At 45.7% G+C, this 72,089-nt stretch overlaps 1 protein-coding gene across 1 annotated transcript; it reads left to right on the forward strand.

The window, feature by feature from the left end:
• Nucleotides 1–9,080: 9,080 nt before the first annotated feature.
• ATP6V0E1 (ATPase H+ transporting V0 subunit e1) lies at nucleotides 9,081–53,869 on the forward strand. The gene is made up of 3 exons (XM_082254614.1): nucleotides 9,081–9,306; nucleotides 32,119–32,166; nucleotides 53,742–53,869. The coding sequence occupies exons 1-3, from the start codon at nucleotides 9,203–9,205 to the stop codon at nucleotides 53,833–53,835; spliced, it is 246 nt and encodes an 81-aa protein (XP_082110740.1). The 5' UTR covers nucleotides 9,081–9,202; the 3' UTR covers nucleotides 53,836–53,869.
• The last annotated feature ends 18,220 nt before the right edge of the window (nucleotides 53,870–72,089 follow it).

A 72,089-nucleotide genomic window follows, 5' to 3' on the forward strand; every position in this document is an offset into this window, starting at 1 on the left:
GAGGCCAGATGAACCTGTTAGTCTCAGCACAGATCCAGAGCCACGGCCTGCAAGATTGTTAACTTGTTTCAACTGCGGGGGAGTTGGGCATGTTAGAAGGGTATGTCCCAGCTCAGGAAAGGTTGCCACGAAACCTCGCGAGCCAGTGGGAAACTTCAGAGGACACCGGTGAAGGAGTCAACCGGGTGTCCGCCAGTTTTAAGGGACTCCAGGAGTGGTGCAGGATCAGGGAAACCGAGTCAGGGGGTCAGGCCCAAATACAACATCCCCAGTTCTAGACTCTGGGTTACTGAGGGAAGGAAAATCAGTGCACACCGGGTTCAGCGGGGGCCCAGATCAAGGAAGAAAAAGGAGAAGAGGGCCAGGGTACAGAGGACTGAATCAGACAACAAGGCTACATCAAGAGAATTCCCAACTAACTTGGTCGGGCCCTCCCCAGTGGTCTCGGTTCAGGTAGAAGGAATTTACGCAAGAGCCCTCCTTGACACAGGGGCCCAGGTGACTCTTTTGTATAGAGACTTCTATGATAAATATCTTACCCATCTACCTTTGCAGAAGTTGGAAGATCTGGAGATATGGGGTATTGGGACCCAAAGTTTTCCCTATGACGGGTATCTGCCAATCAAGTTGACCTTTGATCCATCAGTGGCTGGTGAAGCGGAAACCTTCGACACCTTAGCGGTGGTCTGTCCTCGTCCACCAGGGGCCAACAAAAGCTCTCTCATCGTAGGAACAAACACTGACCTGGTAAGGCGCCTTCTGATACAACTGGTCCAGGGACAAGATGCTCAGGCGCCAAGGATCCATCCCATGCTACGGCAGGCCTACCAACGATTAGTGTTGGAGCAAGAGACCCCCGCAGAAGGAGTTGGACGACTCTGGAAGCTAGATAGAGCAGAAAAGGTCTTACAGCCAGGAGAGGTGGCCTGTTTTAAGGCTTCTGTTAAACTCACATGGCAACAGCCGGGTCCCTTCATTATCTTTGAATCAGGTCAAAAGGAGAGACAGAGAGGGATAGAAGTGATCCCTGAGGTGATCCCTTTGAAGGTGTTACAGGAAAACCGTGGAAGGGTTTTAGTGAGTGTCAGAAACACCTCTATTACACCGGTGAAGGTACCGGCCAGAGTGCTCCTGGGCCAAGTCAACCCGGCTACCCCAGTTGCCCCCATTGATTTTAAAGAAAAGGAACAGGGTGAAGCGGTTATAGAGGAGCTCTGCTCTGGAAGCGCTGCCCTCCCGCCAAAGTGGGTGAAGAGGGCTAAGGCACAACTTGCTCGATGGAGGGAAATATTCTCTAAGGACGAGTTTGACGTGGGATGTGCCAGGAGTGCCACTCATAAGATCCGCCTGAGTGAGGACAAGCCTTTCAGGGAGAGAGTCCGGCGAGTCCCCTTAGGTGACTTAGAAGATCTACGTCAACAGCTGGCAGAGCTCAAAAAGATCGGGATTATCCGAGAATCCAGGAGCCCGTATGCTTCCCCGATAGTGGTAGTCCGGAAGAAAAATGGATCTTTGAGGCTTTGTATCGATTACCGAACGCTGAACAGAAGAACCATCCCAGACCAGTATACCACTCCTCGAATCGAAGATGCCCTACAGAGTCTGTCAGGGGCGAAGTGGTTCAGTGTGATGGACTTAAAGAGTGGGTATTATCAGATCCCCATGCACCCCGAAGATCGGGAGAAAACAGCCTTCATCACCCCTGTGGGGTTCTTTGAGTTCAATCGCATGCCTCAGGGGTTGTCCGGGGCCCCTGCTACCTTCCAAAGGCTGATGGAAAGGACCGTTGGAGATATGAACTTGATAGAGGTACTGGTATACTTGGATGATGTTATCGTGTTTGGCAGAACTTTGGAAGAACACGAGGAGAGGTTGGAAAAGGTCTTGAAGAGGCTACATGAAGAAGGTCTGAAACTTTCTCCTGAGAAGTGCCAATTCTATCAGTCCTCGGTCCATTACCTGGGCCATATCGTGTCTGGAGAAGGGGTGGCCACTGACCCGGACAAGCTGGATGCTGTTGCTTCCTGGCCCAGACCCACAAATGTGACCGAACTCCGGTCATTTTTGGGCTTTTGCTCCTATTACAGGAGGTTTGTGGAGGGGTTCGCCCAGATTGCCCGACCCCTAAATGAGCTCCTGAAGAATGAAGAAGATGATGTCCCTGAGTTGGTAAAGCCGGTGAAGTCCACCATGGGACCCCGGAAGGCTAAGGAATCCATCCAGGATCAGTGGACCCCGGAATGCGAAGGGGCCTTTGTCCAGCTGAAGGAAACCCTAACCACTGCCCCTGTGTTGGCCTATGCGGACCCCACAAAACCATATGAACTGCATGTTGATGCCAGCCGAGATGGGCTGGGGGGGGGTACTTTATCAGGAGCATGAGGGTCATCTGCGACCTGTTGCCTATGTGAGCAGAAGCCTACTGCCTGCTGAAAGGAATTATCCTACTCACAAACTTGAATTCTTGGCCTTGAAGTGGGCTGTGGTTGACAAATTGAAAGACTACCTGTACGGAGCTGAATTCATTGTCAAGACAGATAATAATCCCCTCACCTATCTGTTGACTACGGCCAAGCTGGATGCAACAGGACATCGATGGTTGGCTGCCCTCTCTAGCTTCAATTTTAGCCTGAAGTATCGGCCAGGAATCGGAAATAGGGATGCAGATGCCCTATCCAGAAGGTTGCATGTTCCACAGGAACCTGCGGAAGAATGGACTCATTTGGCTCCAGAAGGGGTGCGTGCCCTATATCAGGGAACTGAATTTCGATCCCGAGGAGGGTCAAGAGCAGAAGAGATTGGGGTTTCGGCTATCGGAGTACCCAAATGCTACTGCCAGGTGACCAAGGTTGAAGGGGAGGATTTGCCCCGGCTGTCCAAAAGGGACTTGCGGAAGGAGCAGTTGGAAGACCCTTTGGGAAAACTTCTCTTGGAAGCCTTGGAGATCCAGAGCCCTGAGTTGCTTCTAACTCACTCCCCTCAGGGGGCCCATCTGTTACATAGAGAGTGGACCCGGTTACAGATCAGAGAAGGAGTGGTCTACCGGAGAGGTCCATCTGAAGATCTGGAGGAGAAGTGGCAACTGTTTTTACCAGCTAAATATAGAGGGGGAGTTCTGGCCGCTCTTCATGATAATCATGGCCATCTGGGGCCCGAAAGAACCTTTCAGCTTGTCAGGGACAGGTTCTACTGGCCTTGTATGAGGGCCGAAGTTGAAGGATACTGTCATTCTTGTGTCCGGTGTATACAGAGGAAGACTCTGCCACGTCAAGCAGCCCCAATGGGCCATCTACAAAGCCAGGGACCCATGGAGCTGGTGTGCATTGATTTCCTTTGCTTAGAGCCTGATCTGAGTGGCCAGGGGAATGTCCTTGTGGTAACAGACCATTTTACCAGATACGCTCAAGCATTCCCAACAAGGGATCAGAAGGCCTCAACGGTAGCCAAAGTTCTTGTAGAGAAGTTCTTTGTACATTATGGGTTACCACAACGCCTCCATTCTGATCAGGGAAGGGACTTCGAAAGTAGACTGATCAAGAGACTGTTGGATATGTTGGGCATTCAAAAGACTAGAACCACTCCCTACCATCCACAAGGGGATGCCCAACCTGAACGATTTAACAGGACTCTTTTGGATATGTTGGGGACTTTGAGCTCAGAGAAGAAACAGCATTGGGGCAAGCATGTAGCTGCCATTGTGCATGCCTACAACAGCACTGTCAGTGATGCTACTGGATATTCCCCTTATCGGCTGATGTTTGGAAGGGAGGCTTGGTTACCAGTGGATTTGGCCTTTGGCATTTCGCCTGATCATACCTCTTCAGCATCGCATAGAGGATATGTGGACCGACTGCGGAAGAGTCTGAAAGCGGCCTATGACAAGGCCCAGGCTACATCTGATCAACGTGGACTGCGGAATAAAAAAAGTTTTGACCTAAAAGTTCGGATCCATGACCTGCAGCCAGGGGACAGGGTTTTGTTGAGAAACTTGGGTGTCCCGGGAAGACACAAGTTGGCAGACCGCTGGAAGTCCCAACCTTATGTTATCTGTAAGCAACTGCCAAACCTTCCTGTGTACCAAATTCGGCCTGAGGGAAGTGTGGGTCCATTGAAGGCTTGGCATCGGAACCATTTGCTGCCTCTCTCTGAAGCGGTTCGTATGCCCCCTGTGGAAGACTTGTCAGCGGCCCCTTCGACTTCTCGCCGGTCCAGACCAGTTACCAGATCTCAGACGACGCTCCCAGATGAGGGAGAGGGAAGTTCTCTATCTGAAGATTTGGAAGATGAAGAGGAGGTACCCGACTGGTTGTGGTCATCTCAGTTGCCAGAACCCACACTTGCCTCCCTGTCTTCATCCGATTTGGCTGATAGAGGAGCCCTTCGGGCAGAAGCCCCTGAATTCATACCCTTTCATATGCTTCCAGAAGAAGCAGCTGAGGATGAAGATCCTGAGGAGGAGGTTGCACCCTTCTCTGAAGAAGAACTGACCTCTCTTGAACCATCAGGTGCCTCTGTGTTGGAACATGAGGAGGGGGACATGGAAGAATCCTCAGAAGCACCTGATCCTAGTACCTCTGAGAGCATGCCTCCACGGGAACAGAGGGAAAGGAGAGTCATTCACCCACCTAAGAGACTGACCTATGATCAATTGGGTGAATGTTCGGAAGAAGCTGTTTTTACCTCCAAAAGATCTCCTGACCAGCCTAGCTCCTCCACTGTAGATCTGGTGGGGGACAACCCTAGCTCACCCCCAGGCACAACTGTATAAGCCACCCAAGTTTCGGGGGGTCTGTGAGAGATCATGAGAACAAAGTATTGAAGTAGAAAACGTTTGCATTTAAGTTTGTACATAAGGATATTGGGTTTGGCCATTATAATAAGCACAGTTTTTGATGTTCACAATTTGGTTTACTTTGTGAGTTAATGTTTGTGCACATTTTGTTGCTCTGACCTCACTATATGTTTTTTTTTTTCTCTTTCTCACCTTTTGATGTTTTTTTTTTTACAACACAAACTTTAAGATGTAAGTGTTTAAGAAATTGCAAAGGCACATGTGCTTTTTAAAGGAGCACTATATAAAAGCACTAGAAATCAGCACTATATTAACACTGTAGAAATCACTTATTTGCTTATTAATTGCACTTTATCGTTTTACTGTTGCACTGCTATTAGAATACAAAATTGGATATATTCAGATTGACTTATTTCAGCAAAATGTTAATGTTTTTGTTGTATAATGCCAACCTATGCACTAGGGTACATACTTTTGACCTCTTTGGGGACCAAAGTTTCTCAAGTGGGGGGAGTGTGTAGCGGGGTTAAACATGCCTAAAGACACTGTTTGATATGTGGGAAGGAACTAGGCTCCCTCTAGTGGTAGCTGCATGGAATTTCCCGGGCTGTGACTTCCTTTTCACAAGATGAAGAAACTACATCTCCCAGGCTGCTTTGCAAGATCCAGGGTGCACGGCTGCACCGCACGGCACTATGGGGGAAGTTATTTAAAGGAAGAGAGAAGCGCGCGAAGGGCGCGCCTTTCTGCGCTGGACTCTGAGGAACCAGCGAGCGAGAGTGAAGGACTGACACTGGATATTGGGCCAGAGCCTCTTAGCCTGGAGGGACGACGTGGAACCGTCCCATCTCAAGCACGAGGCACATTCTTGGAGGTCATACTGCTGTTTGCAGAGACCGGAAGTCATCCGCCAGAAGGACTCGCGCGGCTGGCATATAGCCACAGGACTGAGACCGCAGTGGAAGCGCGCGAAGGAGAAACTTCTGTTGGTGAGAGGGCACATGCCCAATAACTGACTTTATCTGCCAACGAGATAGTTTTATCTGCAGATAGCGGTAGCGCAACAGGAGGTGATAAAACCCCGGGGTTTATCAGCATACTTTCTCAGGAGACTCATAGACAAACAATAAGGTCTGTAAAGGAGTCGCTAGAGGCTTATCTCTCTCGCAGAAGTTATTGCTCAGTTACGCAGACACCCTGCGGTGACAACTAACAGCTCGTTGTTTTTTCTCTCTCTTGATCTTTATTCCTAATCTGGATTACAAATGAGCTCTATTCAATAACCTTGCTAGCGAAGATCAACAAGAAAGAAGAGAACTCTGGGGGAGGGACTCAGATAGGCCTACCTACCTGGTACTGTGTCTAGCCTTAATGCAGGAGGAGTGTGGGGGTATTCTTTTACCTTTTTAAAGCTGTTTTAAATAACCTTTTATGGACTTGTATTGTATTGTATCTCCCCTATTCAATTTGATATATAGTAAACTAAGTTTGGTTAATTACAATCCTGTGCGTTGTTCCATTGTGTCACCCAGAAGGACTACCATTCAAGAAGGTAACAAGGTATTGTTGCATAGTGAAGTATTGTATTCCAATCTGTGTATCCATTTGATAGTCCAGTCCTATTCTGGGTCAGTTGTGCCTGAGGAGGGATCGAGCCAATTTGATTGGGTTGTTAGGCAGGGTGTAGACCCAATAATATAATCAGCAGCTCCTGCGGGGGTGGTGCTACAGTGGCAAAAGGTCGCAAAGTTCAAGGGGGCCAAATACTTTTGCAAGGCACTGTAGATCTGACCAAAATGAGGGACAAATGAGGAGGAAAGAGGGACAGAGAGACTTGGTTCCAAATCAGGGGCTGTCCCTCAAAATCAGGGCCATTCGGGAACTATGTAGCTGTTTGGTGCCCCCCTAAACAAAATAGGTAGTTAAAGTAGAGCTATAGGTAAAACTTTTTTCTTTCTTTATGGATAGAGTAAGGGAGACTTATAACCCCTGTCAGATTTTTTTGTCACCATCTGTGGCCCATTGGGGAGATTTCCCTTAACTTCCTATCCCATAGCCAAACAGGAAGTGAGAGGAAATCTCTGCAAATTAAAGGGAATTCCTTGGAGACCCCCATGTCACCAGAACTAGTGTCCCAACTGGAAAATCCCCCCCCCCCTATTTCTGTAGCAGTCCCACTAAAAATCGCTGATCACTGCCATTACTAATAAAAACAAAAAAAAAGTAAAAAGTAAAGTTTTTTTCAAAATTGTCGTTTTTTTGTTTATAGCGTAAAATCTAAAAACCGCAGAGGTGATCAAATGCCACCAAAAGAAAGCTCTATTTGTGGGAAAAAATGACATCAATTGTATTTGGGTAAAGCTTCGCACGCCCGCGCAATTGTAAGTTAAAGTAACATAGTGCCGAATCACAAACAATGGCCTGGTCATTAAGGGGGTAAAATCTTCCGGGGTTTAAAGTGGTTAATGACCACCTTAAAGTGGTTGTAAACCCACTTTAATGACTTTTACATATAGGTAAGCCTATATTAAGGCTTACCTATAGTCTGTAAATATCTCCTAAACTTGCACCGTTTAGGAGATATTTACAGTGCATACAGCCGATGACGTCTTTGGCGCATGCGCTCTAAGAAACAGCCACCCGTGCCATTTCTTCAGAGCCCTGTGCCGTGACTGGCGGCTCCCGCGCGCATGCGGTGACATCACGCGGCTCCGGCCAGTAATACAGCCGGAGTACGCAGACCCGGAAGGAAGATGGGTGAACATAGATGCACCCGGCAGCAGGGACAATGCGGGCTTCATTGCAGGTAAGTGTCACATAATGTGCTAGTATGCTATGCATACTAGCGCATTATGCATTTACTTTGCAAGGAAAGAAACAAAATAAGAGCTTACTTCCTCTTTAACTACTTGATGACCGCCTACCGCAGATTTACTGTGGCAGGCGGCCGCTCCTGGGCAAACGGATGTAGCACTACGTCGCTCGCTCCCGCCCCCGCTCGTCAGCCGGGAAGCCAGTGCGTGTGACAGACGGCTCCGATGGCCGCTGGCCACTCGCGATCTCTCCCCGCTGACAGCCGTCTGTCATTCTCCCTGAAGTGATCACAGAGGCTATGTGATCCTGCTATATAGGATCGCATGTCTCTGTGATGACTTAACAACCCCAACCCCCCCCCCCCCCCCCCAGTTAGAATCACTCCCCTAGGCTTACATTGAACCCCTTAATCACTAATAGTATTAACCCCTTCCCTGCCAATTGCATTATTACAGTAACAGTGCATATTTATAGCACTGATTACTGTAGTAATGTCACTGGTACCCCTAAAAGTGTCAAAAATGTCAGTTAGGGGTCCGATCTGTCCGCCGCAATGTCGCAGTCCCACAAACAATTGCAGATCACTGCCATTACTAGTAAAAAAAAAAAAATAAATAAAAATGACATAAATCTTTCCCGTAGTTAGTAGAGGCAATAACTTTTGTGCAAACCAATCAAAATACGCTTATTGCGATTTTTTTTAACCACAAATATGTAGCAGAATACAAATTGGCCAAAAATGTTAAAAAATTTAGATTTTTACATTTTTTGTCATATAGCAGAATGTGAAAAATATTGTTTTTTTTTTTTCAAAGTTGTCGCTCTTTTTTTATTTATAGCGCAAAACATAAAAATGGCACAGGTGATCAAATACCACCAAAAGAAAGCTCTATTTGTGGGGAAAAAAGGACATCAATTTTATTTGGGTGCAGTGTTGCACGACCGCGCAATTGTCTGTTAAAATAACGCAGCGCCCAATTGCAAAATAGGGCCTGGTCATTAAGCAGAAAAATCTTCCGGGGATAAAGTGGTTAATCAGCCACAGAACCTGTACAGATAATGTGTGTCCTGGTTTAAAGAGATGAGGTGGCAATCCTAATCAAAGGTTCAGGTCACTATAGCTGTTCGGTGCACTCCTAGACAAAAATCGAATAATAAACCCATGCTGTGCATGTGAGCCTCACTGCATGGGAGAATTGGAGAATTTTTTTATGGAGTTATGCTTTAAATAAACAACAAAAATGAAACAATATCAGGTATATCATGAAATTATTTGTTGTATTTAAAATACAAAATGGATTTTAACTGCAGTTAGGAATGCTGGTCCTCAGCAAAATGGCCGCCACCCTAGCACAGAGCACGTATTCACTATTCACTTCTGCTCATTTCCTAGGAGAGGGAGGGGAGGGGGTGTGCTCTCGCGATGCAGAGGTGTGGTCACATGATTGTACTAGCGCTCACTTCCTGTAGTAGGAGGAGGGTGTGTGTTCCCGTGACTCTGTAGTGTGGTCACATGACTTTGTCACTTCTCTGTTTAGTGTCTGCGGAGGGACGACGGCGTTGAGGTGATCTTGTAAGAGCTGCGGTGACTTCATCATGGCGTACCCCGGGCTGCTCGTCCCTATCATCGTCATGACCGTCTTCTGGGGCATTGTGGGCGCTGTGGTGCCGTGGTTTATTCCTAAGGGACCAAATAGAGGGTGCGTTCAGCTTCTTTTCTTTATTGTGTTGTGTTTGGTGACCCGGATAAGTGTGACTTCTAGTGGCAGCAATACATTGACATACATGAGGTGATAGCTGTACTCTGTGCCTAGGGGAAAGCGAGTTTCCTGCCTTTATTATGTGTGTGTATGAATGGGAGAATGGTCAGAGGAGTTCAGTGACCATTACTATACAGCAGGGGTCATCAAACTATGGCCCTCCAGTTCAGGAACTACAATTCCCATCATGCCTGTGAATGTCAGAGTTTTACAATGCCTCATGGGATGTGTAGTTCCGCAACAGCTGGTTTGAGGATCCCTGCATTATACAGGAAGCCACTGACTCTATGGAAGGTCACATTTAGGCCTCATTCACATTGGACGTTAGTAGCGTTAGCTGTAGAAAGCTGTAGAGTTTTGCAGTGTTTTTAACACATCTATTATGCTTATAGCTCAAAAACTTGGCCGAATAGCTCAGTTTTTCGGTTTGTTTTTACAGCTGAAAAATTCATCTTCAAATCCATTGGGTTTTTTTTTTCCAGTCATAAAACGTCCCTGCCAAAAAATTCTGATTACCGCCTGTGTGTGCATAGACACAAAAGATAAAATGCTGGGGAGTTTACTGGCTGCAAAAAAAAAAAAAATGCTTGGGGCCAGTTCACATCATAGAAACGCCCTCCAGATGCGTCCCCGATGGGTTTCTGCATGCGCGTTTTTGATGCAGTACAGTGCATTTATTTTTTTTCTTAAAGCGGAACTCCACCCAAAAAGGGAAGTTCCGCTTTATGGACTCGTCCCTCGCTCCTCTTGGACAATTGTCACTTTTTGAGGAGCCGGGTGGGGAGCAGGTACCTGCTCCCACTTCTGTTCTGAGTGCCGCAGCACTTGGGTCCAGAAGTTCTCCCCCCCCCCCCCCCCCCTGCAGTGTTTGGGGACACAGGCAGGTCCCAGAAGACTGTATCCACCAATCCAGGATGCGCCGCATGACTTGCACATGCGCAGTGGGCACCCGGCTGTGAAGCCGCAAGCTGTCATAGCCAGGTGCCCATAGTGAAGGTGCCGCAGAAGGAGGGCAGAGGGTGAAGACGGCTGAGGTGAGCTCATAGCTGGACTGTGGGACAGTTGAGTGGCTGATTTTTTCAAAAAAAGTCAGCAGCTACACTTTTTGTAGCTGCTGACTTTTTTTTCTTTTTTTTTTATAAGTGGCTGGAGCTCCTCTTTAACCTTAAATCAGGACATGTGTTCCAGTGCATTTTAGGTGCGTTCCATATGCGTTTTACTGTGTTCCAGTGCTGGAAAAATGCAGCATGCTCTACTTTTTTTTTTTCTGGAACTGCAAGCTCTGGAGTGAGCTATGCCATTGGAAACCATATAACCTACTTTCCATGCATTTTTGATTCAGAAAAAGAAACCCCGCACTGGACTGCATGTGATGTGAACTGGCCCTTAAAGCCAAAAACAGCAGCTGTAGAAATGTCCAGTGTGCAGAAGGCCTTACAGCCAACAGTAAATGGCTTTAAACATGCTTGGGACGAACCTAGATCTATTCACCAACAATAAAGTTAACAAGGAAAAAAAAGCAGACTCGATGAACCACTGTCTTTTTCTGCCGTTACTTTTCTATGTTTCTAGGAACCTCAGATATTTTCTGAGGCTCAATCTGGGCAAAGTGGCAGGTTCTCAGGTCGGTCATGTTTTTACAAGTACCCAGTCCAGTGTTTTTCAAACCTTTTTCCAGTCAAGGCACCCAATAAAATTCTGCGCAATAACCAGACCCACCATTTTAAAATGTAAAAAAGACTTAAGGCCCGTACACACGTACCGATCGTCGGCATACAAACGTCGGCGGACGAAAGATCTGCCGATTGTACGCGTGTTAGTATGGTGCCTCCGACAGATGTCTGCGCACAATCCGCGGACAAAAGTCTTTCTTGCAAACATGAAAATTTTTGTCTGCGGACACCAGAACGGACGATTGTTCGCCTGTCAGTACAGAATTCGGCCGACAGACCGCAGATTTGCAAGACTGGGCATGCTCAGAAAATAAAAAACACAGGGAAAGTTAACCATTACATGACATCACTTCTGCAGTCAGCTGAAGTCTGCAGACAAAATTCTTGTGCTGTCCTTGTGCTGTCTTTGCACTTTTTAACAGACACCGACATCCCGGGGAGAAAAGACGAACATTTGTATGACGACGATCTGCGTGTGTGTACGGGGCTTTAGATTTACTAAAACTGGAGCACTCAGAATTAGGTGCAGCTGTGCGTGGTAGCCAATCCGCTTTTAACTTCAGCTTGTTCAATTAAGCTTTCACAATAAAACCTGGATGCTGATTGGTTTTTGTGTAGAGCTGCACCAGACTTTAGTAAATAACCCCCCCCCCCCCCGTGTTAGAAATTATTTATTTTTTCAAAGAAAATATACCTTTGCACACTGATACTGACTAGTAATCTTATGTTTCTCCTCTCCCTAAATCATCTAAGGTGATCCCAGTACAGATGTGGAGGGGCAAACAACGACATCCTTGTAATCAACTGATGATGTCATTGTTTGTTAGGACGCCAGCAGCTAGAAGGTTGTAATGGTGCACAATGAATACCTGTGGCTCTGTGTAACTAAAATGCAGGTTTCATCCACCCACTGGTTTGTATACAAATTTTGGTCAATTTTCCACGGCACCCTGGTTGAAAAAGGCTGATCCAATGTTTTTGTAGTATGGGGATGCAGATGACCTTTTCCTAAAGTGCAGTGCTTGAATGGAAGCAGCCAGTTGCCAGGCCTGAATACCGTCTGAGGAGTAGTTCAGGGAATGTGGAGTGGGTAGAGAAGCATAGGGAAGGTTGAGTGTGTGGGGAGTGGAATGCAGGGGAGAGGAGCGCTGGGAAGGTGGCACAGGGGACGAGGGGAGAAGAGCGCTGGGAAGGTGGCACAGGGGACGAGGGGAGAAGAGCGCAGGGAAGGTGGCACAGGGGACGAGGGGAGAAGAGCGTAGGGAAGGTGGCACAGGGGACGAGGGGAGAAGAGCGTAGGGAAGGTGGCACAGGGGACGAGGGGAGAAGAGCGCAGGGAAGGTGGCACAGGGGACGAGGGGAGAAGAGCGCAAGGAAGGTGGCACGAGGGAGAGGAGCGCAGGGAAGGTGGCACGGGGGAGAGGAGCGCAGGGGACGGGGGAAGAGGAGAGCAGGGAAGGTGGCACAGGGGACGGGGGGGAGAAGAAAGCAGGGAAGGTGGCACAGGGGACGAGGGGAGAAGAGCGCAGGGAAGGTGGGATGGGGAGAGGAGCACAGGGGAGGGGGGAGAGGAGCGCAGGGTAGGTGGCACAGGGGACGGGGGGAAAAGAGCGCAGGGAAGTTGGGAGGGGGGGGGGGGTTTGTTTGGGGGAAGCACAGGGAAAGTGGAGATGTTACTTTGACCTGACTAGTTGTGGAGTATGTCGGTCCTTATAATACTGGAAAAATGACAGCAAGATATATGCAGTTGACAAAAAATGTCCATGGATGGGCAAATGGCTAATAAAGATCAGTGAACAGTGAGACAGGTACCTGTTGTTAAAGTGTGGCACTGTGATCTTGTCCCCGTGCCTGATGTCGGGGGACATGAGTGGAGAATGACTTGTTTTCTCTTTCTCCATGGAAAGGGGAATGAGTATTGCTTTCCCTGTGGCCAAAAGGTTCTCATCCCCCATTGGCAATCTTGCATTGTTCAGTCGTGGCAAGGATGCATCACTTGTGGATATCATAGACCAAAGCTAAATGCATGCATGCGTGCATTGCATTCTCTGCAAAAGTTTGCCAACAGTAATAAAATTGAAGGATTGTGTCTTTGTCTGCATCTTGGGTGGGTAAATCTTAAGGAAACAGCACAATCAGATTGTAATGTGTGTAGCTAGATGAACTAATGTATAGAAATGGCTCTTTTAATGGAATGTAAAGGCTTTGTATGTGGTACAAAGAGCCATGCCCAGCTTGTAGAAGTCCATGTACGTTTTGACAAATAACCCCCCAAAAGTGAGTGGAGGTTTGAATCTTGTGGACTCTTGAAGGTCGAAAAATGACCTAAGTAGATGATCATGTCTGAAGTAACTTCTGCTTTTCTGTGCCTTGTGCTGGTGGTATTGCTGGAAAGTTCTATATGATGACATTGTACAAAGAATACTTTTTTCCTTTCTGAAACATGCCCGATGCATCAGCCTGGACTTCCTGTTCTGCATAACCATGTCTTGGCAGTGGAAAGATATTTATTTATTTTTTTTAACAAAAATAATGGATTTGTTTGGTGCTGCACTGTGTAAACGTTAAAATGTATTCTTATTTGATAGAAAATATTAAACTGTTTAATCCAACCATCCCCACCATCACAGACACGTTCCAAGTACCTACAAGAATGATTGCGTTCACAATGGTACCCCATTTACTTGTAAAATAATGTGCACAAAATTACAATGTAACTTCAAAAAAGTATTACTCCCAGGGCATCCAAGTTTGAAGTTATTTGTTGTTTGAACAAATGCACATTCATTTACAAGTATAGTATATGGGGAACCATTGTGAAAGCAGTAATTCTTGTAGATACTTGGAACATACTTGTCTGTGATGGGGAAAGGGAGGAGTTAAATTAATTAATATGCATGGTTTTATATTTTCTATGAAATAACAAAAAAAAACTGTATTTTAACATTTACACGATGTGGCATCTGAAAAATCCATTCTCCGTGTTATAGAAAAAAACTTTCTAATCATTCTAGTTCATATGAGGATGTGGTGCTGCCCAACTAACCCAGATTTATCTAATTCTATGCAGTGCTTTTATCTGTGGACAGCAGTGCTGTCCTACATGAGTGTTAAAATGCCCATGGAAGAATTTGCACCTTGATATGAGCTCCTTTTCACTTGTTTAGTGTATACACATGACTAGTGATGTCAGGTGATATCTGTCCTTTGTTTGCCATCCCCCGCCTATGTTTACTGTCATCAAACTACAGTCTTCTCCTAGCTGAGTGACATTACCTTGAAGGATATCTAAGCCCAAGAGAAAGCATTTAACCGCTTGCCAACCGCCGCAAGTACATATACTACACCCCCCCCCCCCCCGGCGTGTGACCGGCGGACCCGATGTCCGCCGGTCACTCTGCGATCGTCGGTGCAGAGGGAGAAAGTCAGGCGGCTGATGTAAACAAGCCGCCTGTCATTCTCCCCTGTGTAGAAACATTGATCATACGGTTCTACTATGTAGGACCGTTGATCATTGTTCCTACAGCTCAAGCCACAGCCAATCGCAGTTAGAATCACGCCCCTAGGGACACACAAAGCCCCTACCTCTCAAATAAAGTTTACCCCTTCACTGCCAGTGTAATTTTACAGTAACAGTGCATATGTATAGCACTGATTACTGTAGAAATGTCACTGGTAACCCCAAAAGTGTCAAAAATGTCAGTCAAGGGTACGATCTGTCCGCCCCAATGTCGCAGTACCGCAAAACAAAATCGCAGATGGCCGCCATTACGCGTTAAAAAAACAACAAAAATGACAAAAATCTTTCCCTTTGTTAGTAAACGCAATAACTTTTGCGCAAACCAATCAAAATACGCTTTTTTTTTTTTTTTAACCAAACATATGTAGCATAAAACAAATTAGTCGAAAATGTTAAAAAAAATTAGATTTTTACTTTTTTTTGGGGGGGAATTTCATATAAAAAAATGTGAAAAATATTGTTGTTTTTGCAAAATTGACGCTCTTTTTTTTTTTTTTGTTTATAGCACATGATCAAAAAATCGCACAGGTGATCAAATACCACCAAAAGAAAGCTCTGTTTGTGGGGAAAAAAAGGACGTCAAATTCGTTTGGGTACAGCGTCGCACGACCGCGTAATTGTCCGTTAAAGTCACGCAGTGCCGAATCGCAAAATACCCCCTGGTCTTTTAGCAGCCAAATCCTCCGGGGCTTAAGTGGTTAATAAAATACAGCTTGCCTGTTATTAGTCATGGTGGGAGCATTCATTTTCTTTTGCCGGGCTAAAAAAAAATTCAGCAAGTACAGAAAATACCTGCTGACCATGTGACCTTGTCACTTCCTGTGAGCTAAACTGAAAGCACAAACAATGTTCTCTCTCTGTAAAATACTATTCTCTACCTCCCTTTCCACCAATGTAATGAAGCCTATTAAAGCAAGACATGTTTTAAGTCCAGCCTAAAATGGGGTACACACTAGTAGAAAATCTGCCGAAAATTCCCGTCCGAGGTAAAAATCGTCCGATTTTCGGCTAGTGTGTACACAACTTTCAACAGCCGATGCCGACATTTTCAACGAAAAAAAAACGGAGGGACAAACACCAAAATTTTTATCGTCCGTCCCCAGACGACCGCTTTTCGTTTAATGTGTATGTAGTACGTCCGTGAAAAATCGGATACGAAAGACCGCGCATGATCTGAAGTTGCTGATGACCCGGAAGTCTAGGAAAAAATGTCCCAAAAAAAAAAAAATAATAAATCGGACAAGAAATTTCGTGAACATTTATGCACGGTCAACTAAAAATGGTAATAAACGCTGAGCAAGAAAGAGAAAAATCTGAGGATATTTAGTCCGATTTCCATCAAGTGTTTACGGGCCTTTAGTGACTGCTGTAGCTCCCTCCATATATCAGTGGAGTAAGATAATACAGCTAGTTGCCTTAAGCAGGTCATACATTAAGCAGTTTTCTTTACTGCAGCCATGGACTGCAGGAAAGAAAATTACTTGATTCCCCCCCTTCAACACATTCATTATTAAAATACTTCATCCCCCCCCCCCTTTTGTATTCTGACAGCACAAAGTTTCCCAGCTGTCAGAATACTATGATCACTGCCAGTAGCTATAGCCGACAGCAGTGATTGATTGAAAAAAACCCTGGTTGTACTGAAGTTGATCATTGTACTGAACTCAATCCCATCAGCCTGCCCATACACGGATCGAAATTCATCCGGTATCTGCCGAACAGGCCATATTTCAGAGACTGTGACCTGGAACAAGCATGCAGATTAGTAAAGTTAGAGTGAAAGGAGTTGTAAAGGCCAGAGGGTTTTTTTTTTTTTTTATCTTAATGCATTCGATGCATTAAAGAGGAAGTAAACCCTCCTTGGACACTTTTACCTATAGGTAAGCCTATGATAAGGCTTACCTATAGGTACTGTTCTCCTAAACATGTACCGCTTAGGAGATATTTACCTCACATGCAGCCAGTGACGTCACTGGCGCATGCGCTCTGAAGGAACGGCCGCTGGAGCCATTCCTTCAGAGCCCCGTGCCGTGACCGTCGGCTCCCGCGCGCGGGAGTGACGTCACCGCGGCTCCGGCCAATCAGATGGCCGGATGCCGCGATCCCAGAAGACGGGCGACTGGACATGTCGCCCGTCATACAGGTAAGCGGATGGCATGGCAGGGGCTCGTTCTAAGGTAAGTATTGCATAATGAGCTAGTATGCGATGCATACTAGCTCATTATGTGTTTCTCTTACAGGTTGCCAAAAAAAAAAAACGTTGTACGGGTTTACAACCTCTTTAAGATGATAAGTCTGTGCAGCAGCCCCCGTAATACTGACCTGAGCCCCCTCTCTATCCAGCGATGTCCATGAGTGCCTCAGCCACCTGGAACTCTCTCTCCTGATTGGCTCATGCTACTGTCATTCAAACTCAGTTAGCCAATCAGGAGAGAGAGAGAGGATGAGGCCGAACGGCAGCTCCGCTCGGGTGCCCCCATAGGAAGCTGCTTGCTGTGGGGGCACTCAACAGGAGGGAGGGGCCAGGAGCTCCAGCCAGAGACCCGAGAAGAGGAGGATCGAAGTTGCTTTGTGCAAAACCACTTCACAGAGCAGGTAAATATAACCTGTTTTCCCTAAAACGTCTTTCAGGACAGCACCTTAGAGAGAGATGGCTCCTCCCTCTCCTCATCAGGAAACACCCCATCCACCAGATTTTAAAAGGAGGCTTCTCCCACCATTCATCAGTTTTTGTGTTTCCTCCGGCCGTTGAACACCTCTGTGGGGAGCTGGGCTCTTAAGGTGCTATCCTGAGAGACCGGGCTTCCTACGTCCACCTACCCTTTTTTGGAGACGATTGCTTCTCCCATTCACGCGACCGACTGCAGTGCATGGGCTCCTTCTTCCTCTTCAGTGCTCTAGGCTGAGTCAAGACCCCGCAGAGCACAGCCCTGGGAAGGCATCTTGGAGGAGCGGAACGATTTTTCTTAGGCTTCCGCCGCCTTTTTTTTTTCAAATTTGCCGCCATTTCTCCGGATCGAGTGACGCTCGTCCGGACCGGAAGTGAGGTTCCGGAAAGGGCAGCGTTCTGCAGGGGGCGTATGGCGTCATTTCCGCCGGACGCAGAGGAAGAAGGGAGGAGCAAGCTGGTGCCTTATTCCGGATCCGGTCCAGTGCAGGTGCGCTTTGGTCTCCGGAACCGGTACCGAAGCCACGGGTGATACCGCTGCCAAGCGATGGAAGCTTCTTCAGCGAGTGGGACAGGCACAGGCACCAGTAAGGCCCAGGTAAGGGGTATCTTTATATGGCCTATCTTACTGTGGGGCCTCTCTCCATCCCTTTTATCTTTCCCCCCGGTGGCTGGGGGCCTGTCAGGGCACATGGGACTTCCCTTAAAAATGTCTTTCTGTGCACCTTGGTGACCCTGAGAATCAGGCTGACTCTTAAGAAGCATGTGTATGTTTTCCCATTCATGTCTTCCAGGCTAAAAGCTCGGAAATTGTTTCCAAGAGAAAGTGTCCTTCATGCAAAGCAAAGTTGTCGGAAAGCTGGAAAAAGACACTTTGCCAGGGATGTATTGATGCACTAGTAAAGGAAGAAGCATCTACAGTTTGTGGCGATCTATTCGCATCTGTGAGGAAGGAATTGGATGCTACCATCCAATCTTTTCGGTCATCCCTACAGGATCCTGCCTTGAGTCAGCCATCAGCCTCACTGTCCTCTCAGGGTTCACAGTTGGTTCCTTCGGTGGGGACAGAAGGGGTTCCTTCCACCCAAGGAGATAATTCCCCCTCACATTCCAAAGAGGATTCAGAGGAAGAAGAGGAGGGAGGGGCACAAATTAGGCCCACTAAATACAAACTATCCTTAGAGCAAGTGGATGGTCTCCTGAGGGCAGTTTACATCACCCTGGGTCTAGAGGAGGAAAAGAAGGAACTGTCCCTACATGACAAAATGTATGCAGGCTTGGAAGATCCTAAGGGCCGTATCTTCCCAGTGAATCAGACCATCTCAGATGCAATAAAACATGAGTGGGCTGATCCGGAAAAGAAAACCTTCTTCCCTAAAGCCTTTAACCACTTTACCTCCGCTTACATGGAGGCTACTGCGGCAAAGTGCCGCGATCCCGTCCAGCGACGTAGACCTACGTCGCTGGACTCCGCCCCTTGTGGGCGGCGCTCGCGCGCCGCCGGAGGCTCGCTCCCGCTGTGTTCATTCACAGCGGGAGTCGGGCCAGCGGAGGAGCAGCGGCGATTGCCGCTGCTCTGCCCCGATCGTCGGGGATCGAGTCTGGAGATCCGCCCGCTGTATGTAAACACAGCAGGCGGATCTCCATAGTGACAGGGACTGACAGATCGGAGTGTTCAGCATAGCTGGACATCCGATCTGTCCTTCTGTCACACAGTCACCTCCCCCCCCCACACGTCAGTAAGCACCAGGCATACATTAACCCCTCCCTCTCCAATAAAATTAACCCCTTCCCTGCCAGTGTCATTTTTACAGTAACAGTGCATATATATAGCACTGATTACTGTAGAAATGTCACTGGTACCCCCAAAAGTGTCAAAAATGTCAGTCAAGGGTCCGATCTGTCCGCCGCAATGTCGCAGTCCCGCAAAAAAAATCGCAGATCGCCGCCATTACGCGTTAAAAAAAAAAACACCAAAAATGACAGAAATCTTTCCCTTAGTTAGTAAACGCAATAACTTTTGCGCAAACCAATCAAAATACGCTTATTGCGATTTTTTTTTTTTACTAAACATAGGTAGCAGAAAACAAATTGGGCAAAAATTTAAAAAAAATTTGATTTTTACATTTTTTGGGGGGGGGATTTCATATAAAAAAAATGTGAAAAATATTGTTATTTTTTCAAAATAAACGCTATTTTTTTGTTTATAGCGCAAAAAGTAAAAATCGCACAGGTGATCAAATACCACCAAAAGAAAGCTCTGTTTGTGGGAAAAAAAGGACGTAAATTTCGTTTGGGTACGGCGTCGCACGATCGCGCAATTGTCAGTTAAAGTCGCACAGTGCCGAATCGCAAAAAGTGGCCTGGACGGAAGACAGCAAAATCCTCCGGTGGTAAAGTGGTTAAAAGGCGATTTCCTTTTGATGAGGACCCAGGAGCTCCCTGGAATAAGATGCCAAAGATTGATGCAGCCTTCTCCCAGGTTTCTAGGTCAACAGACCTAGCATTTGAAGACATGGGAGTCCTGAAGGATCCCATGGATAAGAAGATGGACCAGCAACTTAAGAGATCCTGGTAATCCATCATGGGGAGTCTGAAGCCTGCCATGGCAGTAACCTGTGTGTCCAGGAATCTGGAATACTGGCTTAGCCAGCTAAAAGCACACATCACAGCAGACTCACCTAAACAGGAAATTTTGGATTCCTTTTCCACGCTCTCCACGGCCATAGCCTTCATTGCTGACGCTTCAGCAGAGTCAGTGAAGATGACAGCAAGATCTGCAGCTTTATCCAACTCAGCCAGAAGGGCTCTTTGGTTAAAGACATGGCCTGGAGATACAGCTTCTAAAAATAAGCTGTGTGGACTTCCTTTTCAAGGGGATCTACTATTCGGACCTGGGCTAGACTCTGTTCTAGATAGAACAGCAGACAAAAAGAAGTCTTTTCCTGTGAAGAAGAAACAGGCAGCAAAGAAGCTTTTTCGACCTCAAAAAGCTCAGCAAAATAGCAGACCCCAGGAGAAGAGAAGAAATTGGTCGACACAAAAACCCAAAGGGAAAGGAGGTGTTCTCTTCCATCCTCCTGTGTCAACCAACAAAACACAATGACAAGACATTGCCGGTGGGAGGAAGATTGAGGGAATTCCTCCCCTATTGGGCAGCCATAACAGAAAATCAATACATTCTGGATATGTTGTCCCAAGGCTACAACATAGAGTTTTCAGAGACGCCACCCGAAAGGTTCTTTGTCACAAACCTCCCAAGAGATGCAGAAAAAGCCCTGGCTATGATGGACCTGTTAAAGGACCTGAGGCGACAGGGAGTTGTCTGTCCAGTTCCAGTGGAGGAACAACATCAGGGATTCTATTCCCACATATTTTTGATAAAGAAACCATCGGGGGATTTTCGTCTTATACTGAATCTGAAACCTTTAAACAGGTCAGTTCTGTACAAAAAGTTTCGAATGGACTCAATTCTTACAGTCAGAACCCTGTTAACAAAGGGATGCTTCATGGCATCAATCGACTTAAGGGATGCTTACCTGCATATCCCTATTGCCCCTCACTCACAGAGATTCCTAAGGTTGGCAGTAAATCTGGGAAAGGAAATGCTCCATATCCAATTCAAAGCACTCCCTTTCGGGCTATCATCCTCCCCTCGTATTTTTACGAAGGTAATGGCAGAGTGTCTAGCTCCCCTCCGCCTTCAGGGAATCTCTGTGGTGCCTTACCTGGACGACCTGCTTTTCTTTGCCCCGTCAATGGAAAAACTTCAAGAGGACCTACACAAGGCAAGAGGTCATCTAGAAGCTCTGGGATGGATAGTGAACATCAAGAAATCGAATCTCACACCGGCTCAGCGGGTTCAGTTCCTAGGGTTTCAGTTATGCTCTGTGGAACAAAGAATCTTCCTTCCAGAAGACAAACGGGTCAAAATACAGAATTTGGTAGCAAGGCTACAAACAAATCAGTGGTGGTCGATCAGAGAGATCATGTCAGTCCTTGGAAACCTGACTGCATCAATTCCAGCTGTCCAATGGGCAAGGCTGCATTTTCGGCCACTCCAATATTTCCTCCTCAGAATCTGGGATCACAATCCAGAGACTTTGGACTTAAAGGTAAAAATTCCCACCAAGGTCAAGAGGTCCCTTTGGTGGTGGAGAAATCAGATAACCTTGTCCCAGGGTTTGGCCTGGTCCTTCCCAGCAGACCAGAGGTTAACAACGGATGCCAGCAGTTGGGGGTGGGGAGCCCACTGGAACCAAAACCTGGCACAGGGGGTTTGGTCTCAGACCGAGACAAGGAAATCCTCAAATTGGAAGGAGTTAAAGGCAGTCGGCCTAGCCCTAGCTGCCTTCTCTCAAAATCTTCAGGGGACTCATGTTCAAGTCCTTTCAGACAATGCCACTACGGTGGCATATCTAAACAAGCAAGGGGGCACAAGAAGCAAAACCCTACAGCTGTTGGCAACGGAAATTCTGCAATGGGCGGAAAGGCAGTTACTTTCCTTGTCAGCAATCCACCTAAAAGGTACATTAAACAGTGTGGCGGATTATTTAAGCAGGCAGAAGATCCGAGAAGCAGAATGGAGCTTGAACCCAGAAGTCTTTATGTTGATAACCAAGACTTGGGGAAAGCCAGAGGTGGATCTGTTTGCAACGAAAGAAAACGCAAAACTTCCACTTTACTTCTCACTCCACAGAAACGACAACTCTCTGGGAGTAGATTCCCTGGCACATCCCTGGAGGTTCAGGTTGGGGTATGCCTTTCCCCCCTTCCAGCTCATTCCGTTGGTATTGAGAAAAATCCAAATGGAAAGAGCCTCAGTGATCCGGATCACACCTTATTGGCCCAAAAGGGTTTGGTTTTCGACTGTCCTTCAACTATCAGTCAAACCTGCTTTTCAGCTCCCTCTTCGTCAAGACCTACTGCTTCAAGGTCCAGTCTATCATCCAGAAGTGGAAAAGCTAAAGCTCACCGCCTGGTATCTGAGGAGCAACTGCTGAAAAGGAAAGGATTTTCAGACGCATTAATTGCTACTCTACTTTCCAGTAGGAAAAAAGTCACAAGGAATATATATGCAAAAGTTTGGAAGACATATAATACCTGGTGTGAATCGAAAGATCAAAAATTGAACAGTATTACTTCAATTTTGGAGTTCCTACAGGAGGGCGCAGGAAAAGGTTTGGCAGTAAATACCCTCAAGGTACAAGTTACAGCCCTGGGGGTATTCTTGGAAAGGCCCATTTCTTCAGAATCTTTAATCATCAGATTCTTCAGGGCCCTTACCCGCTCCAGACCAGTGCCTGTCAGAAGCTTCCCCAAATGGGACTTGTCGGTGGTCCTTCAGGCCTTCACAAAGGAACCTTTTGAACCACTAGAAACGGTTACACTGAAAAACCTTACCCTCAAGACGGTCTTCTTGGTGGCAATAACATCAGCAAGAAGAATCAGTGAATTACATGCTTTATCAGCTATCGAACCTTTCTTGTCCATATATCCAGACAGGATAATTCTCAAGACGGATCCAGGGTTTCTCCCAAAAGTAGCTTCAACGAGAAACCGCTCACAAGAAATTGTGTTACCTACCTTCTGCCCTAATCCATCAGGAGATAAGGAAAAAAGCTTTCACTGCCTAGATGTAAGAAGGGTCCTTATACATTACTTGGAGGTTACTAAAGAGTTTAGATCATCAAACTCTCTTTTTGTTCTTTTCTCTGGCAACAAAAAAGGTCGCCAGGCATCAAAAGGATCAATAGCCAGATGGCTCAGATCCACTATTTCAGAGGCTTACTCCCAAATGAAATTGTCTCCCCCACAGGGGATCAGAGCTCACTCTACTAGAGCGTTAGCCACTACATGGGCAGAGAAAGCTGGTGCCACTCCAGATCAGATCTGCAAAGCGGCTACGTGGTCAAGCTACTTTACATTTGCAAGACACTATAGGTTGGACCTTTTGGCAGCTGAAGATCAGGCTTTTGGCAGAAAGGTCCTGCAAGCTGTGGTCCCTCCCTAAATTGAGTAAGTCTCGATAATCCTCTCTAAGGTGCTGTCCTGAAAGACGTTTTAGGGAAAATTCAAGTTAGACTTACCGGTAACTTGTTTTCCAATAGTCTTTCAGGACAGCAGGAAGATCCCGCCCTATTGTATAAAATGTATTGCTGTGATTAACCATATCTGTTTATGTGTTCCAGCATGGGCCGGAGGTACTCTTCTACAAGCTGATGAATGGTGGGAGAAGCCTCCTTTTAAAATCTGGTGGATGGGGTGTTTCCTGATGAGGAGAGGGAGGAGCCATCTCTCTCTAAGGTGCTGTCCTGAAAGACTATTGGAAAACAAGTTACCGGTAAGTCTAACTTGAATTTTTCATGTTAATAGAAAAAAAAAAAAAAAGAGAAACTTTACAATCACTTGAAGTTGGAATTCCTAAACTGCATATGTGATTCTAGTCAGTAATTGGAAAACCAAAAGCCAATGCATTTTTCAAAAGAAATAAGCAATAGTAGCCTCCATTCTTCTTCAGTAGAGATTTCCATCCAAAGAGACTATGCCATGGCTTTCTTTATTACGATCTATGTTTATTTTTCCTGTAACTATCAAATAATATGCTCTTTGATCTAACCAACAGGTGGCGTTTAGGGCTTGTCAGTCTTTTGAGAAATGTTTTTGGTTTATAGGTTTAGTAAGCTGCATTTTATATGTACATTGAATTAGTCACATCCCTGACTTATACCTTATTGCATGGCTCAGTATGAGGTCTAACTAAAGAAAGACAAGCAGGCAGCAATTGTTGTAATGTCTTTTTAGTTCTTTAGTGCTGTAGAAATCCTTTTGTCAGGTTTTATATTTATAAAACAAATTGTGTGCATAAATATAAATACCAAGAGACTCTGCCACCAAACTATTTATTTTAGTGAAATATTCCCTATTAGATTAAATGTGCGTTTAACAACACTAAAGCGTTTGTAAAGGTTCAGGTTTTTTTTAAAATAACAATTATGTCAAACTTGCCTTAATGGTTTTGGCACTGAACAGCCCAGATCCTCATCTTCTTAAAGAGGTTGTACACCGAGAATTTTTTTTCTCTTCTTTACATCCTGAAAGAGAAACCCATAATGAGCTAGTATGAATCGCATACTAGCTCATTATGAAATACTTACCTTAGAACGAGCCCCCGCCGTGCCGTCCGCTTACCTGTATGACGGGCGACATGTATAGTCGCCCGTCTTCCGGGATCGCGGCATCCGGCCATCTGATTGGCCGGAGCCGCGGTGACGTCACTCCCGCGCACGCGCGCGGGAGCCGACGGTCACGGCACGGGGCTCTGAAGGAACGGCACGATCTGCCGTTCCTTCAGAGCGCATGCGCCAGTGATGTCACTGGCTGCATTAAAGGTAAATATCTCCTAAACGGTACATGTTTAGGAGATATTTACAGTACCTATAGGTAAGCCTTATCATAGGCTTACCTATAGGTACAACTTCCTGAGGAGGGTTTACTTCCTCTTTAAGTGCTAAACTGGTGCTTCTGGCCCCTCCCCTTGCTGGGTGATCCTATAGCAAGCTACTTGCTATGGGGGCACTTAAGCTTGCCTGGAGAGCTTGAGCTCTTGTGCACATCACAGGATTGTGATCAGGCTGAGGTTAATATAGGGGGGGATACTGAGGGGGGAGGGGCACACTAAGGGTTTTTTTTTTTTTTCTTTTACCTTAGAACCATTTTAAACTGTCTGTTTTTATGTATTTAGCTCACGTCATTTTTATTAGATTTAATTTGTTCCTTTATTAATTATTATCATTTTTTTTTTTTTTTTTTGCATGGTACAAATAACAATGGACAGTAAGCAGTCACATTATCTAGGTAAAGGGAATTGTTCCTGGGAAAGTTGCCAATCTACAGATAACAAGGTTCCATTTTTCACTTTGATCTCTAGAAAGAAGCTGGCAGTCAGCCAGAGTCACAGAGTACCACATAGATCATCACATTTTATATTAAGGCACTTGTATATTAAGGCAGCTGGTCCAGCTCAGCTGGAATTGTATCCAGATTTTTTTTTCATATTTGTGCTTTTATTCTGTTTCAGTTCTCATATTAATGTGCCTATAGACATGGTAGGACAGTTAACTGTATAGGGACAGTCAGACTCCTTTGTAGCACCTTTGCTCTGCAATCACCTCATAAACAGGAACTTACAACTTAGTTCAATATATGGGTGTTAATTTGAGGTTCGGAGGATTGGAGGAGAGCAGTAAGCTGTTTGTCTGGTGCAGGAGAGATGAAATGGTCCCCAGACTGGCAGATTGGCTGATATTCTATGAATGTAATTTAAAACGAAACTGCTGAAATATTTTAAAAAATGACCCCTGCAGTGGGGGTCCCCCCATGCTGCAAGGCTTTAATGCAAATTTTTGCAAAGGGTACTGGGGAAAAAGCCCTTTTACTTGCCTTGTGGATGCCATTTTTGGATAACCTGGCAAACCTCACACCAAGCAGGGCTCGACAAATGCCAGGTCACCATGGCGACCAGAAACTGCGTCCTGGCGCCTGGGCTTCTGTCAACCCACTCACCCAATTTTCATTGCCCAACAACCTTTATGTGAAGCTGCGAGCGCCGGACAGCTGATCCTTCTCTCTCCCCCCGGCTGGTCTTCGCGGAAGCAGGTAGTAGGTCCGATGTTGGGAAATGAGCGGGGGGGGGGGCATGCTCCTCTCCTCTGGCAGCCACTGTCCCCCCCTCCTCAATGCCCGAGTAGGGTCTGAGAATGAAATGCTTCTCTCTGGGGGAGATTTGCTGGCTCTTCTGAAGCCCGCTGTGCCCAAGCCGCAAGCTGACCTTACTCCCCCCTGGAGCTCCCCTACACTGTGCAGGAGGGGTTAGCGGGGGGTGGGGAACTGGCAGCCTATGTAGCCTCCACCTGATGGAGTGGATGGACTGGCAGTGCTACCACCCAGTGGAGGTGTGGATGGAGTGGGGGAGCTGCCTGGACTCCACTGTGCCCCGAGGAGCTGGTATATCCTGCTCTTCTCACATGGGGACATAGACAATCTGGGACAGATGTGCTCCTTCTACATCTGCCTGGGCTCTAGAATCAAGTGCAACAGAGCAAGACCAGACCCAGGGTGTATACGGGTGTGACCCGGGCCGGGGTGTATATGGAGGGGGAAGGACAGGACCAGTGAGTATACAGAGAAAAAGAAGGGGGGCAGGGTGTATATAGGGGGGGGACCAGATTCAGGATGTATACAGAGGAGGAGGGGGGGCAGGGTCTATATAAGGGGGGGGGGGACCAGACCCAGGTGTGTGTATACAGAGAGGGATGTATTTAGGGGGAAACCAGGGTGTATATGGAGGGACCATGGTGACCAGATACCGCATCCCAGCGCCTGTCCACTCGCTGCTGGTACCAGGCACGACCAACTCCCATTGCCCGACCCCCCAAATATGCAGCTCTGGGCACCAGGCAGCTGATCCAGCTTAAACCTCTTAAAAAAATAAAATAAAAAAAAAATAAAAAAACCTGCAGCAGAGCCAGAGTTTCTCCATCGGCACCAGCCAATCTGTGAACACCATGGCCCACCCCTCCTCTCCTCCCAGAACCTGCCGCATCCCAATAGTACGTTTCACGATAACCTTTTAATTATATATAATATATAATTTTTTTTTTTTCTTTTTGCATAAGTCAGTAGAAACAAAAAAGTTACAAGTCGCAGAGAAAAAAAAAAAGGAATCAAATATAGCACAGTAGCAAGCCACCCACTATTGGGTGCGATGGGAACCAATCTATAACATCCAACGTGGGCCCTATGACCTGGAAATCTTTGATATGTACTGTAGATGATATATTTAAAGTCTTTGCAGTATTATGTTGAAGATTTATCTGAAATTGTTCAACAATTATTAGATGCAACTTTTCACAGATTGGTGAACCATTGCCCATCTTTTAGCCTGGTTTCACACTTCTGCAACTCTGGTAAGACATACCAAGTAAAACATTTGCAGCATATATACAGAATAGAAAAGGAAAAAAAGTCCACACAAAATATCCCACTCCGCACCCCGCGCTCCGCTGGCCAAACGAGAGCATAAAACCCAAAACTAGTGTAGAGATGATATAGCAAAACTAGCTGAGTAGGAGTGATAGAAAAGACACGGAGAGCATGGTGTAGCAGAATAGTAGTCCTCTCTACCCTTGACCAACGATCAAAGGGGACGAACTATCGCTGGTAGGAAAAACAGTGGTAGGACTAATTGTAGATAGTGAAAGTACACTTGCAGTGACTTTGTGTCAGTCTGCTACCTTAGTCCGCTCTCTGTGCATGAAAAATAAGGGGGGGGGCGAAACATTCAATCATAGCGGAGTAAACATCTGAGGAGTATGAAACTTGGTGCCCATTAAGGAAGATCTTCGTGCATAGGAAACATGGACCATAGAAGGGTGGGGAGCAAACAAGGATGGGAAAATACTTGCCAGCCAGGGGGTACAGCACCGTTGGCATCCATGAAACTGATGGCAATGTCAACAGGAAACACAATCATTATGCCATACGGAGGTAGAGAAGAGGTCACAGGCCAAGATAGGCATGGGGTTGGCAAAGTAGCTGCACAATCAACTTCCCCCTACGGTAACAAGGGGAGCCTGGGAACACACAATCCGGAGATAAATCCTCATCAGGCAGGGTTATTCCTGGTCGCGGCCTGTTGGTCCAGCCATGTGGAGGCGAGATCAGGATCCTCAAAAAAAGAGGCGTTGTTTAACATCCGTGAATTGGGACCACTGCTTCTGGACCTCCGCAGAAAAATTTGGAAAAGCCATGACATGGGTGTTGTGGAAAGGGATGTTACTGTGTTCACGAGTCAGTCTCAGGATTTTTATCACGGTCCCGGTAATTTAGGAATTTGGGAATTAATGTCCTGGGAGGCGTCCCCTCGGGAGGGTGGCGAGTCAGTATGCGGTGGGCTCTTTCTACTGTAAAAGTCGTGGAGAAGGCCTCTCTCCCATAGGAGGATGTCAAGAGGTTTTCCAAAAAGGTAGCTGGAACCTGACATTACAGCGCCGGGCCCTATTCTCCATTTCATCCTGCTTCTGGGTCAGCTGCTGTAGTTGTTACCTTTGCAGGGATTCAGTAGTGTGCTGGAGTGGGTGTATAGTATCCTCCGCACGGCCCAGTCTGGTCTCAGCCTCAGTCACCCGGTCCCTTAATTTCACCATATCTTGCCTAATTAGTAAAATAGGTCTATTTTTTACCTCTTCAATTTCGGAGGTGAGGGTGGTCTGACACGCGGAGATCGCCTCGAGGACTCTGGTGGTGTCAGCAGCAGCACCAGTCTCGGTGGCGGAGGCCCCATCTTCTCCCAAGGGATCCTTCTCCTGCCTCCTTAACTTGTCCAGTGCTATAGCAGTAGAGGACACCTTACGTGGCGGCAACATGCTCCGGAAGATCTTGGTAAGGTATACCACAGCTTTGTATAGGACAGTGGAAGCGGATGGGCACACAGGATAAGCGAGACATTCGATGGGACTGGATTGAAATCGCAGTCCAGTGTTCACATCGCTGCGCCTATTTTTTTTAAAAAAAAAATTTGCCTAGTTTTTATTGAAAATAAAGTCACGGATGTGACCACTCGCCTCCACAAATTTGCATTGAAATTGCACATGGCAGGCAGAAATCACAATGCAAATTTGCACCGAATTTACAGCACACAAGTGTGAACTGGGTCTCTGACCCTCTAAGATGCTCTTTTTATACTCAATCATGTTACTGACCTGTTGCCAATTAACCTGAATATTTGTAAAACGTTCTTCCTGCTCTTTCTTGTTAGGCTCGGTTCACACTAGTGTGGGCCGTTTGTCCCCTGCTTGCTAGGGCACGGCAGCCCGTTCATTTGAATGGGTGGTTGTTCTATGTGAACTGCACAAAAAAGGTGGATGCATCTTTTTAAATACGCAGCTGCAATGAAACGTCTTTTTGACCGCGTGGTTTTTCCTGTGATTCCCACACCCACGATCACGCTGTGGACTGAGATGCATAGGGGTACCTCTCAGATTGAATGGCAGCCCTGCGTGTCTTGCAAGAGCAGCCCAATTCGATTGTTGGTGCGGGAATCGCACAGTACGGGCTAGTGTGAACCTCGCCTCAGTAGCACTTGTTTTGCCAGCTTTTTGTTGCCTTGTCCAAAATTTTAAGACATGTTACTGCCATCATTTTCAAAGTGCAGCTTTTTTTTGTTTTGGTTTTTTTTCTCTCTGTTTAACTTTTTCTATTTTCTATTGTGATTTAAAATATTGGTTTATGTGGTTTTCAAATAATTGCATTCTCTTATGTAGATTTTACACAGCGTTCTTTTTTTGTAATTGAATGTAAGTAAGTTTGCTTTTTGTTACTGGTACCCTGGGCAAAATGAAGCACTTTAAAACCCCACTGTTTGGCAAGGTTTTTTTTCTTTTATATTCCTGGAGTTCCGCTTTAATCAGATTGAAAAGACCTTATTGTTACAATTCGGGAGACATGGCTAATGGTCTTATTTTGAGAAGCACAAGTCTGCATTGTCTAACCTCTATAAGGTATAAAATAGTTCATTGTGCCTATTGCGACCATTTAGCTTCTTTTACGTTGGCAGCTTCTAAATTTCCCTACTATGTTGTGTTTTATACTTTTAATCCCACAATCCAGGTAGTCTGTGAATCAAAAATTAAAGCAACTGTAAACCCTAGCCTAAATGAATTATGGTTAGTTTGCTTATGATACACAGTGCTTTAGCAATCTCATTGTTTTAAAATAAAATACTTTTATTTTCACTTTTTTTGTTCATCCTTTTTTGTATACATGATCCCCTGTAGTTTCTTCCTGTCTACGTGTACACAATCCAGAAACTGCTGCACATCATAACTCAGATGGTGGACCATGCCTGTGCAATGTATGTTGGCATGGGCACTAGTAGGTCTTGTTCACACATACGGCCAGGGAGTGGTAAAAACAGACGGTTGATAAATATTTTTACTGCCTACCAGGAAAGATGGCATGGCAAGCAAGTACATCTGTATACATTACTGAACCTCTTTGTGGTGTGCCAATTCAAACAACTTTTTGGGGTAGAAAAACTTTTTTTTTTTTTTTTTTTTTTTGGGCAATGGCGACAAGGTCACTTTAAAACAGGTCCTTCGTGCTTTCTGTAGCTGCATGTACAGTCAAGCAATAAATTCTCACAAAAAAACAATAAAGAAAAAAAACCATACACATTTCAGTCAATTGTGTTAAAGTGATTGTAAACGATCAGCTTGTAAACCAACCCGTTCAGTTTAAAATAGAAATTAAAGCCAAAACATTTTTGTATAGATAAAAAAAACAGGCATTTTTTTTTTTTTTTTCTCTTTTTTTTTTTTTTTTTTGAGATCCCATTCCTTCTGTTCTCAGCTGCTTAAGAGCTGTGGGGAGGAGAAGCAGCAGCACACGAAGTTTCCCAGTGACTGGCTGTGCAGTGGGGGCATGTCAGGACAAGTATTATCATTTGAGGAGAGTACACGAGGTAAACAGAATAGCTAGAGAACTGACCACGCTGTGCTCTCCTGCTTAGTGTGGTCAGTTTTTTAATAGGAAAGCAGTATAAGGGACTGGCAGGAACACCAGGGATTTTGCATAAAGGAAGCAATACAAAGAGAACAGGAGACTTTTCTCATACAAGTACATGGTTACAGCAGGCACATATCTGGAATATGAAGTGCTGAGGTAGCAAACACTTTGCATTTTAATACCAAGCCATGTACAGATAGAAAACGGGAATCTGCTTTTCACATGATTGGATAATTGAAGGAACTGCAAATGACTATTCTCCACCCCCTAGAATATCGGCCTCACCTTCTGGTTCTTTTGTAGTACAAACTAAATTGCTTATTAAATGGTAACTCCACTTAAATGGGGAAAAAATAGAAAATAAAATAAAAAATTAGTAAAGCATATACAATTGCTGCTCAAGTCCTGTTGTAATTAAATGTTATTAAAAACGTTTCCTTTTCATTCTGCAGCTCCTGTAAAATGCAATGAAATATATGGGTACCCGGAGGTGTTCCGTACTCAGAAGGGCCCCCCCGAAACATAATTTCCTGCTTGTGTGATTGGCTCACTGATTTTCCCAGTCTGCACTAAGATACAAGTCAGATTTTTGGCATCCCCTGCAACAAAAATCTAATGTTTTGTGAGATACTTCCAATAGGAACACGTCTAAAGGGATGCAGAACCTGCAGTTTTCCCCATTAGAGCCCTACAGCTGTAGCAGCTGGTTGCTTATGAAACCACTCATTAGACTCAGCACAGAGGAACAAATAATGATTTCTTCAGAATAACAAAAGGTAGGAATCTGTGACTGTTTGGTAAAATCCTTGTAATGTACAGAGAGCGCCCACTTTTCTTAAGTTAAGCTTTAAGTAAAGTAGTGGTGCACCGAAATGAACATTCCAATGCCCAAACCGAAAATTCAGGATGCACTTGGCTGAAAACAAACTGATAGTTTAAAAAGAAAAAAGTTTCAATTTAATTTGTGACTGGTGATTTTGCTTTGAAGTCAATAGGACGCAGCATGCCATTATCAGCACACTTTCTTTTTTTTTTCTTATCGGGAAAACGCTGATAACCCTATCTTCGGCTGATAGTTTTAAGAGGCCAATATATTGGTGCATCCCTAAACTGAAGTAGTGCAAAGTGTAAGGATGACAGTCTCAGTGCAGGAACACATTGTAACTAACCACCTTTTTACTGATCTAACTTTTTTATAGTCAAATATGAATTGAATTGGCTGCTATAGGTTACTGTCCTTTGCATGGCGCTAATATTAGTGAATATGTTTAAGGAAAGAAAGCTATTCTGTGCGTTCCTAACAGACATATTGTGTTCTCTTACAGAGTCATTAATACAATGCTGGTAACGTGTGCAGTTTGCTGCTATTTGTTGTAAGTATAAACACAACCATATTTTGAGTCAATATGATCTAACCTTGCTGACCTTCCTTTTTATTTACTTATACAAACCTTTTGTTTAGAAGACTTCAGGTTGTATACCTGAAGTCTTATGTCATTTCCTTCTGCTTATTTTGCATGTTTTAACTAGGCTATGTTCTGCCTTATGGAGTGTGTGTGTGTGTGTGTATGTATGTATGTGTGTATGTATGTGTGTGTGTGTGTGTGTGTGTGTGTGTATATATATATTGATTGTGGGCAAATACGAGGTAAAAAAGAAAAGCACATACTGTACCTTGATGCTATGGGCAGCCCTATTAGCCCTCTACCCACTTTCTATTGGACCGGTAGAGAATTGCCTGTAGGACATGCAACTAGCTATAATGTATCCCCACTAGATAGCTAATGTAAATGTCATACTCTTTTCTGACCGACTCCTAGTTTATAGTACAGCAGCTCCAGTTAAGTTCAGGTTATCTCCTGCTAAATTCTTGCTTTTTCTTTAAAGTCCTTCTCTGTTCATCAAAGCCTGTTGTGTGACCTTTTGTATTCTTGTTTATACTGTACACAGACTTTGATTGGAATTGGGTGTTTTTAACCACTTAAAGACCAGGCCTATGTCTGAAATTTGTTGCTTACAAGACAAAACCAGTATTTTTTGCTTGAAAAAATTACTTAGAACCCCCAAATGTGTATGTGTGTGTGTGTGTGTGTGTGTGTGTGTGTGTGTGTGTGTGTGTGTGTGTGTGTGTATATATATATATATATATATATATATATTAGGGCTGCAACTAACGATTAATTTGTCTGTCGACTAATCTAACGATTATTTCAATTTTTTTATTTTTTTGCTTAATTGTTTTTTTGATTAGCTAATTAATCCTGTAATTCAGACCCCCTCAGTAAGCCCCCCTCCCAGTGCAGACCCCTCAGTAAGCCCTCCCACCTAGTACAGACCACTTAGTAAGCCCCCCTCCCATTGCAGACCCCTCAGTAAGCCTTCCCACCTAGTACAGACCACTTAGTAAGCCCCCCTCCCATTGCAGACCCCTCAGTAAGCCCTCCCACCTAGTACAGCTGGCAGACCCCATGAACCCCAATAACAGATCCTATACACTCCCAGCTGGCAGACCCCATGTACCCCAATGACAGATCCCATGTACCACCAGCTAGCGGACCCCATGAACCCCAATCAATGACAGATCCCCATGTACCCCAATGACAGATCCCCATGTACCCCAATGACAGATCCCATGTACCACCAGCTAGCAGAACCCATGAACCCCAATCAATAACAGACCCCATGTACCCCAATGACAGATCCCATGTACCACCAGCTAGCAGACCCCATGAACCCCAATGACAGACCCCATGTACCCCAATGACAGATCCCATGTACCACCAGCTAGCAGACCCCATGAACCCCAATGACAGATCCTATACACCCCCAGCAGGCAGACTCCATGAATCCCCAACAACAGATCCCACACACCCCCCAGCTGGCAGACCCCCATGTACCCCCCACTGACAGGTCCAATAGACTCTGACAGGTCCCATGTCCCCCCAGTATTAGATCCCATGTCTCCCGTGCACCCCAATTCCAATCCCAGCACATGACTCCGGACACTCCCTTAGTAAATGCCTCTCCCAGGTCTATGACCACCGCGGTCTTCTCTCCCTGCGGTCTTCTCTCTCCCCAAAGCCCCCCCCCCCCGTCCCCAGCCCCCCCCCCGTCCCCAGCCCCTCGTACGGCGGCATCTCCTCCTCCCCGGGCCCGGTGTTCTGCTGCGGCGCACTGATTTCTCCCGGCCGGAAGCGGCGCTGCGGCCGGCCAGGGGGCGTGTGACGTCACACGTCCACGCCTTTCACGCACGTCGACGTTTTTTTGTAGTCGACTACGTCAACGCGTCGTGGCAGCCCTAGTATATATATGTATGTATGTATGTATGTATATATGTGTGTGTGTGTGTGTGTATTATATATATATATATATATATATATATATATATATATATATATATATATATATATATATATATATATATATATATATATATATATATATATATATATATATATATATATATATATATATATATATATATATATATATAAATATAAATTTTTTTTAGCAGAGACTGTGGAGAATAAAATAGCGGTCGTTGCAATATCTTATGTTACACAGTATTTGCGCAGCAGTCTTTCAAATGCAATTTTTTAGAAAGAAATGCACTTCGCAGAAATTTAAAAAACTAAACCGTAAAGTTAGCCTAATTTTTTTGTATATTGTGAAAGATAATGTTGCACTGAGTAAAAAGATACCTATCATGTTACGCTTTAAAATTGCACGCACTTGTGGAATGGCGACAAACTACGGTATTTAAAAATCTCCATAGGCGACGCTTAAAAAATGTAACGCTTACCGGTTTAGAGTTACAGAGGCCTTTTGCTAGAATTATTGCCCTTGCTCTAACAATACCTCACATGTGTGATTTGAACACTGTTTACATTTGTGGGCGCGACTTATGTATGCATTCTCTTTGGGACAGGGGTGCTTTTAAAAATGTAAAAAATATATATTTTTCTTGACTTTTTTTTTTTTTATACACTGACCCTTTTAAAAAAAAAAAAAAAAAAATTCTGATCACCTTTTTATTGCCACAAGGAATGTAAGCCTTCCTTTTAAAAGTAATACGCAGATACAGGTACTCTGTCTGGAGTGATCTGGGGTCTAAAAAAAATTTAAACCCCCCTCCTCTGCACTTCAAGTATTCAAAATGCTATAAAGTTGGCGTTTTTGAATACTTTGAATTTTAAATCGGCCCTGTTGGCTGCCTAGTAAACTGGAAGGGACATTGTGACGTTGCTTTTGGTTTATTACATCGGACACCTAATCAAAGCCGAATCCAGCTTTGTTTGGGACTCTGGCCAGCCAACAGACGTGCCAGCTGGTTGCTCGGGTCTCTGGGTTGGATGGGAGACCTAGGCGGAGCTCCGGAGGGGGGGGACGTCCCCTCCCACTGCTTGTGATAGCGACCGAGCAGCTGTTTAGCCGCATCGGCTGTTACCACATGAAAGCTAACCGTTCGCTCTAAAAAAACGGTACTGTGGTGATGTCACTAGCTGCAGGCATCACCCCGGTACAACCACTTTCTTAAAATAACGTACAGGTATGTGATTTTGCAGGAAGTGGTAACTAAGCTGTTTAGCTCTCATACAGGGTTTTGTGTTGCTGTGCCACAGCTGCACTTTCCGGATTCCACTGACATTTAACAGAAAATTAACAAATAGACTTTAAGTGGTTTGAGAAGAAAGCTAACAGTATTTGAAAAAAGCTAAGTGTAAGTTCACCTTTTCAGAGAAAATGAAAAGGTCAACTTACACGTTCCACACCCCCTCAGTCCCAGCTCTAATTACCTCTGAGGGTGATGAGCTGTCAGTGCAGCAGTCCAGGGATTTTAAGTCTCAGCTCCACCCATTCTTTCTGTAAGGCTTCTGGGACAGATCAGAGCAATTCTAATTGGTCATCACCAGCTTCTGACCGATTGGAAACACTGATCCATCCTCGAAGCCCTACAGAAAGAAGTAGGAAGAAAAGCAGGGATTTCAAATCTCCGGACTGCAACACTTGCTGCATGGGCATTGAGAGCTCTTCCATGGAGGGAAGTACAGTGGGAGGGGTGGGGTAGTGGGAAGGGTTTTTTATTTTTTTTTTCCTGAAAAGGTGAACTAACCCTTTAATTTTTTTTTTTTGCCCCTTTTCAGATCCCTATTAGGTCATTGGTGACCTCTTAAAATAGGAGATTAGTATCTTTTTTCCAGGGAAGGATAATTAAACCCAAGAACAAAAGTTTACTATACGTAGCTTGCCAGTCCTCAGATGTGGTGGTTGCATGTTGCCCTGCACAGCTGCTCCAGCCATAGTAAATTCCCCTCCATGTTCTCCTTATTCTGTAAATGTATTATTCCATCATCCCCAATTAAGAGTTAAACAAAGCCCAGCCTGGGTACCAACTATGGCACCCTCCATGGATACAGTGGGTAAGTATAGCCACCCAGGACAGGAAGTGTTGTGTTTGCAGGATTACCAGACGAAAATTAAAAAGAGATGGCAAAACATGTGTGTGTACATACTGTATGTATAAATATAGGCACCTCTTCCAACTGGAACAGTAAACCTATTGCCAAAAACACTTTAAAAGGAAGCCCTCCTCTCGAACTGGTCAGTTATGTTTTCATCAAACCTAGTAGAAGGTGGCTCAATGCAGGAATCTCCTGTGCATTTTTACACTCACCTTTCTTCATGGTGGGACCCCCATCCATCCTTGCCCCTAGTCCCTTCCTCTTTACGGGCAGCGAGAGGTCTTGGGTCCATTTCCTTTTCAGTGCCTAGGGAAGGCCAGTACTGGGAGGAGACTGGCACTAGTAAGGGAAAGTCTCTGTTTGGGTATGCTGCAGTCTGAGTTCACTCGACCAGTGGCCTCGGGTGAGGAGTCCAGGTGAATAGGAGAAATCCCCAGCCACATTAAACAGCATGACTGGAAGACTCTCCCCTGTCAGGTATTGAATACTGACAGCCACTTCTCCAGAAATTTGGGCAGTGTATGGCCTTTCTAACTCCCTCAATGTACAGTCTGTGGGATTTGAGTAAAGGCCCAGTTAAAGAAGCTGCTCTCTCAGGGTTCCTGCATAAAACATTGCTGGTATGACACTGGTTGTGGTGGACATGTGGAAGGAGCAGATCTATACCTGCCAGTATTATGACTAAGCTCCCCCCATGACTAAGCTCCGAGGAGCGGAGCGAAACATGTAGGGGGAGTGGCCTGGCTGGAGTCCAGGCTGAGACTGCCACTTACCCCTATCTTAAGGATGGTATGGATGTACGGTCATAGGGAGACTTTTCTTCACTTTACCTGCCTGTACCTTGTGCATACAGAGTGCTGAATCAGACTGGGTCTGAGTGCAATAACCAGTCCAGTCAGGACGGGCATGTTTTAACTGGCTAAAAGCACAGGGCCTGGTGTTTAATAGCCAGGAGCCTGGAAACTTGTTTGAGCAATATAAGTTGCTAAAAGGGGTTGGCAACTTCCTACATGACCAATATATTATGGTAATGGATTCTTCTTCCTTTAAGGCTACATTCACACAGGCGTTTTTGCCATGGGACGAATAGCAACTGCAGGAATCTACAGATTGCTGCTGCTGTGTTTGACAGATTGTCAGCAGCTGCAGCTATTCTTGGCTGTTTGCACAGCTAGCGATTAACTGCAGTGGTTGGTGCTGGACGCACACCAAATAGCCACTCACGTGTGTTCTACACAAAATAAGGAATCTGTAGATTCCTACCACTGCCATACACACTATAGCAAAACGCCCATGTAAATGCAGCCTAATTTTTTTTCAGTTAATTGCTTTATAGGTGTGTCTGCCTCCCAGGTGTTTGGCCTTCATGATTACACCGGTTACAGCCTCCAGACTGTTTGCTGCTGCAAGCTCAGTGTTGCAATATTTCACCTCCAGTTTGTTCCAGAAACCTTAAATTCCTACTAGACCAGGAATTGATCAGGTTGATGTTGTATAGCTTCTCCCTCCATGGTTATAGCCTTATTAATTGGATTTATGTGGCCTTCTTTTACTTGGAAATAGTCTGTGTAAGGCCACTTAAATATACTACCGTGGCTATGTGAGGCTACATGCAGAAATCCTTGCCACTGCACTGCAATGGAAATCTGTCTTGCAGTATGTTTGGGGTTTTACATCCCCATTTAATGCCTTATGTGAAATAACCACATTGGGGGGAGTTAACCGAGTGGTTCAAGCACCATGCTTCCACCACTCTTCTAAACATAAAATAGAGCAGATGCTGTTCCTAATTAACAAAGGGGTGTAACCCTAATCTGGTATGTTTTTATCTACTACTGCGCTGGAAGACGATATGAGAAGTTCAGAGAATCCTCCGGGGGCCACAGGATTCCTGCCCTGGTGGTGTTCTTTTTCTGTTTTTTATGTTTTGCTTGAGATTTCATCCTTTAGCTCTCATTTAATACTGACCAGTTTTGCAGAAGGACTTCCTTTATTAAAGTGTTTTGTTTTTGGTGAGGAGTTTCCTGTTCCTGTTGGAGGAGGTCCCCCATCTCTCATGTGCTGTCCTGAAGACTAATGGTAAGTCCGATTTTCTCAATAGCCTTGCTGTGTGTCGGACATTTCTGCCTACCATAAAGGCTGGGAGGTAGAGCAGAGCTTTTGTAAATGTTGTGCACTGGGTAAATTAACCCTGGACGTTTTTAGGGTTTAGTAGCAACACAAAACAGAAAAGTGACTACTGTACAGAATGGCTAAGCAAAGCTCTTTAAAACACTGTTAAGATAGAGAAATGATTTTGCAAGTGATGGAATAGAACGATAGGTGGCTCCCTAGAAATACTTCAGTAAAGATATCGGGAGAGTTTTCTGCTACTAGAACGACATTATATAAAGTATAACTTTACACAAACTTCTAAATACACAGTGACCGTGCATTTATTTACAGTGTACCTGCCAAAGGATATGCAATTTTGATCAACCATGAATGTGATTTACTAACCTCTGCCATATTGCACAGATGGGGAGATCACCCCACTTTCTTGTTCAGCATTACCGTTTTCTGTAGCAACTCCCTGCTAATTGGTTTAGAGTACTCTTTATTCTTTGCATAGAGATGTGACCTAGCCAGCTGCAAAGATGAATAAACAAAACACATCCCTGGCAGATGATCACAAGATTAATTGTAAAGGACATATCCTTTGAGATATAGAATTGTTTTGTATTAGCGATGTATTTAGCTTTCCCCAAATACCCCATTAATCGGAGTATGGTTGCCACCCTCTTAGTTTCCCACAGCTCAGCTTGGGTCCAGAGGAAGATGTCAAATAAATTGGAGATTTTTCATTCAGTGGTTCCTGTTCTCAAGTGCTTTGGCTCTTTTGGACAGGGCCATGGAGGTGAATTGCCTACAAAGCAGTGTTACAAAGGGAACCACTGCAACTATTTTGGGAAGGCAAAAAGCCTTGACTTTCCCTGATAAAAGCTAAACTCATGTTTTACATTACACCCATGTTTAGAGTAAAGCATGGTCGAATACACCATAATGCAAACTGTTCCCTTGCTTGAATCCCTGGGTGCCCGCACAACCGAGTCATCAAAGCCTTAGATTGCTTATAGTGAATGATTACCATCTTGGCTGAGGGACTTTGCAGAGTTTTGCCGGTGATCTACAGATCGTTGCTTCACTTCCTCCAGTTACATAATGGCAGGTCCATACATCTATATAAACTGAAGCAACTGTGCTTAGTGCTGTTAATAAATTTCCCAATAAATTAGTCACAGCCGCACTCAAACCCAAAATACAAGCGCACGGATAATATCACAATATTGTTGCGCTGTGCCTTTAAATAGATTAAACATGCTTAGAGCGAATAAAACACATGACTCAAAGTGCCAAAACTTTAACCTTAAGTGATCCATATACTGTATATAGTAGTAGAAAAAAAATATAAAATACAGTCCATCCAAGTGAAATCCAAATTCTCCCAGTGTGTTCCACCGCCACACACCGTCTCTTACCGATTGCATTTACCATACTTGCGATTACCATATAAGATCTGTTGCCACAAAATGTCTTGGACTTGGGAACGACAGAGCCCACCAGCAGGGACTGTGGTAGCAAATAGAATGGTTACACAACAACAACCTGCAATTGAGCATGGCAACTGGACAGCTTCTGTCTCCGGTTTTCAAAGCCTAATTGAACAATCCGAAGACAGAAGCAGATTGGGTACTATGCACAGCTGCTCCATTTTTTAAAAATACCCCTTATTGCCCCAACACATATGTAAACTTTCTGTATTAAGACCTTTTCAGACCAGTGAGTTGCAGGAACATGCATTAAAGTAATTTGTAAAGCTTCCCCGCCCCCCCCCCCCATCTTGCAGGACAGCCACCTTTGAGAGACCTAAGGTCCTCCCTTCTCAGGAAACACCACTTCAACCGTGAAGGTTTAAACTCCCTGTCAGCCAGTGCCCTTCAGTTCTGGTGTTTCCTCAGGTGGGGAGACACCACCAGAAACTTAGGCTGAACAGCCGGGGGAATCTGTGGCTGTGCTTCCTGTTAAGGGGAGGCTAAGGTCTCTCCATGTGTGCAGCTAAGGGTCTGGTTGGGGAGCCCGGAGTACCTGTAGGGCTGCCTGGCGTCACCCCAGCTTCTCCTTGGGGGAGGGGGGGTGGTCAGAGGCTGTGGGGGTCCGCTTTGTCGCCCAGGGGGGTGCTGCAGAGGTGCGGCCGATCCTCCCGCATCTTGCCGCCAGCGTTTAAGCTTCTTACTAGGCCGAGTGGCTGGTGACCTCACTTCCGGGGGAGGTGCGCACTTCCGTCGGACCCGCGGCTTCTGGTTCCGGCCGCTGGAATTTAAAGAGCAGACCAGACACAAGGCTGGTGTGAGCCAAACGCTGTGGGGACAGCTGAGAGGCCCAGCAGGCGTGCGACCACTCCTAGATATGTCAGAAGCAGAGGCTACAAGCACTACTCCAGGCAAAGCCGGCACCAGCCATCCTAAGCCAAGGGGAACCCTGGAGTGGCGTTCCCTTACCTTTTCCCCCACTAGCTCCGTGGTGTGGTCCCTCTTTGTTGGTCTGGAGGGGGGAGTTTGGGGTGGTTCTGTGACCCTGGTGGTGGTAGGGCCTTGCTACACTCCTGGTGGCATGCTGTGCTTGCGAGAGCACTGACAGAGGCTGAAGAGCAGGATAGTATAGCTTCAGGCTCTCAGGTGGATTCGGAGAGAGAGAAGGGGTGGAGGTACAAGTTAACCCTGGAAGAGATGAAGGATCTCTTGGCAGCCATCCACACCACCTTAGGAATCCAGGAGGAGAAGACTCTATCTCTTCATGACCAGATGTACCAGGGCCTGGGCGAACAGAAAAGGAGGGTCTTTCTGGTACATGACGTCCTGGTAGAAGCTGTCAAAAAGGAATGTCAGGACCCTGAAAGAAAGCCTTTCTTTTCGAGGGCCCTGAAACTGAGATTTCCCTTTTCAGAGTGAGAGGCGTCCATTTGGAACAAGTCCCCTAAATGGATGCAGCCTTCTTTCAGGTCTTGAGGCAGACAAACCTATCCTTCCGTTACCTAGGGCTCTTTCTCTGATCCCATGGACAAAAGGATGGATTTACTCCTAAAAAAGACCTGGGCTTCTTCGCTTAAGCCCGCCATGGTTATGATGGTGGTTGCCCGTAATCTGGAGTATTGGCTAACCCAGACTAAAGCACACACATTGAGGCTGGCACCTCCAAGGAAATCTGTCTTCCTTTCCTACGCTCCTGCAGGGCGTGGATTATATTGTGGACACATCAGCCGAATCTGTCCATACATCCGCTAGATCTTCAGCCCTGGCCAATTCAGTAAGGAGGGCGCTCTAGCTTAAGACTTGGCAGGGATATAGCGGGTCTAAGGTTAAGCTTTGCGGATTCCTTACAGGGGGCAAACTTGTTTGGGCCAGGCTTGGAAGCTATCCTAGATCAGATGGCTGACAGGAAAAAAGCCTTTCCTGTCAAGCGTGGATGGGGTGAACAGACTAAAAGGAAATTTCACCCTCTGAAGAAATTTTCTGCTCTAAGGACCGAGGGGTGGGAGAAGTCCTGGGGCCAGAGGAGCAGAGGCTGAAGGGGGGGGTTTGCCCTGCTTAACAGCCCAAGAAAACTTAATGATGAGCTGATCACAGTGGGAGGAAGATTGGGGGCCTTCCATCCACAATGGGAAGTGGTCACCTCCAGTCAGTTCATTTTGGGGATCATAAGGAGGGGATATCATGAGTTTTCAAGCCCCCCTCCGCGCAGGATGTTCATCACCGATGTTCCAAGGTGCGTGGAAAAGGCCTTACTTTTCTCACTGGAAAATCTGGGAGAGCAGAGGGTTGTGGTGAAGGTACCACCAGAGGAGATAGGCGTGGGGTTTTATCCCCACATTTTCATTGTGCAGAAGCCTTCAGGCAAGTTCAGGCTTATCCAGAACCTAAAACCCCTGAATGCCATTCAACGAGCGTGTGCAATTTTGAAGCATGACGTTACCGTTTCTTATTTTTTAATTCAAAGTGTTTTTTTTTTTTCCTAAAAATTTGCGTTTTGTAAAGTATTGCAACAATCTCCATTTTATTCTCTAGGTTCTCTGCTAAAGAAATTTATAATTTTTGGGGGTTCTAAGTCATTTTCTAGCAAAAAAATACTGATTTTAACTTGTAAACAAGAAGTGTCAGAAATAGGCACAGTCCTTAAGTGGTTAAAGGAATTTCATTATCCCAGTGTAGCCGCCCCATTTTTAGTTAAAGAGGAAGTAAACCCTCCTCTGCAAGTTGTACCTATAGGTAAGCCTATGATAAGGATTACCTATAGGTACTGTAAATATCTCCTAAACATGTACTGTTTAGGAGATATTTACCTTACATGCAGCCAGTGACGTCACTGGCGCATGCGCTCTGAAGGAACGGCCGCTGGTGCCGTTCCTTCAGAGCCCCGTGCCATGACTGTCGGCTCCTGCGTGCGTGCGCGGGAGTGACGTCACCGCGGCTCTGACCAATCAGATGGCCGGATGCCGTGATCCCGGTAGACGGCAACTGAACAGGTCGCCCGTCATACAGGTAAGTGGGCGGCACAGCGGGGGGCTCGTTCTAAGGTAAGTATTTCATAATGAGCTAGTATGTGATGCATACTTGCTCATTATGTGTTTCTCTTGCAGGTTGGAAAAAAAAAAAATTGGGGTTTACAACCTCTTTAAGGGAGAGCACTGGATAAGAACGGGGATTGGATGCTTGCTTTCTGCGCCCAGGAATTGTAAAGACCTAGCCTTAGCGGGAGAGAATAGGAGAGCAAGCAAAATAAACTGAATGCATGTACTTCAAAGAAGGAAATATTGGTATGTTCAAGTGGTTGTTATTTTATGAAATAGAAAACTTGATTGATGTGAATTAAAGTGGCTGTAAAGGCTGAAGGGTTTTTTTTTGTTTTTGTTTTTACGTTCATGTCCTCGGATGTCCCAGGCTCTCTCTTGGCTCCATTTGCTGTCAATCACAGCCAGTGAGCCAATGAAGAGAGAGAGAGAGGGGGCAGGGCCGAGCCACAGCTCTGTTTCTTATGTACACATAGAATGGGGCTCTGGAGCAAGCGCACACCGGTGCCCACATGGCAAGCGGCTTGCTTGTATACCCACAAATACTAGCAAATGCCACGCTTCCTGCTTGTGTGTGCCTGCTCGCAAATACTTGTAAGTGATATACAGCCTATTCTTGTGTTTTTTTTTTTTTTTTTTGCCAGGAATGTCCAATGTGAATACATCAGTACACTGTACAAAAAGCCTTAACATGAAAACTGCAATCTTATTACTTTGTACATTGTGTTATCAAATGCAACAGAAGGTACTAATTATCTCCTAAGTATTTCTTCCTTAACCCCCCTCTGGATCGGAAGCTATTCCCCCTTAATGACCAGGCCATTTTTTTGCGATATGGCACTGCGTTACTTTAATTGACAATTGTGCAGTCGTGAGACGCTGTACCCAAATAAAATTAATGTCTTTTTTTTTTTTTTCCCCTCCCACAAATAGCCTTCTTTTGATGTCACCTCTGCAATTTTATTTTATTTTATTTATTTTATTTTTTTTGTGCTATAAACAAAAAAGACAATTCTGGAAAAAAAATACTTTTCTTTTACTTTCTGCCATAAAGCATTCCCAATAAAAAAGAAAAAAAAAATTTGAAAAATCTAATTTTTTGTCTTCATTTTCGGCCAACATGTATTCTGCTACATATTTTGGGTAAAAAAAAAATCCCAATATGTGTATATTGATTGGTTTGCGCAAAAGTCATTGCGTCTGCAAACTAGGTGATAGATTTGTCATATTTTTTATTTTTACTAGTAATGGCGGCAATCAGCAATTTTTAGCGGGACTACGACATTGCGGCAGACAGATCGGACACCTAACTGACATTTTTGACACTTTTGTGGGGACCAGTGACATTACTACAGTGATCAGTGCTAAAAATATGCACTGTTACTGTAATAATGACACTGGCAGGAAAGGGGTTAACACCAGGGCCGATCAAAGGGTTAAATGTGTCCCTAGGGGGTTGTTAGCTCAAATCTCGTCAGGAGGCAATCGCGATGATATACAGCCCTTCAGTTGCTAACCCCCCTCGATAGTGAATTCCCTCTCGTCCGGCCGGGAGTTATGACGACGCATAGCACTCAAACTTAGTGCAGTCACAACTGATTTTATTGCAAGTTTAGCTCATATTTAAGGCATGTTTTGAGCGGGAAAGACTGCTCCAAACTGGTTTACAATTCATCAGTCAAATTAACAATAGCACATCTCAGACAGAACAGTACATGAAAGGGCCTTTGCTTTCGCCATGCATCTGTGTCAATATGAGGTGTTCCCGTATCTGAATCTGTGTTTTGTCGGAGAGTCGCCCCGTCTGCATTCAGTTGTCATGTGTTAATGTAAGCAATTGTCAATTGTTTATGGGTGGCGTCAGCAATCTCTATGCAAAATGTCTTGTAATCTAAATGCAAAATATCCAACTGTCAAGTGTTCAAATGAATGAATGGGGAGGTGGTTTAACATGTCGTCTAAATGCAAAATACAGCTGGCTGCTGTCCAAGGTGGATGAATGGGTGCTAGTCTGGCTTGTTAAATCTGTAATTGCAGGGGGCCACATTTCATCGTAGAATGAGCCCTAACAAAATGTAATATGAAATATAATTTCTCTTACGTCCTCCGACAGTCGCCGCCTCTTCATATTCGTCACATATGGGGTATTAGACTTTGCTCCGAAGGAGTAGCTAGGCAACAGAATATGTTAACATTAAAGCTTTTAACATATCCCACCCTCAAGGGGTGGTCCCCTCAGTCAATACCCTCCTACTTCCTGCAACCATATCTCAGTTTCAATGTCTAGCTTGTCAGGAGTGGCTGGCTCTCTCTGTGCTGGGGCTTTGTGCCCCAGACTCTTTCTTCTTTTTTGATTTTTTGTTTGAGTTTTCTCTCTACCTTTACTTAGCTGTTCTTTTTGTCAGCGTTAGTTCTTCGGATGAAGAGGATCATGCGGGCTGGGTCTCGGGCTGATCCCCCTGGTCGCAGGTCGTGGGTCAGTGGCTTCCCAGCCTGCCATCGAGCGTTCAGCCAGGTAACGCTCCTGGCACAGTGAACAACCCATCCCTGTTCGGTGCAGGGATGATTGGTGAGGTGGCTACCTCACTGGACGCTGTGCGGTTTCTTAACCCCCATTCTGTGCGTCTTGTATGCGACTCTCCCTGCCTCATGTGCAGCGGCTTGTTCGCCTGTGCGGGTCCCCCACGCCATTGTGAGGTAAGTGTATATATGTGGGGACCTGTCTGTCTGGGGGGGTGTCAGTCTGGGACTGTGTAACCTGCCTCTGTTCACACTGTTTGTCTCCCTATCACTCGGCTGCATGCTGTGGGCTGCAAGGGGGGGGGGGGGAGCTGTGTGACACTGTGTGTGTCAGCCTTGTCAGTGTGAGAAGCTGTGTGCTGTGGGGCATGTTTTGGGCATGTTTGGGCACTATACAGCGATCGCTGCGGAGATCTGACATGTTTTTTTATACATGGATGACATGTGTGCATTACTGTACTGTGGAGCGGCGGTTTCGGCGCCAAACGGCGCCATTTTGCCTACACTCGCTCCGGCCGCATGTTCTACATGCATGGCGGCCATTTTCTTGTAGCCTCCCATAGGCTTTCATAGAGCGCCCCGGCAGCATCACTTCCTCTTCTCCAGGAACACCGATCGAGGCAGCAGCAGCGGCGAGGGTCTCCTCAGGTTATATCCTTCCTATCCATTGCCTGTGTCAGTTTTATTGTCCTGTGGGGGTCTCATTGTGCTTGTGTGTGGTGCGGTGGGCTGCGCTCGCCGCGCTTGTTAAAGGGGCAGTTAACCCTTTCTTATCCGGCATTTGTAATAGGGGCAATGGATTCTCAGGAGGGCAAATTTCCTACCGCCTTGGTGGAAAGCCAGGGGACCGCTGTTTCCCCCCCAGGGGGGGATTTAGCCACTATTGTGGCTGGCCTTGCTGCTCAGGTGCAGATGCTGGTGGCTGCTCAATCTACTAAAAGACCCAGAGTTTCTCTTTCCTCTGATTCTGAGGGTGAAGGTGATGGGGCTGTTATGGCGGGGGCCTCCTTATCGGGGTCCCGCTCCTCCCTGGATCTAGTGGGGTCCGAGGTGGAGGCTGAAGTTGAAGGGGTTGATAATTCTCCCCCTGGCTCGCCTGAAGAGCTTGCAATCATGGATGAATTGATTGCTTCCATAAAACAAACGCTGCGTTTGCAGGATGAAGTGTGTCCCCCCGCTGCCTTGGCGGCTTATGGGACGCAGAGAAAACGCAGGACGCCGCAGGTTTTTCCCTGCAATGATGATTTTCAGCGCGCTGTTAAGGAACAATGGCGCAATCTGCGCAAACCTTTTGCTGTACCAAGTAGGTTCAAGCTGCGTTATCCTTTCTCGCCTTCCACTGATGAAAGGTGGTGTGTGCCACCCCCAGTGGATCACGCAATTGCGGTTTTAAACCAATCCACTGCGATTCCTGCAGAGGATTCCCCTGTGTTCCGTGATGCCACGGATAGGAGATTGGAGTCTCTTGCCCGTCATACTTATTCTGTTACGGGTTCTATGCTTAAGGCTCTGTTTGCCTCTCTCATGGCGGCCCAGGCGGTCGCAAGTTGGACGCAGATGCTTAGGCGCGTCCTAGTGGCCGATTCGGCCTCGCCGGCGACCCTGGATATGGTGGATCAAATCCACCAGGGTGTCATGTATCTGTGTGATGCAGACTTGGACCTAGTCCCGTTGGCTGCACGTGTGCACAGCGTGGCGGTGTTGTCTCGCCGCCTGGTTTGGTTGAAATGTTGGTCGGTGGACCAGTCTTCACGTAAGACCTTAGCCAATCTGCCTTATGATGGGTCTCGCCTTTTTGGGGAGTCCTTGGATGTGTTGATTAAGGGGATCACCGGAGGTAAGAGCACTCTCTTGCCCCATTTCCCCAAGGCTAAGGGGGCTTCTGGGAAGAAGCATGCTAATTTTCGGCCCCCTCAGGGGTCCTTTCGTGCCTTTCGGTCGCACTACAAGGGCAAACCGTTCAAAGGTCAAGGCTCTCAGAAGAAGCCCTGGTCTGGAAAACAGAAGTCCGGTCAATCCGGATCCGCAGCCCATAACAGTGCGGCCTGAAGGGGCGCCCTCACCCAGTTTTGGGGTGGGGGGACGCTTGCTCGGTTTTCTTCAGCCCTGGTTGGCCCGCGTGCGGGACAGATGGGTTCAGGAGATCGTTCGATCTGGTTACAAGATCGAGTTTCTCTCTCGGCCGGAGAGCAGATTTTTTCCCTCAAATCTTCAACTGTCTCCAGAGCGTTTACGGGACCTGCACCTGGCGGTGCGGGACCTGAGGGCTCAGGGAGTGGTAGTTCCGGTGCCTCATCGGGACAGATTTCGGGGGTTTTATTCCAATCTGTTCACCGTGCCCAGAAAGGAGGGCAAGGTTCGTCCAATTCTGGACTTGAAGGCTCTGAACCGCTCTGTGCGGGTTCGCAAGTTCCGCATGGAATCCCTGCGGTCGGTGGTGGCTGCCCTGGTTCCGGGGGAATTCATGGCCTCCATCGATTTGAAGGATGCGTATCTTCACATCCCCATTTTCGAGGGTCACCAGAGGTACCTTCGATTTGCCATTGCGGAGGATCACTACCAGTTCGTGGCGTTGCCTTTTGGTCTCGCCTCGGCTCCGCGGGTCTTCACCAAGGTGCTTGCACCGGTTCTGGCATTATTGAGGGCCCAGGGCATTTCTGTCCTGGGGTATCTGGACGACATTCTGGTTCGGTCTGCGACCAGCCAGGGTCTGGTGAAGGACCTGTCTGTCACGATGCAAACTCTGCAGGAGTTTGGTTGGACGATAAATTTTCCAAAGTCGACACTGAGTCCGTCGGTTCGTCTTCCCTACCTGGTAATGATTCTGGACTCTGTGCAGGCGAAGGTCTTCCTGCCGGAAGACAAACTCCGAACTCTTCAGGAGGAAGTCAGGTCCCTCAGGGACGTTCCGCACTCGTCTCTGCGGACGTGCATGAGATGTCTGGGATTGATGGTCTCGGCCTTCGAGGCGATTCCCTTCGCCCAGTTTCACACGCGGGGTCTCCAAGCGGAGATCCTGTCCATGTGGGACGGGCGACCTCAATCTCTGGATCTTCAAATCTCGTTGAGTCATCGAACCAGAAGAGACCTTCTGTGGTGGCTCCAGTCCCCGATGGTGTCCGGGGGCAAGTCGTTTCGTCCTATCTCGTGGACGGTGATCACCACGGATGCCAGCCTGTCGGGCTGGGGTGGTGTTCTGGGCGTTCTGTCCGCCCAGGGAATTTGGTCGGAGGGGGAGTCTTCCCTTCCGATCAACATTCTGGAATTGCGTGCGATAAATCTCTGTCTTCATCACTGGACGGACCGGCTGCAGGGCTGCCCGGTTCGGGTGCAGACGGACAATTCCACGGCGGTGGCCTACATCAACCACCAAGGGGGCACCAGGAGTGCCCGAGCGGCTCGAAGTGGCCGACATTCTGTCTTGGGCCGAGACTCATGTCCCGGCGATAACGGCGGTTCACATTCCGGTGGGGGGAGAACTGGCAGGCGGACTATCTGAGTCGCCAGACCCTGGATCAGGGGGAATGGTCTCTCCACCCGGCTGTCTTCCGGATGTTGTGCGCGAAGTGGGGTCTTCCAGATGTGGACCTGTTCGCGTCTCGTCTCAACAACAAGGTGAGAAGGTTCGTGGCAAGGACACGCGACCCTCGGGCAGACGCGTCGGACGTGTTAGTGGCCCCGTGGCATCAGTACAGGCTGATGTACGCGTTTCCACCGATTCAGTTGCTGTCCAGGTTCCTTCGCAGGTTACACTCGGAACGCAGCACGGTGATTCTTGTGGCACCGGACTGGCCTCGCCGGTCCTGGTACGCAGACCTCGTGAATCTGGCGGTCGACGCCCCGTGGCGTCTGCCTCTTCGAGACGATCTCCTGTCTCAAGGACCGATATACCATCCTGCTTTACAGTCGCTGGCTTTGACGGCCTGGCTGTTGAGACCGAGGTCCTGAAGGAGAAGGGTCTCTCCCCAGAGGTCGTTCATACCTTGATCAACGCGAGGAAGTCTTCCGCGGGGAAGGTTTATTACCGTACTTGGAAGGCCTATTTGGCCTGGTGTGAGTCCAGGGGGGTTTCCCGAGTGCTGTCCTTCCTTCAAACGGGTGTCGATCAGCGTTTGGCGCTGGCTACGATAAAGGGTCAGGTGTCTGCGCTGGCCGTTCTGTTTCAACGTCCCGTGGCTTCCAACTCCTTGGTTGGCACTTTTGTTCAGGGAGTGCGGCATCTGGTTCCTCCTAGGAGGGATCCTCTGCCCCCTTGGGACTTGAATCTCGTTCTATCTGTGTTACAACGTGCTCCTTTTGAACAGATCAGGGAGATCTCGTTGTCTATGTTGTCCAAAAAGGTCGCCTTTTTGGTTGCGATCACTTCGGCTCGCAGAGTGTCAGAGCTGGCGGCTTTGTCCTGCAAGTCTCCGTATCTGGTTGTTCATTTGGATAAGGTGGTCTTGCCACCTAATCCTTCTTTTCTTCCGAAGCGAGTTTCGGAATTCCATCTTAATGAGGATATTGTCTTGCCTTCGCTGTGCGCGAAGCCTAAACATCCAAAGGAGGTGAGATTACATTCTTTGGATGTTGTTCGGGCGATAAGGGTTTACCTTAAATCGACTGAGTCTTTTCGAAAGACGGACTCCTTGTTTGTTCTTCCAGAGGGTCCTCGGAAGGGCATGGCGGCGTCGGCCTCTACCATCGCCAAATGGATCAGGCAGACCATTGAACAGGCCTATGCTTTGCAGGGGAAGGTTCCCCCTGTGCCTGTGAAGGCGCACTCTACTAGATCTCTGAGTACGTCTTGGGCCTGTCGTCATGGGGCTTCTGTAGCCCAGGTGTGTAAGGCGGCGACTTGGTCGACCGTGCACACTTTCACGAAATTCTACAAAGTAGATGTTCAGGCATCGGCGGATGCTTCCTTTGGCCGCAAGGTTCTTGGTGCGGCAATTCCCTAGGGTCCCTTGTTGGGGACCTCTGGCTGTTGGGATAGGTTTTTTATCCCCTGGTTATGTCTTTTCCTGGGTTGTTGCTCCTGTTGAGCAATTATTTTTCCTGTAGCCCAGCTGGTTTCCTTCCTTTGGTAAGGTTCCTATCTTTGATGCGGACACTGCGTTGCCTTTCGGCGCGGATGCGTTTCCCACCCCTCATGTTTGCACTGCTTTGGGACGTCCCCATATGTGACGAATATGAAGAGGCGGCGACTGTCGGAGGACGTAAGAGAAAACGGAATTTTTGTAAAATCTTACCTGTAAAATTCCTTTCTCTGAGTCCTCCGACAGTCGCCGCCCCCGCCCCTCTTTTGGGGTTTGGTTGTATACTCTACTGCTATTCCACTGAAACTGAGATATGGTTGCAGGAAGTAGGAGGGTATTGACTGAGGGGACCACCCCTTGAGGGTGGGATATGTTAAAAGCTTTAATGTTAACATATTCTGTTGCCTAGCTACTCCTTCGGAGCAAAGTCTAATACCCCATATGTGACTAATATGAAGAGGCGGCGACTGTCGGAGGACTCAGAGAAAGGAATTTTACAGGTAAGATTTTACAAAAATTCCGTTTTTTGTAAGGTACGTTGATACACTCTTTCAGGGGTACTTTCTGTGTGGGGGTTGTTTTCTCTGAATAAACAGAGACCTGTGTTCCTAAATAAAAGGAACAGATCCCTGTGTTCATAACTGACAGAACAGCAGTCTGCCGTGTTTACAACAGCAGACCGCCGTTCTGTCTCTACGGGGAACGATCGTGGGTGCCCGGCGGCAATCACAGCTGCCGGACCCGCTGATGACTCCCCTTGTAGCCAGTTAGGTTGTTTCGCGGGACAAAGCCGACTTGCCCCAGTATATGTACTGCTGGGAGTCGGCAAGTGGTCAAAGGAGAAGTGCAGCCCAAGCTCGTTTGGCTGTACTTCTCCTGTGGATCACAGGAGGGCAGTTCGTTTTGCACTCAAGTGACCCGTTTTAGCACCCAGCGAGCTGAAGTCTACTGAGAGGCGGTCCAGGCTCGGGCAAGATCGCGAGCATGGAGCCGGGATCCGCCAACATGCCTAGATTGGCACCCAGCTCAGCCTCTCACTGAGCCGCTGAGAGCCTGAGCCGGCCACTCCCGCCCCCCTCCACAGTCTAGCGCTCCAGTGAGCGAGGAGGGGGCAGAGCAGAGAGCTGCTAACAGCAGCCCTCGGGGAGGTGTGAAAATTGAGTGGTTTCTGATGTTTGATCCCTCCGTTCTCAGTGTAGAGGCATTGGGGGACAGATGCAGCATCGGAGCGATGCTGCATCCACCTAGGTAAGTATAAATGGGCACGAACCCTGATTCCCATACTTCTTTAATGATTTTCCCCCAAATAACTGTATATAGGTTATACTGTGTGTGTGTGTGTGTGTGTGTGTGTGGGGGGGGGGGGGGGGGGGCAGTTCAATAAAGAAAATGCTATAGTGGAAAATAATATATAGTACCTATAATACAAAATCTGTAGTTAATTCTGATAACATTAGTCATTGTGTGGCAGAGGGACAGCAGTAGAGAGACTCATCCTACGCATATTGAAGGGAAACTTCTCAATCGCAGTGTGTGAGTCACATCTAGCAGTTTTATTTTGGAGTCACTCACGCTGTTCCGAAGCTTATCTTTTTACTCAGCAACTAATACAAGCCGAAATACGATTTAAAACAAGGATACGCCATCTTTTCCTTGGAGCTGAACTGAGGCATGGAATTCATCTGAAATAGCTGCTGGAATTTCTGGGGCAGCATTACATAACCTTGTACTTTCCAGCAGATCTGCAATCTCTTCCTGGCGTGCTCCTTTTTTTTTTTTTTCCCCTAAACCCTGCAATGCAACAAAACAAGACTGGAGAAAATGCTGTGTACAGTGCTCCTGAGAAAGCTATGCGTTTTCAGTCTCTCCTGACACTACAACAAACCTTTCTAGCCTTTACATTTATGAATTTTTTTTTTAAATAAATTGCAGGTTTGTGTATTTAAAGGAGAGCAGGGATGCTGCTGTTAATTTTTAAAGATTTTGGCTCCTATATGCATGGATTGGTCACTAAGCCTGGGTTGACACTAAATGCGGTGCAAATTTGCTGTGGATTCGGCACTGCATCTAAATCCCAACCCATCCATGCGAACGGATGGCGGAGTGCATGTCAACGACACCCCCGCAATTGGTTTGCAAATGCAAAATGCAGAGAGATTTGCAGAATTCGATCACATGGGTGTGAACATCTATGCAATCGAATTCTGGTCGGAAAAAAAAAAAGGGTCCTTCACCAGTTTGGAGGGGAGTCTAGCAATGAAGTCCTTCAGTTGGAGGGTTGCTAGCGGCAATAAGCACCCAGATTGAGTGTATCCCACAATAGGTCTTCCCATCCGCCCCCACGTCTGAAAGAAACGTATATTCTCACCTGGCAGGAACCAAGGATAGTCCCCCAGAGGAACCTCAGGCTTTATATAGAGCTTATAGAGCCTCTAGTAGCTGGTTCAGATATTTTGCTTGACTTGGAGGCATTCTGTCACTAGAGGGATGGGTGGCAAACCTCTGGGGAAAAAAAAAAAAGGAAAAAAGATAATTGTGTCCTGCAAAACGCATATCTGTCAATATCTTTAGCATGCAACACTCCCTTGAGTGTCCACTGCCTTGCGTCGTTTGGAGTCCTGTAGCGATATACAAGTTGGAGGATTGAACTGTTGGGGGGGAACAGACATCTGACACTTCAGAAGTGTTGAATGCTAAAAACTGGAAGCTGGCCATGCACTAGTATATTTTTGAATAAAGATTCATATCAAAATTCTCAGTACATTTGATGACGTCACAATCTTGTTTGCTTTTACATTCAATTTCGGAATGAATCGACTTTCCTGAACAAAACCACATAGATTGTTAGACATTCGTTCTTTCAAGAGAAATTTTCCATCCCGTTCCTTTTAAATTCTCTCACTGCTGTGGCCTAAAATGAATTTGACCCCACTAACGGTTCGAAAATTGAACAAACATTCCTAGAATGAAAATTTTCGAACAAACTTTGACTAATGTTTGACCAACTTGACAGAGGCTGCAGCTGCACTGGATCGGGAGAAGGTAGGAGACCTGGGCTGTCAGACAGGTGAGTTATTATTTTGCAGGACACTTTTATCTTGATTTCTTTATAATCTGACAGGGTTGGGTAATTTAGCGTCCTTGGCTAGTAGCCTCGCAGACTAAATTATGTGACTAGATAATTGCGGGTGGACAGCTACATGCATTTTCTCTGTTGCTGTTTATAGTCTTAAGGATGGCACCTTTTATGTCTTAGTTTCTATTTTGTAAAAGTTTTGTGCAGGTAATGTTGGAATTAATTTTATATATTATATCTAACATGTTGTTTTTTCTTTTACATGCAGCTGGCTCATTGCAATATTGGCTCAGGTTAATCCTTTGTTTGGACCACAGCTGTCTACAGAAGTCATTTATTACTTGAAAAGCCACTGGCCTTAAATATTTTCCCCCTGTGAGCCCAGGTAAAAAAAAAAAAAAATTTGAAAGGAATCTAGACTCCTTTATTTTTTGTGTTCATGGTGTATATTATAATATAAATGTGGGGTCAAGTCACAAAGGCTCAGTTCACATATATGTGATGCGGGAACCCTGTAAATCCACTGCGGGTTCCTGCAACGCATTCAAATCGCAGGCAGTTCACACAGCCATATGCAAATCGTTGGGGGTGTCAATACAAAGGTAACTACACCCCAAGATCAGTGTGCACATCGCAGTGTGAACTAACAGTTCAGACATGAATCGGATCGCATTGGCGTGAACCGCCATGCGATCCGATTCTGCTGCGGACCCAAAGAAAAGGTCCTATGCATGTTCTGCCTGATTCAGATGTGAATTCAGCCATACAATTTGTATGGCAGAATTCGCACCGCATGTGATTTTCAGAGCAGAGCGCTCCGCATCACATGCGATGTCTGTCATCGCTATAGTGTGAACCGGGGCTTAAGGATTCTGCATGCGATATGAAGGTTATGTGACTAATTTTTCAGAAATATCGAATGCGATGAGTCAATTCATCAAGGTAAAATGTCAAATGTGAGGTAATACCGCAAAAACATCTAATTAAAGTCAATTCACTAGGAGCCCTTTGACACCGAGGAGCTTTTCAAGCACTTTGGTGCTAAAAAAAAAAAAGCACCTGAAAAGCTGATGAACACCTATTCCCATTGAAATCAATGAATGCTTTCACTTTCACACTAGGGTGGTGTGGTGAAAAAAATCCTGGAAGCAGCATCTTTGGAGCGCTAAAAAAAGCACCTCAAAAACGCCCCTCTCCATTAAAATGAATGGGAAGTGCCTGAAAAGTGCCTCAAAATGGTTCTTGAAGCAGTTTAAATCACATGCATCAAAAGTTCCTGAAAAGCACTGCAAAAGCGCTCAGTTTTTTTTTTTTTTGGCACTAGTTTTCAAACGCCTCAGTGTAAAGGGGCTCTAAAGAACACACATTTTGTTATTTACTGGTATCACCTGGCAGTTGGTATTTTAGCAATGTACAAAATAACAATGAGGGGAACTCTGCACTGGCCAGTAAGGTAAAAGTATACAATGTTTCAGTGTGGAAATGTTTTGCCTGGGCTCAGGAATGAAATTAAATTGCAACATTTCACCAGAGGGAGACCATTCCAAATGAAAGCACACTGGAATGTTTTCAGTGTCTATTTCTCTGTGAATTCTCTGTGCATTCATTTACAGAACTATCTTTCTCTGGTGCGGTGTAGGCATGTGAAAAAAAAAAAAAGAGAAAAATTAAATTCAAAGCGGAGTTCCCCTCAAAAGATATCACATGAGTTATTTTACCAAAACAATTTGTGCAGTATTTATCTCTTAGGCTCCATTCACACCTGGGCGTTTTTGAGCGTTTTTCAGCTCCAAAAACGCTCAAAAAAAACTTTCCAAAACGCCCAACAAGTAAAACCCCATTCATTTAAATGGCCCCTGTTCACATCTGAGCGTTTTAACGCCTGAAGCAAAACGCCTGTAGCTGAAAAAAGTACATGAGATTCTTTTTGGTCTGATTACCAGCGTTTTTGATAGATGTCAATGCCTGCCTCCAAACGCCTGAAAATCGCTGGTTAAAAAACGCGCGAAAACGCTACGCTCAAGTGTGAATGCAGCCTTGGAGACTATGGGGTCAATTCACTATCCGAGTTTCTCAGCAAGGGTTCCATGGAATCCCAGGGTCCCTCCAGAAGTTGCTTGGGGTTCCTTAAACAATGAGCAATTTCTGTTTCTCAGATAAGTTCCCACTGACACCATTGATCTTCGTAGCTATCTGTTAGAGGATAATTCTTCCCAATGTCCACAAATGTATGGAGCATTCTTCACACTGACCATCACACTATCATGAGTTGTAGATGTAGTAATTTTGAGCAGGGGTTACCGGAGAGTGGAAATTTTATTTCAAGTATTCCTCTGTACTGAAACTTTTTTCTTCTGAAGTACCTGGTTGATCCTGCCAGTTGCATTTTTTGCTTGTTCTAAACTTGCCACACAAAGCACAGAAGCTGATCTGTGTTAGCGTGGTCCGTTTTCATCCTTTGACTGACCATTTGGAGGTACAGGACAACCTGCAGACACAGCATGCCTATATTGGGTGATTTGTTCAGCCACTTAACCCCCCCCCCCCTCCCCACGACCAATCACAGCCTGCTTTTTGAACAAGCACTGTCTAAATCTTGCCTCAGGCTGAACAGACTGCGGAATGCAGGCATGCTATGTGTCTGCACAGTGCCCTGTAACCTCGTCCCCACATTATCAGGAAGAAGCGATGCATGATCACCTGACTTAGATTTTTTTAAAAAGTGTGAGAACGATCATGTCTGAAACTAAGCAATAGCAGTTATTGTGTCTGCATTGATTATAACTGTACTAGAAATGGTCTATAACATTGTATGATAACTATTTAACATATTCACTTACAACTTTTTCCTTTGGTAATATTTGCATATTTATTAATTGAGAAGTTTGTAAAAATTGGTCCTAACCTTTTGTTATAACTATACCCTTTTTTTTTTTTTCCCCCCACAAACTATTTTATATTGGCAATAATGAACTTCTGTTTGAGAATTTATTTTAATGTTCTTTTAATAGAACAAAAAAGAATATATTTCTTCGTTCATTGACTGACATAGCTCCTGATCTTCATAACCATTGGTTTATACTGCTCCCTACAGGAGTAGGACACTAGGCAGAATACAAATCTGTCTGCGCCCTTGGGCAGTGGGTATACTAACTCTCACTGCTATAGGTACGCAGTTTTTTTTCTGCCTAGTCAAGAGTAAGGACCCAGTTCCTTGCTGGGATCTCTGGTCCTGGTAGATTTTTTTTTTTTTTTTTTTTTTTTCTTTTTAGATAGATCTTTTTTTTTTTTTTTTTTTCTCCTGGTTTTTCCTGTGAGAGCTAGAGTCGACTGGGCGGCGGGCTGGATAATCTAGATCCAGTGGTCACCCCAGTCTGGCCAGCGAGCGCGCGTGCAGACCTCAGCTCCACGCTAGGTCGGCCGCGATATAGCCCGATTGGACGGGAGCTGGCCTGCGAGTTAAATGCCTCCCCAAGTTGCATACACCCAGGTCTCGGCCGGAGTCGCAGCGTTCCTCCTGCACGACAGCCCCCCATTTCGTTGGCGAGGGGTTCTGTCTGGAGTGGTGCCCACCTGGTTCCCTGGTGTGGTGTTGGAGGGTATTTTGGGTGGAAGTGGGCCCTTTCTTGGGACGGTCGGACCCCTGGGTTCCCCTCCTTTCTGTTAGGCACCTCCCATCCTACCCCCCTCCACATATGCCGGGGCTGTTTGGGGTGGTCTGGTCCACCTCCTGAGATGGGGGCCGGGGGGTGCACCTACGGCAACCAGACAATCAACTAGCAGGGTGGGAGGGTTGTACCTGGTGGGGGGCTCCTGCCAGGGCCCCCCTTCCTGCCTGGGTCTGTCCTTGAGGCCTAGGGATCCTTCCTGGGTCCTAGGAGGCCCTCGTGGTGCTGCCATTTTGCTGTAGCCTGTGTGTTTCTATGCATGGCAGCCTTGTTTGTGTAGTCCGGCGGCCAATTTGCGGTGGTTTGCCTTTAAAAATAGCAGGGGCCATGACGGTGGAGCCCTGTGGGCGGCGATTTCGGTGGTGGGAGCCCATCCTGGTGCTGACTCCTGGATCTCTTCACTTCCTGATTACCGCGCGTGGAGTGCAGATTATCCTGGTGGCTGCAGGTGCCTGTTTCTGCTGGGTGGTGAGTCTGGTGGGGTTCTCCCACTCTCTGCTGAGGATCACTTAGTGCTTGTGCTTGTCGACCAGGTGGTGCGGCCAGCACGGTGGGGGTTTTCCCTTTGCAGTGTTTTACACTTTGTGCGGTCCCCCTAGTGACTCATGGAGTCTTTAGACCACATCTCCCCATCTGATCCCCTCTGAGACTGCGGGGCCCTCCGGGTCCCAACCATCCATCAATGCACTGACGGCAGCCCTGGAGTTCTTTTGTGTCCCGGGTGGAGGTGGCTTTTGGGTGACCGACTAGCGCAATGCGCCTCCCCCTGGCTCATCTGTTTCATCAGATCCTAAATCTGATTCGGTCGCCGAAAATGTGGGTCACCCTGCTGGGTCTGCAACCTTGTGCCCAGAATCCTCTGATCTTAAGGATAATTCCTCCACATCTGCAACCGCGCACGAAAAGGCGCTTGTGGAAGCATTGATTGTATTGTGTGTGAGACCCTGAAGATGGAGGACGCAGCTGCAACGGAGGCGCGGGTTCCCTTTGGCACTCACAAGCCATCCAGAGCGGCAAAGGTGTTTCCTTTCCCCATCTATTTTGACAAAATCGTCGCTAAAGAGTGGGGATGACCAAAGCTACGCTTTGGGGTACCTAAGTGATTTTCTAGGCATTCCCCCTATGAGGAGCCCCTTATTAAGTAGACGGGTCCATTGGCGGTGGACCCTCCAGTTTCCAGATTGAACAAGGCAACCATGATTCCGGTTGAAGAGTCCCCTGGCCTTTAAGGTTCCGGCTGACAGGAAGGCGGAGGCTGTGGCCGCAATATGTACACTTTCTGGCTGGTTCGGCACTGAGGCCGATATTCACCAATGCCCTGGTGTCTCAAACTCTCGCTGAGTAGGCTAAGATTTTACACCGTGACCTGGAGGGAGAACAGCTCCCCCCCCTACCTTTGCTGAGCTGGCAGACTATTTGGTCCAGGTGCTGCAGTTTATCTGTGATGCTTCTTTGGATGTGGCTCCCCTAGTGGCTCGGCTCTATTGCGGCAGTGGTCCTTTGGTGTGTCTTTTTGCTCAAATGCTGGTCTACGGGCAAGACATCTATAAAGGCCTTGACTGATCTCCTCTTTTAAGGAGATCGCCTGTTTGGAGCTACCTTGGATGATGACATTAAAAGTCTCACGGGGGAGAAGAGTACCATTTTTATTCCACAGGCTACGAAGGGCAAGGAACCTCGTCATAGACGTGGGCCCTCCTTCTGAGCTCATACGTTTTTTCATTCCTCGGGGTCGACTGACAAGGGATCGTAGCCTTTCAGGGCCTCCTCTGGAGGATCCAAACAAACCTGGTCTGGCAAGCGAAGAGCAGGCTTCTCTAGACCCGCAGACAAGGTTTCTTCTGCATAAGGTTGCGCCCTCACCCCTATCGGGGGGGTGGGGGGGATGTCTTTTCTGGTTTCTAGACCCGTGGACTTCCTGGTACAAGACAAGTGGTTCCACGAAGTCATTCAGTCCGGCTACAAGATTGAGTTTGGCTCTTGTCCCACGGCAAGGTTCTTTCCTTCCAACTTGCGCCTGTCCCCAGTCTGCTTACAGGGTCTGTTTTGGGGTGGTACAAGACCTGTTGCTTCAAGGGGTGATTCCAAGTTCTGACTTCGGAACGTTTTCAGGGTTTTTACTCAAACCTGTTTACAATTCCCAGGAAGGAAGGCAAGGTGCGTCCAATCCCGGCCCTCAAGGCGCTGAGCTGCTTTGTTTGTTTGGGTGCAGAACTTCAGAATGGAGTCCATTCGCACAGTGGTGGCATCCCTGTGTCAGATAGATTTTCTTGCCTCTGTTAACATCAAGGATGCTTACCTTCACATTCCGATATGTGACCGTCACCAGCACTTCCTTCGTTTTGTCTTGGAAGAGGAGCATTATCAGTTTGTAGCATTACCCTTTGGTCTGGCCTCTGCTCCTCGGGTCTTCACCAAAGTGTTAGCCCCGGTGCTAGCTTTGTTACGTCAACAGGTGTTCGCGGTACTTGGCTATTTGGACGACCTCCTTCTGCGAACAGAGTCTCCTGCTGCTCTGGTGGACAACCTGGAAATCACCATACGAACTCTGCAGGAGTTTGGCTGGATTCTGAATTTTCAGCAGTCTGCTCTGGTTTGGTCCACAAAGCTGGACTATCTGGGTCTGACTCTGGACTCGGCCTTGGCCAGAGCTCTGCTTCCTCTGGACAAACTCCAGAAGTTGCAAGCTGCAATTCACCTCCTGCTGTCCAGCAGATGGTCATCCCTCTGGACTTGCATTAGGCTGCTGGGCCTGATGGTGTCTAATTTCGTTTTGAACAGTTCCATACGAGGTCCCTGCAAAGGGAGATTCTGGACAATCGGATCTGGCTGAGCCGGGGAACAAAGGAGTCCCTGATATGGTGGCTTCGTTTTCAGGCGCTTCGTCTGGGGAAAATCCTTCCTCCCCTTGTATTGGACAGTGATCACCACAGATACCAGCCTGTCTGGCTGGGGAAGTATCCTCGGCAAACCTTGTGCTCAGGGGATCTGGACACTGGAAAAGAGTCCAGGCTTCTGATCAATGTATTGATGTATTTGAACTCCGAGCGATCAGACTGTGTCTGTACCATTGGACTAATCATTTTCAGGGATGTCCAGTGTGCGTTGAATCGGACAATGGTACAGCGGTGGCTTATGTCAATCACCAGGGGGGGCACAAGAAGTGTCCTGGCGGCTCTGGAGGTAGCCGGCATTCTAAGGTGGGCAGAATGGTTCATTCCAGCCCTCTCAGCCGTACACATTCACAGGGTGGAAAACTGGCAGGCGGATTACTTCAGTCGGCAGGCGGATTACTTCAGTCGGAAGGCATTGGACTAAGGGAAGGTGGACCTTTCATCCGGAGGGGTTTCATCAGTTGTGTCTTCGGTGGGGCATCCCCGAGGTGGATCTTGTTGGGGTCTTGGCTCAACAGAAAGGTGCAGAGGTTTGTGGCTTGGTCACGGGTTCCTCTGGCAGACACCACAGATGCGCTGGTGTTCCCGTGGGGTCAGTATCGTCTGATTTACGCCTTGCCTCCTCTATAGCTTCTGCGCAGAATCAAGGCAGAAGGTATTCCGGTCATCTTGGTGGCTTCGGACTGACCTCGCCGGGCTTGGTAGGCCAATCTGGTGCGGCCGGTCGCCGACGTTCCTTGGAGGCTTCCTCTGGGGGAGGATCTGCTGTTCCAAGGACCAATCCTCTATCCTGGTTTACAGTCAGTGGCTTTGATGGCTTGGCTTTGAATGCCAGGTGCTGAAGGATAGAGGTTTATCGGAGTCGGCGATTCCTACGCTGTTAAAAGCTAGGAAATCTACTTCTAGGAAAATCTATCATCGTACGTGGAAGATGTACATTGCTTGGTGTGAGTCTCTTGGAGTTCATCCTCACTCCTTCTCGGTGGCTAAGATCTTGACCTTCTTCAATGGGGGGTTGAACAGAAATTGGCCTTGAGTATCAAGGGCCAGGTGTCTGCTTCAGGCGGTCTTCTTCCACCGACCCTTGGTCACACACTTCCTGGTGCGTGCCTTTCTTCAGGGTGTCTGACATTTTGGTTCCTCCAGTGCGGTCTCCGTTGCCTCCTTGAGACCTCAGTTTGGTGCTTTCGGTCCTCCAGAAGCCTCCCTTTGAGAATCTTAGGGAGATTCCCTTACTTGCATTGTCTCTTGATTTTCATTTGAATGAAGACATTGTGTTGCCTTCCCTGTGTCCCAGGCCTAAACATCCAAAGGAAATTTTCTTGCATGCCTTGGATGTGGTTCGGGCAATTAGGTTGTACTTGGCAACTACAAAGTCTTTTAGGAAGTCTGACTCGGTATTTGTACTCACGGCTGGCCTCAGAAAGGGTTGTCCGCTTCCTCTGCGACTATTTCCAGATGGATCAGACAGAGATGGTTATTCAGGCCTATTCCATCAGGGGTCAGGTTCCTCCTTTCCCTGTCAAGGCGCACTCTACTTGGGCGCTTAGTGCCTCCTCCAGACCCTTCCTTCATCAGGCGTCAATGACACAGGTTTGCAAGGCGACCACCTGGTCATCGGTGCACACTTTCACAGAGTTTTATAAAGTGGATTTGTTGGCATCTACAGATCCTTCTTTTGGCCGCATGGTTTTGCAGGCTGCTGTTTAGAGGACCTGATCCTCTTAGAGGGTGTATTGTTTTTTTTTTAGATGGGCTCCAGTTGTTTTGGTTGAGCTCCTGTTGTCTGGTTAGGCTACTGTTTTTAGCCTTGAATTTTTTTTTTTTTTTTTGCTGTTCCCACCCCTCATGTATAACACTGCTTTGGGACATCCCAATGGTTATGAAGATCAGGAGCAGTGTCCGTCAATGAAATAAAAAAAAAAATGGGATTTTTGACTTCCCGTAAAATCTATTTATCTGATGTTCATTGACGGACACAGTAACCACCCCTCTGTGGAGTTGTAATTCTTCGGACACTGCTTGTAACTAAACTGAATACCTGTAGCAGAGAGAGGGAGTATACACCTTGGGACTGCCCATAGGTGTAGCCTGATTCTTTTTCTGCCAAGTGCCTTACTCCTATAGGGGGCAGTATAACCCATTGGTTATGAAGATCAGGAGCTGTGTCCGTCAATGAACATCACAGAAATGGATTTTACGGTGAGTCAAAAATCCCAATTTATTTTGTTCATTGATAGAGACGGCTCCTGATCTTCATTACCATTGGGACGTCTCAAAGCAGTGTTAAACATGAGGGGTGGGAACAGCAAAAAAAATTCCTGAGGCTAAACAGTAGCCAACCAAAGTACTCTTGACCACTTAACAGTATTGCTGAAATGGCCCCAGGACTAAAGAGCACCATGCTATGCTAACAAAATTTGCAACCAGTTTTGAACACCCCTGAGCTCTGAATCTTATAACGATCTAATGCAAATGTCACTTTCTAGTAGCATCCAGAATTGAATGCAAGGTTGTCCATTATCATTTTGGGCCAATACCAAGGAGTGAAAGGCAGAAGGGGACTTTGACAGATGAATATTTTTTTACATATTACTCCTTAAGATTCAAGGCCACCAAGGTGTTCTAAGACCTTGTGGGATCAGTTAATCTTGCAGTTAACATTGCATATGGGCAGGGGCAAGACAGGTGGGCCTTAATGTCCAGCCAATGCACATACACATTCTCACTATTTTCTCCAAGCACACTGAGTTGTCACAGACAGCTCTCAATCAAGACTTCTGATTGGAGGCCAGCAGAGCAGGATCTCTATAATGTGACGGCTGTGAGAGCCAACAATGCCTCCCAGGCATTAACGCCCACCTAAATGTCTGCCAGGAGACTGTATGAAGGGGGTTTATTACATTAAAGTATTGAAATGGATACTTTATTTTCTATTTATATCTGACCTATAATATCTGCTTTGTTTTTCAGGAGAATGAAGCCTGGATGACTTGCCTTAATGTCCTTTCTTCATTAAGTTTGCCTTAGCCTTTGTATTTAATGACTTGTTACCCATTCCTCACAATTCCTCACAATTGATGCTGTGTTCCCTTATTTCTTATGAAACCTTTTCTGTGGAACTCTGTTTCATGTCAATCTTATTTTGTCACCAATTGGATCATCTCCTCCTGAATATATTGCAGCAGAAAATCTGAGATGTGATGAAGTTTATATATTTGTTTTGCCTTGGTCTTTCTACTTACTATTTTTGTAATTATACGATTTCAGTTTTCCCCCTAAAACACAAGATCTACAAATGAGACTCCTATTTATGTGTATTTTTCCAAAATTCTAACAAAGTACATGCTGTTAGTGCCTTATTTCTGTCATAGATCAGCAGGTGCTTTTTTTTTTAATCCAAGCTTTTGAATATTTTTATAAAAATTAAAGTATTTTCTATGAAAGGAGAAAACAAGATCTAGATTTTTCTATACTATGTATTCAAATACCATTCTATTGCCTTGTCAGTATGCTAGAGGATAAACACTTGTAAAACACTCTTAATGGGCATCCAAAAAGGGCATGTGGTGACCCAAGACAACCAATCATCTACCAGTTTTGACTGTCGACTGTCAACTGGCTAATGCAAGCTGATTTCTCACTGGTTGTTAATGGTCACTTGACCCTGGAGTTCTTTGGATTATTCCATATTTTGCTTTATTGAAACTCTCTAGTCAAATCTGAAATGCAACATCTATATACGCTAGTATTTGAAGATTTCAAATTGATGCGTTCTGTGTGACTTTGAGCTCTAAGTGTTTTTGAAGCACCTGCTGAATAAAAGATTGTATCTGTTAAAAGAGTGTTGTGTTTTGTCAATGGTGTTGCTGAGGTGTGTAGAATTTTTTATGCCTACGACAAATGTATACATCTTGCTAAATATCTAATAGGCCTGTAATATAAGTTTACATCAGTTCTTGCTCATTTATATACATTGTTAAAAATATTATGAAAAGCTTGGCTGTATGTATTCGATGTACTGAGGACCTGTCAGCAGCATCATGAATATAAATGATGCCCAAATGTCTTGTATGTGCCGGGTACTGCCAACTGGGAGACAAAAATGATAGGATAGATCACAATGCCAAGTGTTATTTTTACTTCATCATACAGAGTTGTCATTCTGCAGAGTTTTACCTGGTAATTGCGGAGATAGGATTAAAGAAGACACTGAATGAGTATCGGATCAGATGAAATTTTGATAGGACTTGTGATTTTGGAGTGGTGTAATATTATTTGTCACATAGTACTTTATGCATATAATGAAATTTTTTAATGAATTAAAAGCTGAACTCCAGCTTTTGATACATTTTACATAGTTTGTTTGGGCTAAGCTGGCCCAAATGAACTATGCCCCTCATGAACATGTGAGGCCGCTGGATGTGCGGTATAATGTGTATGTATCGGAGGCTACATACAGCATACCGCACTCTGTTCTGGGTACGAGCTGAGACTTCCGGTCTCATACCCAGAACACAAGATTATCTGGTGCACAGCCATTCAGAGAAACCGATGTATTCTAACAGTGAATACAAAGCTTCGTCTGATTGGCAGAGGTTGTGACATTATCAGCCCACCTCTCTGACTCAGCCAATCAAATGAGACTGGAAGTCTCAGCTCGAAACCAGAACACCATGTCGTAAGCTGTATGTGGCCTCAGCTACATACAGTTTATACAGCCCATTCAGCTGCCTAACATGTTAGTGAGGGAAATGGTTAATTTAGGCCAAGCTGTCCCCAAACGGACTATGTAAAATGGATCAAGAGCTGGAGTTCAGCTTTATTTTTTATAAAATATACAAATCTTATATTGTGTAGGTGTACAGTCCTGACCAAAAATTTTGGCAGGCCTGTATTTCTGTCAGATAATGCACCACTTTGTCCAGATAATTATTGCAATTAAAAATGTTTAGGCAGTCTCATGTTTATTTTGTTTGTATATGGCCCAAAAAAAGTGAAGAATCAAAAAGCCAAATATGACAAACTCCAAAAATGGACTTAACAAAATTAACACCTTCTCAAAATTGTAAGAAATGCATTCCAAGTGTGTGATTCTCCAGTAATTTGTAATTAAACTCAACTGTATCAAAAAACAGGTGCTGACAATATAGAAATCCCACTGGCAACCAGTTAAAATGGTGAAAAATTTACTCAACCTTTTCCTGTTGTGTGTCTGCTGTTCTTTTTGCACCATGTGGCGCACAAAGATTTGTCTGAGGATTTGAAAACAAAAAAATGTGGAAAAGCATGGACAATCTCAAGGTTACAAGTCCATCTCCAGAGATCTTAATGTTCCTGTGTACACAATGTGCTACATTGTCGAGAGGTTTACAGCCCATGGCACTGTAGCTAATGCCTAAACATTTGTAACTGCAACAATTTTCTGGGCGAAGTTCTGCATCATCTGACAGAAATGCTGGGGTGCCAATTTTTTTGGCTATGACTGTATGGGATAGACTTTAGCACATACTAGAAGAATTGCAGAGCTGCACTGCAGATTATATGTAAATTTTGATTTTTAAATGCGTGACTCTCCTGATAGTGTTGGCATGCTTAATACAATAAGATTCATATCATCAACTGTCCCTAAATTGATTATATTCTATTGTCCCTGCACTGTAACTGCTGGGTAAATTCCCATACTGGTAGGATGATCCAGACTCCTTGTAGATATAGTGTTTAGATCCAGCCTTTCAGAGCTCTAAGCAGTGCTGTCTATGATGCCACCCTGATACACTACGTAAATATTTCTGCATTGTTGCTAGACACTGAATCTTTATAACTATTAATATTGCAGATTAATAGGTTCATCATCTCTTGGACTATTGTTATTGCCTTTCCCTAGAACAGCTTTCAGCAGTTAACATTACCAAGGAAACCTGTTCTATGAGAAAAATGCAGGCTGCCATTGCTGCTCTGCTTTTGATGTGTCTGTGGCCTGGATATAATGCTTATTCAGTTACATTAAGGGTCCAGTTGCTTGTAGTGCATTAATGCTCAATATGTCGTGCAATAAGGCCAACACACTCTGTGCCTAAAACCGTACATGATTTTTTTAATGTATTTTTTTTTTGGAATGCAATGCATTACTGTGCATTGTGGAACACTACAAAGCAGTTGTGTTGCCTTTAGTACATGGATGTCCAACCTTTTGGCTTCTCTGGGCCACATTGAGTGTAGAGAAATTTTTTAGGGCAGCATATAAAATATATACTATAGTTAAGGTTAATAAGTAATAAAACGCCCCCCCCGGCACTAGTTTAACCCAACTAGAGGATGATCAAATGGAATCCCTATACAGAGGTTTACTTCTTCTGAGAGATATTAAAGGAACACTCTAACCACCATGACACTTCAGTGATTTGGAGTGGTCATGGTGGTAGGAGTCAGAAACACTTCACATACTGGGATATTTACGGTTATGTGCTGGGGGCTAGTTGCACCCCTAGCACATATGACTTTGGCAGCCAGAAAATGTCATGTCCTTATTCATACATGTATGAACAAGGACTTGACATATGACAAAACACAACTAGTTATTAAACCTATTACAACAATTTACACATGCTAATGCACATACCTTTTCTACTTATTTTGCAGACTGCTGGCGGTTACTGCTGGTATTTACTGCTGTCTGGTGCTGGCGGGTACTGTTTGGTGTTGCTGGCTGGTACTGTTGGTGGGTATTGCTGGCTGGTGCTAGCGGTGGGTTCCCGATGATCAGCGTGTCAGTCACAGGAGCCATGCTGTAGGAAGCAGAGCCGATGCTTCCTGTATAGCGCCGGCCGGCTCCTGTCACAGGCGGAGTGCATTTGGTATCACCCTGCCTGTGATAGGAGCCAGCGCTATACAGGAAGCATCGGCTCTGCCTACTGTAGAGCCGACTCCATTATTTACAGTGGTGTGATGCTCGGGGATGGTGGGTCGGGAACCTGCAGTCTGGGCTTACTAACCTGCCATCCTAGAGCAGGAAGGCAGAGTCACCAAAATTTTCTCAGGGGGAGCAGTTGTCCCCCCTCCCCCCCTCCCGGATCCACCCCTGAGTTCTGCGGCTGGCAGACCGCATTGCCTGCGGTTTTGGGCTGCTGGTTGGACATTCCTGCCTTAGTACATTAGGGTGCCATACCAAAAGAATCAAAGCATGTTATGTACCATACCACAGCATGAAAGTATGAAATTTATTTTTTTATGCAAGCAATGTAAATGCCTACATTTTCATTTTGCATTAGCCTATTGCAATCCCCAAATACAGCAGAGCCTAGACTGGATAAAGTAGAAGCAGTACAAGTAGCTAGTCAGTTGTGCTGCATGGGTCAACTGCTTATCCTATCATTGTCACACTAAAGGAGGGAGAAGATGTGTTACTGAACTACAGCAGATCAAAATTGGGGTTCCTGTTGTGTGACTCATAGGTCTGGGTGGACAGGAATAAAAGTCCTTTGCTAGGTAAAACAGCTTTTGTGAAAATTTCATCGGTGTATTTAGCTGTTTAGTAGTGCAACCCAGCTCCACAATCACAGTCGCTGTCCTGTAGTTGTACATGAGTCAGCAGAGGGAACCCGACCTACCCATCAGCTGCCTGTTACTGACGGGTAGATTACTATGGAGCCCTGGCTGAGAAACACTTGTTTAAACTTTGTTTAGTCTTTCAGTGTAACCATTTAAAAAAGCAACTCCAGAAAAATAGGATGAAAAGTTTTCAAGTAGTATTATATATGTAGATAAAAATCAGACTGTATTTAGAACACATGACCCTGGTCAAATATGATAAATAACACTCTTGTCCAGGCTCCATCCTGCTACCCTTTATATCATATGAATATTACCATAAAAATTAAAACTAAAGTGTGTTGTACTGACATTCCAGTGCCTTATGTGGAGAGGGAAAAGTAGAAATTGCGGTCCGTAGCACCATATGTGATGAGTCTCTATCCCAATATACAGTGGGTACGGAAAGTATTCAGACCCCCTTAAATTTTTCACTCTTTGTTATATTGCAGCCATTTGCTAAAATCATTTAAGTTCATTCTTCTTCCTCGTGAATGTACACATAGCACCTCATACTGACAGAAAAACACAGAATTGTTGACATGGTTGCAGATTTATTAAAAAAGAAAAACTGAAATATCACATGGTCCTAAGTATTCAGACCCTTTGCTCAGTATTTAGTAGAAGCCCCCTTTTGATCTAATACAGCCAGGAGTCTTTTTGGGAATGATGCAACAAGTCTTTCACACCTGGATTTGGGGATCCTCTGCCATTCCTCCTTGCAGATCCTCTCCAGTTCTGTCAGGTTGGATGGTAAACGTTGGTGGACAGCCATTTTTAGGTCTCTCCAGAGATGCTCAATTGGGTTTAAGTCAGGGCTCTGGCTGGCATTCAAGAACAGTCACGGAGTTGTTGTGAAGCCACTCCTTCGTTATTTTAGCTGTGTGCTTAGGGTCATTGTCTTGTTGGAAGGTAAACCTTCGGCCCAGTCTCTGAGGTCCAGAGCACTCTGGAGAAGGTTTTTGTCCAGGATATCCCTGTACTTGGCCGCATTCATCTTTCCCTCGATTGCAACCAGTCGTCCTGTCCCTGCAGCTGAAAAACACCCCCACAGCATGATGCTGCCACCACCATGCTTCACTGTTGGGACTGTATTGGACAGGTGATGAGCAGTGCCTGGTTTTCTCCACACATACCACTTAGAATTAAGGCCAAAAAGTTCTATTTTGGTCTCATTAGACCAGAGAATCTTATTTCTCACCATCTTGGAGTCCTTCAGGTGTTTTATAGCAAACTCCATGTGGGCTTTCATGTGTCTTACACTGAGGAGAGGCTTCTGTTGGGCCACTCTGCCATAAAGCCCTGACTGGTGGAGGGCTGCAGTGATGGTTGACTTTCTACAACTTTCTCCCATCTCCTGACTGCATCTCTGGAGCTCAGCCATAGTGATCTTTGGGTTCTTCTTTACCTCTCTCACCAAGGCTCTTCTCCCCGATAGCTCAGTTTGGCCGGACGGCCAGCTCTAGGAAGGGTTCTGGTCGTCCCAAACGTCTTCCATTTGAGGATTATGGAGGTCACTGTGCTCTTAGGAACCTTAAGTGCAGCAGAAATCTTTTTGTAACCTTGGACAGATCTGTGCCTTGCCACAATTCTGTCTCTGAGCTCTTCAGGCAGTTCCTTTGAACTCATGATTCTCATTTGCTCTGACATGCATTGTGATCTGGAAGGTCTTATATAGACAGGTGTGTGGCTTTCCTAATCAAGTCCAATCAGTATAATCAAACACCGCTGGACTCAAATGAAGGTGTAGAACCATCTCAAGGATGATCAGAAGAAATGGAAAGCACCTGAGTAAAATCTATGAGTGTCACAGCAAAGGGTCTGAATACTTAGGACCATGTGATATTTCAGTTTTTCTTTTTTAATAAATCTGCAACAATGTCAACAATTCTGTGTTTTTCTGTCAGTATGGGGTGCTATGTGTACATTCATGAGGAAGAAGAATGAACCTAAATGATTTTAGCAAATGGCTGCAATATAACAAAGATTGAAAAATTTAAGGGGGTCTGAATACTTTCCGTACCCACTGTATGTACAAAGCAAGAAGAACATAAGTCAAGAGGACTTTAAATAAGGCTCATCATACAAATAAACAGTAAATAAAAATCATGACATTTAAAAGTTTATTGCATATTACTGATACGGATAAAAAAAATCAGACAGGTAAAAAGCAATTAATTGAACTGTTCTATGATCAATAATAAACATGATGGTCACAAAATATATACATATGAATAAGAAGCTTTACAAAGTACAAAAAAGTAACAAAGAAACATTCCAAACATATCTAGGCATCCTATAACTCTACACGTTTCGTGGATTAGTATCCACTCCTTCAGGAGTAGATGCAGAGAATGAAGTCTGGAAAAAGACCAAAAGTAAGTGCTCTTTCACACACTCTGTCCGCTGGACGGAGTCCGTTTTTCTCAGCGGGGGGATCGAGCCGCCGATCCCCCGCTGAGCAGCAGGAGGACAGCTGTGTCTCCGCGCTGTGTGCGGAGACACAGCTGACAGTTCTCCATGCATCTCTATAGGGGAAATTGGATGTCAACGGACCGTCAGTCCGTTCTCACCCGATCCCATCCGATCCACTGGACGGGTGGAAAATAGGGTTTCCATCCGTCCAGATTTGACGGATCGGGTCGGATGTCAGCGGACATGTCTCCGCTGATATCCGATGGCCCATAGGAATGCATGGGGGGACAGTTCAGATCCGCCAAAAAAACGGACAGGCGGATCTGAACGGTCCGCATGTGTGAAAGGGGCCCTAAGGTGGTATATGTAATCAATACCTGAAGGGAAGTAGTAAAAGGCCTGAAGCCCTGGTACTTGCATGAAAGCTCAATTTGGAAGAGGAAGAAAGGAGTCTGGCAGCCCTGTAGGTGGGGGGCACGCCAGGGAGCAGTCACCCCAGGGGACTGAGGCAGCAGGACTCGACCAAGAACCCCACAGATGAAGGGGGAGGGGCCATGTCCAAGGGGGTCCATAAGCACTGTGCAAAAGTAATAGCCGGGTAACCAGCAATGGTCTGTGAAAAATCCATACGAGACTGTATAAGCACTTGGAAGTACCAATGAATGGAGTAGGAGGTGAATAGGCACAGAACAAGACCAAACCCAAGAGGCAGTGTGTGACTAGTGGAGCGAAAACTGCCAAGGAAGCTGACATAGGATAGACATAAGAGAATATACATGTAATGACCAAGTAAATCAGAAGATGAACGTGCTCAAAATGATGTCATAACATGATTAAACACTCATCCATATTAGGACACTACCTTGAGCCTCATTTAAAGTCCCCTTGACCTATGTTCTTGCTTATGTGGAGAGGGATGGAATATGGGTAATGTCTTGTAAAAACAAAATATGCATTTTGGATTTCGGTGCTGCTCTCTACACACGGGTCCAGCAGTACTTTATAATATCGCAGAGAATGGGTCTGTTTTGCCAAATCTTGCCTTTTTTCCCCCTCTTTTTCTCCTTGGTATTGTTTTATTTATTGTTTTGTTTAGATCTAAAATTCTCCTTGTGCTGCAGCCTTCTACTCCTGTAATAAGCCCAAGGTATCACCATGCATTACTTACCAACAAGGAACAAAGAGTAAGTCATGCACTTTATATTTTATTTTTGTAACATTGATTACAGGACGCATCTCAGTGTGTATAAGAAGTGAATATGGCAAATCAAGAAATTGTGACTTTGGGTTTTCTTAGTCTGTAATTACCACTCAATGTTCTTTGTAAAGGTCAAGTATGAACAGATGTTTATAAAGCAGAATGTTAATCAGAAGTCATAGCAGTATTGCATGAAAAATATTATTATATTGCTAAAGTTACCCAGAAGGTGAAGACATTCTATATACATTTTTGAATAAAATCATTCTTTTCTAGCCACCAGTGTCCTATAGAAATAAATGGCCCCACTATGAGGAGTTCTGGTATTGATCTACAAGTAGGTTAGCCCTTTCATAAACCGTTATATCTCTTATGTTCATTCATGCCTCTTCTTTATCCATGACCAAACAGGGTTTTATAACCCCACCTACAAGAGTAGGACACTCATATTTGGTCATGGATAAAGATGAAGAGGATTTTTTGGGCGAGAAACAAAAAATCTAGTTTGTGTTTTTTTTTTTTGTTTTTTTAATTTTCGTTATCTGGGTGACTAGCAGAGAGAGTGAGAACAGCAACGTTGTATTACATCCATATGTGCAAAAATCCATATGTGCAAATCCTATATATACTGTAAATTTCCTATACTTAAAGTGTAGCTATGGTCAAAATGTAAAATCAGAATTTAATTTCCACATAATATTTCCAGCCTACTCATTAAACTGAACAATTTTAGAAGTTTGTAAACTTTGATATCAACATAATTACTTCCTTGAATTCTGTGACACATATTCGCTATGTCCTGTTGATGGACACTGTTGTGGCACAGAATGCACAGAGCCTGCCTTCTGAAC

Source organism: Pelophylax lessonae (assembly GCF_965119305.1).
Source record: "Pelophylax lessonae genome assembly, chromosome: 4".
Lineage (NCBI taxonomy): Eukaryota > Metazoa > Chordata > Amphibia > Anura > Ranidae > Pelophylax > Pelophylax lessonae.

What these genes read in the sequence shown, in the direction of transcription:
- ATP6V0E1 (XM_082254614.1), top strand. Translation starts at nt 9,203, where the DNA reads ATGGCGTACCCCGGGCTGCTCGTCCCTATCATCGTCATGACCGTCTTC. An exon ending in CCTAAGGGACCAAATAGAGG is followed by an intron (nt 9,307 to 32,118) that starts GTGCGTTCAGCT and finishes GTTCTCTTACAG; the next exon opens with AGTCATTAATACAATGCTGG. An exon ending in GCAGTTTGCTGCTATTTGTT is followed by an intron (nt 32,167 to 53,741) that starts GTAAGTATAAAC and finishes TTTTACATGCAG; the next exon opens with CTGGCTCATTGCAATATTGG.